The sequence below is a fragment of the Schistocerca nitens genome, chromosome 2 (assembly GCF_023898315.1).
Source record: "Schistocerca nitens isolate TAMUIC-IGC-003100 chromosome 2, iqSchNite1.1, whole genome shotgun sequence".
Classification (NCBI taxonomy): Eukaryota; Metazoa; Arthropoda; class Insecta; order Orthoptera; family Acrididae; genus Schistocerca; species Schistocerca nitens.
The window spans coordinates 407,420,131-407,492,219 of record NC_064615.1 but is presented as its reverse complement, the minus strand read 5'-3'; positions in this window follow the sequence as shown (position 1 = coordinate 407,492,219).

The following is a 72,089-nucleotide window of genomic DNA, read 5'->3' as shown; positions in this document are numbered from 1 at the left end:
ATGAAGACTAGTTGCAGACGAGCGAAAGTCCGAAACACGTATTTGCATAAATAAAAGTACATAAAAAAGTGGCTGGTTGCTCAATAACATAATACAATCCACAGCCACAGAGCTAACCAACCAGTAAAATGAGTAAATTCAAGCGATACATATTTATGACAATTTTCATTATGGAATAAATACTTTGTGAAGCGGTACGTAGTATGCCCAGTTCCTTGAATAGTCCTCTGTAGCACGTTCTTCAATTGACATCACAAATAATTCATAGTATACACTTCTGGACTTGGAAGCCGATGCAACAGGCGGCGTAGAAGCGCCGGCGCAGACAGTCAACACACGCTGAGAGATCAAAATGGCTCTGAGCACTATGGGACTCAACTGCTGTGGTCATCAGTCCCCTAGAACTTAGAACTACTTAAACCTAACTAACCTAAGGACAGCACACACATCCATGCCCGAGGCAGGATTCGAACCTGCGACCGCAGCAGTCGCACGGTTCCGGACTGCGCGCCTAGAACCGCGAGACCACCGCGGCCGGCGCTGAGAGATCCACTGTGGTCTGTACGTTACGGCCCATTGGGCAGGACGACCGTCACACTCCTGTAACGTAACTCACAAGCTGGCGAGCCAGATGGAAGTTTTGAGAAGTAAAACGTAACAATTGATTCGGTTGAGGGAGGCTGCCTGGCTGAGACGAGAGATGACGGCTGAGGATTCTACGGCAGGTCACGCATTCGGTGTACCCAATCGGTGGTTTTTACCAAGAAATAGGAAGCAACTGGCCAGTACCAAGCCTGGTCTGTTGTGTGTGTGTGTGTGTGTGTGTGTGCGCTCCAAATACTTCATTATTATGCAATAATTCAGTGTCCAATATTAAAGCAAATTCAATCGTATCAACATACCCACGGCACCGAAGTGCATTTACTAAGGCTTTAATATGAAAATTACCACACAAGCTATAGAAGTTACATTAAGCACTGAAAATTGTTAACTATTGAACAAGTCATACTATCTGAAGTGGTACATTTGGGGTTGTCGTCGTCGTTGTTGTTGTTGTTATTGTCTTAAGTTTGAAGACTGGGTTGATGCAGCTCTCTGTACAACTCTGTTCTGTGCAAGCCTTTTCATGTACGAAGACATACTGCAACCTATATCCTTGTGAATCTGCTTATTGTTTCATCTCTTGGTCTCCCTCTACACTTTTTGCCCCCCAAACGTCCCTCCAGTACTAAACTGATGGTTCCTTAATGTCTCATAATGTATCCTATCTATTGATCCCTTCATCTAGTCAGACTGCGCCAGAAATTTTTCTCTCCAATTCTGTTCAGTACCTCCTCATTAGTTACGTGACCTACCCATCTAATCTTCAGCGTTATTCTGTAGCACCACATCTCAAAAGGCTGCTCTTCTCTTTTATACCTAAACTGTTAATCGTCCATGTTTCATTTCCATAGGTGGCTACACTCCATGTAAATACTTTCAGAAAAGACTTCCTAACACTCCAATCTACATTTAATGTTAACAATTTTCTCTTTATCAGAAACGCATCCCTTGCCATTGTGAGTTATCATTTTATATCTTCTGTGCTTCGGCCATGATCAGTTATTTTGTACCCAAATAGCAAAACACATCTAATACGCTGAGTCTCGTTTGCTAATCTAATTCCATCGGCATTACCTGATTTAATTCGACTACATTCCATTATCCTTGTTTTGCTTTGGTTGATGTTCCTCCTATATTCTAATTTCAAGACAATGTCCATTCCGTTCAACTGCTCTTCCAAGTGCTTCGCTGGCTCTGACATAATTACAGTATCAGTGGTAAACATCAAAATTTTTATTTCTTCTCCCTGAATTTAAATTCCTACTCCAAATTTTTCTTTTGTTTCCTTCACTGCTTGCTCAATATACAGATTGAATAACATTGGGGATAGGCTAAAACCCTCTCTCACTCCCTTCTGAACGACTGCTTCCATGCCCGTCGACTATTATTACTGCTGTACATGCAGTAAATAGCCTTTCGCTGCCTGTATTTTATCCCGGCTACCTTCCAAATTCCTTTGGTATAAATTATTAATTTTTCAGATATCTGAAAGTCTCAATCAAAAGGACCTACTCCAAAGGCGATAAAAGAGCTAAAATTGAACTGTTGTCATCTTGTAGCCGACAGTATTGTAAATGCTTATTTTTACATCCAATGAAATTATGCTCGTTGACTTTAATAAACAAAACGAAAATTAGCTTCTAACGAAGAGGTCATTGTTGGTTCACAGCACACTGACGGTGTAACTAGTCAATGTTCATACAAAAGAAGTTATTCTGTAAAAAGTCAACTGGACTTTGAATAATTGTGAAGGCTTGGCTTCTTAATACTAAAATAACTAACAACAGAGTGCATATGGCGCTCGCTCGTTGTGTCACCAAACCAGTCGCTTCCAAGTTAATTTAAACGGCTAGAAATTAATTGCTCGATTCAATTAAAGAAGTAGAACTGAGAGGTCTGTCATTTTACAGAATAAAAAGAGGTTTAAAATGTAATATTCCAATTAACATTGGCAGAAAGATACATTTAGTCCAACTTCATTCGTTTCATGTCGATGCCAGAACAAGAAGAAAAAGACAATCTAGTGTCGCATATTTCACAGACAGAACAATTATTGGACAACACAGACTGGTATAACACCAATGTGTTAAAGATATTGAGTTTTTCAAGACTTTGCTTTTACATAAGTACAACTAAAGGAAATATTTTTTCCAGTTCATTCAATAGAGTTAACATGAACTCGTAAACATTTTAACTGAAATGTAGTAGCTGCTACGTGGCAGTCCACAAGCAGGAATATCATTTAGCATTGTCACTATCATGTCACTTTAGGATTATCTAATTACCCACAAGAGTTCACAATGGATTTCTATCAGGATATATGTTATAGATCGTAACAGAAAAGGAGTTGGATAACAGCCTCGCACTGCAGCTGTCATCACAGGAAGCCACTCGTTCGTACATACTTTATTTCATTATTATGTAGTTTAAATATTTTCTGATTATATAAATGTTCAGACCCTCGCATTTTTCACAGTCACATGTAAAAGCAGTGTGGAATTTCTCTTATATCTCCATACGCAACCATATAATCTGCCTAGATTATAGTTTTCTGATTTATTTAACTAAAAATCAGTTCCTCCAGTATTAAGAACGTCAGTAGCTCAGAAATGACAAATCATTGGTAAGATTTGACGCTATCACTAGGCTGAGCGTGAAAAGATACATCAATTGAGAGGGCCAAGTTCATTATTTCATATAAACTTTATTATTTGCCAAATGTACATCTACTTGATTACTCTGTAATTCACAGTTAAGTACCTTCATGGAACCACCTTAAAGCAATTTCTCTACCGTTCCAGTCTTGGACGGGGCGCGGGAAGAACGAGCACTAAAATGTTTCTGTGCAAGTGATGATGACTGAAATATCATGCGAAGATCATACAGCAACGAAAATCGCCTTTGCGTAATGATTACCATCCCAATTCACAAATCATATCCTTGGCACTCTGTCCTCTACTTCGCGATAATACAAAACGAGTTGACTTTCATTGAACTTTTTCAGTGTCCTTCGTCGGTCGTATCCGATGCAGATCCCACAACGCACAGCAATACTCCAGAAGAGGGCAGACAAGCGTAGTGTAGGGAGTCTATTCAGCAGACATGTTCCATTTTCGAAGTGTTCTGCCAGTAAATCGTAGTCTTTGATTTGCTTTCTCCACAGCATTATTTATGTGATCGTTCCAATTTAAGTTATTCATAATTGTAATTGCTAGACGTTTAGTCGAATTTGTAGCCTTTAGACTTGTGTGTTTTATCCCGTAACTGAAATTTAGCGGACTCCTTTTACTACTCATGTGGATGACTTTCCATTTTTCATTATTTGGCGTTATCTGCCACTTTTCGCACCATCTTGTCTAAATTGTTTTGATCATCTGATTACTTTATAAGATTGTAAATGACAGTTACCTGCAAACAATCTAAAAGGCTGCTCATATTCTCCCCTAAATCATTTATATATGTCAGGAACAGCAGAGGTCCCGTAACATGTCCTTGGGGAACACCAGATACTACTTCTGTCTTACTCAATGACTTTACGTCAGTTACTACGAACTTTATCTTTCTGACAGGAAATTACGAATCCATTCGCACAACTGAGACGATACTCCATAGACACGCAATTTGATTACAAACTGCTTGTGAGGAACGGTGTTAAAAGCCTTCTGGAAATCTAAAAGCATGGAGTCAATCTCACATATCCTGGTGATGGCACCCATTACTTCGTGAGAATAAAGAACTACTTGAGTTTCACACGAACGATAATTTCTGAGTCGGTGTTGGCTGTTTATCAATAAATTGTTTTCTTCAAGGTAACCCATAATGTTCGAACGCAGTATATATTCCAAAATGCTACTGCAAATCGACGTTAGCGATATGGGTCTGTAATTCAGCGGATTACTCGCATTTCCTTTCTTGGGTGTTGGTGTGACTTGGGCAACATTACAGCCTTTAGGTACCGATCTTTCGACGAGCTAGCAGTAGCAGATTATTGCTAAGTAAGGAGCTATTGTATAAGTATACTCTGAAAGGAACCTACGTGTGTTGGCAGTTGTTCTTCATTCAGTCCAGGAATATTTAATTCGACTTCTATGGTGAAGTAATTTCAGAAAACTGTGTTTAGTAACTCTACTTTAGTGAAACTGTCATTCGAAACATCACCATTGTTGTCGCGAAGTGAGTATATTGATTGAGCCTTCGCGCTGATGTGCTGCACATACGACCAGAACCTCTATAGATTTTCTGCCAGGTTCCGAGACAGAGTTTCGTTGTGGAAATTATTAACAGCATATCACATTGAAGTTCGCACTGTATTTAGAGATTCTGTAAAACGTTGCCACTCTTAGAAGTTTTGCTTTCTTTGAAATTTGACATGCTTTTTTCGTTGCTTCTGCATCAATGTTCTGACCTGTTACGTTTACCATGGGGAATCAGCACCATATCTTATTAGTTTATTGGGCCCGGATATTTCAATTGCCATCAATATTATTTCTTTGAATTTAAACCACAGTTGGCCTACACTTACATAGTTAGACTGGAAGGAGTGGAGACTGTTTCTTAGATAGGCGTCATGCGAAATTTCATCTGATTTTTTAAGTAGACGTATTTTGCATCTGTTTTTGATGGGTTTTGAAGTTAAGGTAATTGGTGTTACTACAACAACCTTGTGGTCATTAATCCCTGCGTCCGTCATGATGCTCCATATTTCCTCAGGATTATTTGTTGCAAAGATGTCAAATTTGTTTTCGCAACCATTTACTCTTCGAGTGAACTCCTGAACTAATTGTTGAAAATAATTTTCTGAGAACGCATTCAGAAAGATTTCGGACGACGTGTTATGCCTACCACCGACTTCAAACGCGTATTTTCGCCAACATATCGAGGATAGATTGAAGTCATCACCAACTATAATTATATGAGTGGGGTTATGAAACCCCCAATGAGAACTCTGAGTCTGAAGACCAAGTTTTCTGAAGAGAGCAAAGCTGAAAAATCTGTCTAGGCTTAGTAAAAAAAAGAAAAGAATCAAAGCTCCTATAACTAAACGCAAAAGACAGACCAAAATATTTCGCCAGAGCTCACACAAAACAGCAAAAACTCTATCCGCTGATGTCAATTCTCCGCGATAGATTGACTTACGACACATCTCACAGACCTGCCATTGCGCAAGCAGGAAGAAAACCATTTCCGTTTAGGTTGCTGAAGCCTATTGTGGCGGTTTTGCGTATCGTCAACATGGACAAATGCAATGAATATGGATGATATGATACTCTATGGTATTCTGCGGTTTGAATTCACTGATATATAGCAGTTGCATTGATTTGATTTTGTAAATGATACTGACAATATTTTAGACATGTATAATTCAATATTCATACTACAACTTCTCCCGGACAATTATGTTGTTCAAATTGCACAAGAATTCCACCTGACGTAGTATAATAATGTTGACTAAGTTGTGTTCATATCACTAAAATTACAGATCGTACATCAGAGCTTTTACAATTTTTGTCTTAGATGGATTTAATTATTCTTAGCAAATTGATCATGAAAAGGAACCACAGAATACCACCCGCACACAACACTGACATATGCTACCAGAAATATTCTTCTCCGTGATTCGTGCGTAGTTTAATTTTGGCCTCATACATCAGCAATAAAATCTTGTTCAACAATAAATACCATCAGCACTGTTCTTTGTAGATGCAGTCTGATTCGATTTTTTTAAAAATTATAAATAGAGTTCCGTACCACCGGTGCACATTTATTTCTTACACATCGGAATTTTGTTTGCAGTCTCAAGTAATTTAAATTTGCCGCTGAGATAAAAGTTGAGATGGCGGCCAACAAAAGATAGGATTCATTTTTTAATTATGATTTTCGTTTGCTCAATAAATAATGAATCATTTAAATTGATGCTACCAAAAAAAATTATTAATACTGTTTTGCAAATTAGTTTAACACAAACCCTTGATATTTCGACCAGAAGTACAGACGAAGTTGCTATATAATCGCAACTAAGAATGGCTGTGCTTCTTGCAGCTATGATAAAACAATTAATACAAAATAATTAAAAGAGGAAGTGATTTTTCAATAATTAATCATAAATAGTTTTAACGCATTTGGCTCTATTTGTTTTTTTTTACCCGCAAATGAACATAAAACTACCATAATTTTACGTTAAATGTTTTTCATTCAACAGACCTCAAATCGATTCCCGTCTTGCGTCGGCGACGTACATCAGAAGAAGACGACAAAAGGGTACAAAACAAAAGAAAAGAATGACATAGATTAACAAAGAATGTGAGAGAAATATTGTCTCTGTTTTACATAATTATCATCTTTTTAAGAAATAATTACATAATTGAATAAATATTATTGAGTTACGTAATTTTCCACACGTTCATATTCCACTCGTCACATTGTAAGTAAAAACATATATATATCGTGGATGTTATACTGTTGCGTATCTATTGAGTGTCAGATTGGTGGCACTGTTGCAAGATCTTATTGATAATCAGGTAACTGGCGGGTCCATTCACGAGAAAACAGATCTTTTTTTTTTTTTTGTGAGTACTGATGAGTTTATAGAGACAACTAATCTATTTTCCTGTTGTGATATAATTAGAGCCTGATGTAACTGCCTTGTTTTATTTTAATTGTAGTACTTTAACCGTCAACGAAATAACGTGTGTTCAGTGCGTAGCATAATTGTTAGACTACACTACTGGCGAGAAATCGCTGGAAGCTACAACAACAGTTAAACATCGGGGAGCGACCTGTAGCGGAAAGAGAGCATAAAAATAGTAGCAGAACAAAGAGATCCCAGACATATTCGTTGGAAGAATCCTAAAAAAAAAGTAATTGTGTAACGAGTACTTCCTACCACTTCCTAACTAATTAGAAAGGGATGTGGCTGTTCCTGCCGCGATACACTACTTCATAGGAAATGCTAACAGCGCAAGTTCTTCTTTGCGAACTGCTGTATATGGAGGGCTACGTTGACCAACGCGTAACGACAAGATCCAATAAACTACCTGCAATTTCCCTAGCTCAACAGGAGGAAGTTGACGTACCTGGTGTCTTGTAAAGATGTCTCTATGTCCCCATTGTCTATCTCCTCCTCCTGTCGCAGATTCTAACACGTGTACGATCAACAGTGAATAATGGAATGGCAAATGGGAAAGTCTCAACGCCACTACAAGGAAAGTCTCGAAATGAAAGGATGCCACCACGTTTATTAAAAGCAAGGAAAAAATAGTCTTTAGAGCGAGCCTAATGGCAGTTCTTGAATCTAACTTCGCGGAATCTAATCTTCACTCACTGAGCACAACAGCAAATTCAAAAGATTATCTCCGCACGAATTTAATTACTCTACGGGATAGCACACACGCGAGATCTCATGTAAACAATTTGCAAGGCATTTTTAATCACTAATTCATTGTCACATGGGAATACAATCTGTCCACAGCATATACGTGTTACCTCTCCAAAAATTAGTTCAAGATGGGGTGGTAAGCTAGCTTCAGTGCTTAACACCTGCCTGCACAGGACATCTTTATGAATGATCGGCTTATTCAGCCTGTAGTTCAAAATATCACATAAAATTTCTAATTAATATTTGAGCTTGATTTTTCGATTTACTGAATTCATGGTTAGGAAGCTGGCAATGTGGATAATATCGGCAGTATGGTCGGACGCCATATAAGCAGTTATACTGTCAGTGTTAATAAACGAATTAATACGTTTACCACCAAACCTTGTAGTGCGAATCATCGCATTATGAGTAGTTTTCCGTACGACGTGGCTACTAATCGCAACTCCGCTACCACGCTTTGTGATCATGTGGCTTTCTTTTTTGGATGGCGTGTGCTGCCACTCTTACAGCCTGCTGGCATACAGCATCGTTAGTCTTACCATACTGTATGATGAAACATAATAAAACGTGGGCTGCGGTGTGGGATAAACATCACAGTTGACCAAGGTTACAGGTTAGCTACAAAGCTATAGCTCAGTCGATTACTGACTGATGGTGACAAGCCTGCGACCCCTATTAAATAGAATGAACAGAGAAGACCCACTGACGAGCAGCACATTTCTTCACAGGCTCGTTCAACATGACCGAGAGCGGTACGGTGATGATAAACTCCTGTAGCAGACCATAACATCGTTCGAAGCGGTTTACAAGTATCCCTCCGGCCATCAAGTTTTATGTTTTTCATGGCTGGCCTGAATCATTTGAGCTGAACTGCGTGATGCTTCTTTTGTAAAGGACACGGTAGATATTTTATTCCTTCATTGGTTCAAATCCAATCCTTTGTACCGTATCGTCGATAAGACTGTCAAGCCGTAATCTTTCTCCTTTTCTTCGCACCTTAATGTGTTTCCAATGGGCCCATTTCCCCGTATCGGGGTTCTTACAATAAAAGCTTTCTCTCTCCATTCCGCTACATTGTCTGTCCTTCTGACCTCTTCATCTCTCAACACCAACTACCGTTTTGCTGTCAGACGTGCAGTTATCTGCTACGTGCAGAGGAATGAATGGAAGGTAAGCACCACAATTTGTTTCTTAATGGCAGATTTGTGAGAAACATATACAACTTTTTTTCGGGATAAATTTCAGTCATCGCTTGGAAATAAATATTATTATTTTTACCGGTTTCGACAAATTGCTTTGTCATCTTCAGAAGCTTAGTTTAGCAGACTATCAATATCTTTTTCATAGAAGCATAATGCCATGGTATGTTCAGAAATTTAGATATTGTATGTGATTAGTTTGAACACTGACAATTTAAATGAAAAGTGTGAGTTCATCCACATGAGTGCTAAAAGGAACTCGTTAAACTGCGGTTAAACGATAAAGCAGTCTAATCTAAAAGCCGTAAATTCAACTAAGTACCTAGGTATTACAATTGCGAACAACTTAAATTGGGGAGGAACACACAGAAAATATTGTGGGGAAGGCTAACCGGAGACTGCGTTTTATTGGAAGGGCACTTAGAAAATGTAACAGACCTAGTAAAGAGACTGCCTACACTACGCTTGTCCGTCCTCTTTTATAATACTGCTGGGCGGTGTGGGATCCTTACCAGATAGGACTGACGGAGCACATCGAAAAAGTTCAAAGAAAGGCGCACGTTTTGTATTATCGTGAAATATGGGACAGACTGTCACAGAAATGATACAGGATTTGGGATGGACATCATTAAAAGAAAGGCGTTTCTCGTTGCGACGGAATCTTCTCACGAAATTCCAACCAACAACTTTCTCCTCCGAATGCGAAAATATTTTGTTGACACCCACTTACATAGGGAGGAACGATCACCAAGCTAAAATAAGGGAAATCAGACCTCGTACGGAAAGATATAGGTGTTCATTCTTTCCGCGCGCTATACGAGATTGGAATAATAGAGAATTGTGAAGGTGGTTCTATGAACCCACTGCCAGGCACTTAAATGTGATTTTCAGAGTATCCATCTAGATGTAGATGTAGAATTTACAATAACTGAATAATACCTACGTTCTTTGCTGCTAGCGCAATAGATACATTGATGTGATTCAGATATTGTAAATTGTCAGTGTTCAAAATAATCACATACAACATGTAAATTTCTGTACGAATCATGGCATTATCTTTCTGTAAAGAAGCATCTGAAGATGACAAATTAATTTGAAGAAACCAGTAAAGATAATAAAATTTATTTGCAACTGATGACTGAAATTTAGCATTCTTGTTCCGAAAAGGTGCCAATTTTGCGGATTTTTTATAGTTCACGAAATTCAGTTTGCCACTTTTGACGTGTTTGTGTTAGTTAGACTAGAATTCATAATTCTGAGACATGGTGGTACAGAATGCTTAATTATGTGGTATTATGTTGACTAACTTCGATTCTTTCGCTGTTTTTACTTTTCTGTCCAGTCACTTCATTTTCACTGCGTCTGGAAAAGACGAAAAGAGACAAATCATTTGTATCTCATACTTCAGAAGCTATATGGAAAGGTGGCAAATGGGGTCATCTGTGTAATACAGATGCGGAACTACGCCAAAGTGTGCAGCCAATTCCATCCAAACTATCTCACTGCTGTGTATTGCTTTTGCAACTAATCCTGGCGTTATGAAAGTTTCTGGCAGATTAAAACTGTGTGCCGAACCATGACTCGAGATTAGTATATCAGCCTTTCGCAGACAAGAGGTTTACCGACTTAGCTATCCAGTCACGACTCACAAATCGCACTCAAGCTCCACTTCCACCAGTATCTCATCTCCTACCTTCCGAACTTTACGGTCTCCTGCATACCTTGTCGGCCTAGTAGTTCTGGAAGAAAGGATACGGCGCAGACGTGGCTTTAACATGGCCTAGCGGATGAGGTACTGTCGAATGTAGAGCTGTGAGACTGGGTCTTACGACGTACTTCCGTAGCCCCGTCAGTAGACCACTTACACGCGAAAGGCAGAGATCCAGATTTTGAGTCCCGGTCCGTCAAAAAGTTTTAATCCACCAAGAAGTTCCACATCAGCACACAGTCCGCTGTAGACTGGAAAGTGATTCTGGAATCTTGGTGTTAGTGCTATTAATGAAAGAGAAGCGTTAGGCTACTGGAGCAGTGCGGAAGGCGCTGTCTTACTTGCGACGCATGGCTATTATTATTATTATTATTATTATTATTATTATTATTATTCTAGTTTCAAAGTTACACACCATGCTTCTAGCGTCAGGGACTTGAGCAGCGTAGTGTCATTTATTCAGACACCGGTTGTGGTAGCCGGTCGGAGTGGCCGAGCGGTTCTAGGCGCTACCGTCTGGAACCGCGCGACCGCTACGGTCGCAGGTTCGAATCCCGCCTCGGGCATGGATGTGTGTGATGTCTTTAGGTTAGTTAGGTTTAAGTAGTTCTAAGTTCTAGGGGACTGATGACCACAGCAGTTATGTCTCATAGTGCTCAGAGCCATTTGAACGATTTTTGAACCGGTTGTGGTAGTAAGATATTATCATACGTGTAAATTATTGCATCGAAGATACAATTTCAATAGTTTGCGTACCTAGAAATGTGAAAATTATATGCATCACGTAGGTGAAGAAATCGCTTTTGTAGCTTTTCTGGGATATGTCTCAAAGACGCGAGACATGTCTCATAAGTAAGGACCTTCTGGCCACAGCATGTGTTTGCTGTGAAGCCCTTCCGTGTGCTCAGTCTGTATTTTTCTCATTGCCTGAGAGCTACAGTGGTTACTAGAAAAAAAAACCATTCCTTCTTCTCCCCCTCCTCCATCCCTTTGTCCTTACGTCACTCGATTTGATTTCGCTGTGCGATAGGGATAATGAGGAAGCGTGTGACATTATGTACCTTCAATAATAACCGAAGGGAATGTGAGGCGCATTCATACGATGCACAACACTGTTGAAAATAAGAGGAGTGACAGTCCTAGAGCGGCGTACTTTTCACTGGTGTCTCACGCAGATATATGGTGAATTGTTACCGACAGACTGAAAAGTTCAAAACTGTGTGCAAAATAGGTACTAAACCGAACACAAGGAACGATATATGAAGGTCTTACAACGATACCAAAGGTTTGTATATTTTCCTAACTAGTCATGAAACACGGATTTCTTACACCAGTGAAGGGGAGGAAGGGGGTTAACAGCATTACGTGTAGAGAGCACATTCCAACTGGCCAAAATTAAATATGCTCAAGTTAATAGAGTGAACCAGGAAAATCAAATCAACTGTGTAATGGTGCAAAAAAACTTTGTTACTGATGTATTTCATGGAAGTGGAGTCTGCAGATGGTGGTGTGATGTTTAGTGTCACCACATCTAGGTCACAGGGCCCTGGCCTCGATTCCTGGGTGGGTCACAGCTTTTTTTTGTTCAGGGACTGTGTCTTTGTGTTGTGTTAATCATTTAATCTTATCTTCATCACAAACACGCGCACATCGCCAAAGTGGCGTGAAGTATAAAGAACTGCACCAGCAGGCCAGACAACCCCAGGCGATGTTTGGTCACCACGACTTAACCAGGTGTGAAGGTATGTAGAGTCCGTGCGGAATACTGTGGCAGGTAGATGTGTAGTCAGCAGAGCATGCATGGGGAGAGGGTAGTGGTGGGGGTACGGGCAGGCGCTGTAGGGGAAATGCTGAGCGCTGGAGGGGAAGTGCCGTTATAAACTGAAGCCTACACTCACATTTTTTGTAAGTGTTCAGTGGAGCTCCACTCCCACAATTGCATGGTGGCCACCTAGAAATATGTCACCTCTGCTTTGATTAGTATCTAAAAAGAATTGAAAATGTAGCGATTTATTTTTGCTTGGCTTGTTAACAATTTTTATGTTTCAGAGAAGCGTCCTGAGTGGCGAATTTTGAGTGAAACCTACTCATACTTCCTGTACCACGTTAAAATTTACTTCTTTTGCCAAAACACAGCGGAGTTTACAAAGTCACTTCTCTAACATGCTATTAAGTTTATTAACTGAAGAACTGAGGAAAAGTAAGGTCAATAGCTTATTAAAAAAGTACATCCTCGGTACAGAATAAATGTGTAAAGTCTTCACTTATGTTGTTCCAAAACTCATAGTTCTCGTTTCACCAGCTGTAGATGGCCACTAAAAATTACATTCGTTCATCGAAAAAGTCTGTAGTGGAATATCAAGTTAGATAATGAAGTTCTACATAATAAACATATGATAAAATACTCTCCTCTTTGTGTGCTATCATTTGCCAAAATCTCATTTCGATGTCTGAAACCGTTTATGAAATATGAGAAGTGTTGTGGGTATTTGATTCTGGATTTATCGCTGGTGTGGCGCTATCGCAAATGGGTGTGATGCATGAGATCAGTTTTTTCGAGACTGGTGACAGATATAGACCTCCTAACAAGTCTAAGACAACTCGGTATGCTAGCTAAATTTCATAAGTAGCAATATGTTATGTAATATGCACCAAACACAAAATCATACTGTCCCTATTTTTCATTTACTACTTCCATGTAAATATCACAGTAACTTTGACCATTAACGAAATTATAAGTACATCATCATGAACGTGACGTATAATGCTATAACTAACGCAAAAGTGATTTTTGTTACTGAGTAGTTTCTGTAAAATCGTTTGATAAAGATTGCAGGGCGTGTGCCTCGATTATGTCACCGTCCTTCGGCCAAAAGGTGGCAAACACCTGTCGCCCAGCACTTTGAACGAAAATTGGTCACTGCTCATCGGCCAGCTTATCCTCTGCGGACTAACCAAAAAGTACAACATGCCAAAAATGAGTGGAGAGTAAATATGGCTCTGTAGGGAAATAGTAAATGAGTGTAAGTATTCGGATCACATACTTTATTTGTTATCCACGCGTTGTATTCTCTTTTTGAGTACAGCAGCCCCTTCCTTAAGAGATGCACCCTCGTGCTTCCAATCGTTCCTTAGTTGTCATCTTACAGAACTCAAGTGCTAGTGAGTGGCGGAAAGTGGATATTATAAAGTAAGCGACATAATAAGGCCTGAGGCGGAGCAGAATTTAGTTCTCGACTTAAGTGGATGCCTCGGAGAACAAGACTCGAAACATAATGCACGAAATTTCAGTCGGCGCCATCTCAGACACCCGGATTGCGTCTTCCTTCTGCACTTCTACTTCTGAAAAGTCCGCATGAGAATCCCTGCGAAGTTTATAGGAGACGGACGAAAGTGTGAGAAATTGGGGGGGGGGGAGGAGGGGAGGAGGGGAGTGTAGTGTACCAGGAGTTGTGAGAACTCATTACAGAGTGAGATCGCCATCTCACACCCGAGCTATCGCTCGATGTAGCTACATTGCAGAGTAACATCCTTTTATGCCACGCATTGGAATAAGAATGCTACCCGAGTTGTAATTTCAAGCTTTTATATAATATGACTTCGTCTAGCCATATCTATTAGGGGCATAAGATAATCATCTCCTGTAAAAATTAGTTTACCCGCTCAAAAATCATGAATGTGGCCCGACCTTCACTGCGTGACAGCAATGATTATATTCCCGATGACAGCGCTACTAAAGCGGAAGTGCTAAACACGATTTTCTGAAATTCATTCACAACAAAAAATAAAATAAATATTCCAGAATTCGAATCAAGAACTGCTGTAAACATGAGTAACTTAGAAGTAGATATCCTCGGTGTAGTGATGCAGCTTGTATCATGAAATAAAGACAAGTCTTCCGGTCCACAATGTATAAGCATTAGGTTCCTTTCAGAGTATGTTGATACAATAACACCATATTTAACAATCATATACAACAACTCGACGAAAGACTGGAAGCTGCACAGGTCACAAAATGTTCAACAAAGGAAATATGAGTAATTCTCTGAATTACAGACCAATGTTATTGACGCCGATTCGAAGTGGAATTTTCGAAGATATACTGTGTTCGAGCCAACGGCCTTGCCGTAGTGGTAACACCGGTTGGCGTCAGATCACCGAAGTTAAGCGCTTTCTGGCTGGGTTAGCAATTCGATGGGTGACCATCCGGTCTGCCGACCGCTGTTGGCAAGCGGGGTGCATTCAGCCCTTGTGAGACAAACTGAGGAGCTACTTGATTGAGAAGTAGCGGCTGCGGTCTCGGAAACTGACATACGGCCGGGAGAGCGATGTGCTGACCACATGCCCCTTCATATCCGCATCCAGTGACGCCTGTGGGCTACGGATGACACGGCGGCCGGTCGGTACCTTTGGGCCTTCATGGCCTGTGCGCGAGGAGTTTAGTTTAGTTTTATACTGTGTTCGAACTTTGACACCGTCCCACACAAGAGACATCTAATCAAATTGCGTATTTAAGCAGTACAGTATCAGTTGTGCGACTGGATTCGTGAGCTCCTTTCGGAAAGTCAACAGTTCATAGTAATGGACGGAGAGTCGCCGAGAAAAAAAATACCTGTTATCTGACATTAGCCAAGGAAGTTTTACTGGCCCTCTGCTGTTCCCAATCTACGTATATCATATATAAACGATTTAGGGGATAATCTGAGCAGCCAGCCTAGATTGTTTGCGCCGGCCGGTGTGGCCGTGCGGTTCTAGGAGCTTCAGTCTGGAACCGCGTGACCGCTACGGTCGCAGGTTCGAATCCTGCCTCGGGCATGGATATGTGTGATGTCCTTACGTTAGTTAGGTTTAAGTAGTTCTAAGTTCTAGGGGACTGGTGACCACAGATGTTAAGTCCCGTAGTGCTCAGAGCCATTAGATTGTTTGCAGGTAATGCTGTCATTTAACCTCCCGTAAAGTCGCCACATGATCAAAACCAATTGTACAATGATTTTGAAAAGATACCTGTATGGTGCTAAAAGTAATGACAAGTGTGCGGTCACCCATATGAGCAGGGAAATAAATCCGTTACGTCTCGGTTACACAATAAATCGCAGAAATCTAGAGACTGTCAATTCAACTAAATATCTAGGAATTATAATTATGAGCAACTTATACTGGAACGATTACATAGATAATGCAGTGTAGAAGGCAAACCAAAGACTGCGTTTTTCTGGCAGATCGCTTAGAACATTCAACAGGTCTACTAACGAGACTGACTTCACTACAAAAAAATGGTTCAAATGGCTCTGAGCACTATGGGACTCAACTGCTGTGGTCATAAGTCCCCTAGAACTTAGAACTACTTAAACCTAACTAACCTAAGGACAGCACACAACACCCAGCCATCACGAGGCAGAGAAAATCCCTGACCCCGCCGGGAATCGAACCCGGGAACCCGGGCGTGGGAAGCGAGAACGCTACCGCACGACCACGAGATACGGGCGCCTTCACTACACTTGTACGTCCTCTTCAAGAACACTGCTGTGCGGTATGGTGTCCGTACCAGGTAGGCTTGACTTAGGACATTCAAAAAGTTCAAAGAGGGGCAGCTCGTTTTGTGTTATCGCGAAATAGGGGGGAAAGTGTCACGGATATGATAAGCAAGGTGATGTGCCAGTCACTAAAACAAAGGCATTTTTCGCTGCGGCGAGACCTTATCGCGAAATTTTTGTCAGCATCCTTCTTCCCCTAATGCGAAAATACTTTTTTGACGCCCATCTACTTAGAGAGGAAAGATTATCGTAATGAAATAACCTTCTGACAGGTACTTCATTGTCAACTGCAGAGTAGTCATGTAGGTGTAGAATACGCATCTGTCTCTGGTAATAACGTTCCGCCACTCCGGGCTAGCTTAACCCCAACGGACACCAAATGATAAAATATGGAACAACCAACTTTTTCAATCCCCTGCAGCAATTAATAAAAAATTTCACCGTCTGCAAATTGACTAAAAATAAAATAATCTCCCTTTTGTAAGCGAAACCACTAACTGCTGAGATCAACAAATGAAGTAGTCTTTAAAGAAAATTACAGACACTGCGTCTCGTCGTAATAACTTCCTCTACAGTTTCGAATCAATGTTAACAATAATAGCAGTATCTATAGTCTGACACAACCACAAACACGTTAGTCCAGCATGGATAAAAATCTAAGACTGACGAATAGATTCAGGGGGATGGCCAAGAATACGGAACAACCCAAAACACAATATATTGTGATACATAATATAGCGTAGTTGATACTCAAAACAGCTTTCAGTCGCCTCAGAATGGATAAATTCAGGTCCTGCATAGCTTTCAAGCGAATTTAGTCAATTTATTGTGCAAAATAGTGGAAAGTTCAGTTAAAGACGACGGAGGTGGATAGCAATCACACACCCATCTCTCCAAAGTAGACCACAAAGGCTCAGAAATATTGTGATCTGCTGGCTGTGGTTGCTAGGGAGATGCGACAATTTATCTTCGTGCTCACATAATCACTGCTGGCTGATGCGACCAGGCTCAACAGGGGTGCCGTCGTCTTAGAACACATCATCATCATTCGGGAACAAACATTGTAACACGGGATGGACGTTATTAGCCGAAATGGTCAGTAATTCGGCCTTGCACAATAACCAGGCGGCCAAATGGCTGCCCAAATCATCACGGAACCGCCGTCTTGTTTCAATCTTGGGACGTAAACTCGGCCGGAAGATAATCATTTGGTCCATCTTTCATTGCTCCATAGGGGCACTGATTAACGACTTCGGAATTCCAGCTCGTCTATTAATTCCCAGCTTAAGGAACGCCCTCCGTATTGTTCTGCAGTGACTTTTGCAGCTGTCATACTCGTATTTTTTGGTCAAATTCCACTTCACTGACCATCCCTCAGGATCACTGGACACACATGCATCCAGGTTGTGATTTTTTTCACTCTTTCCTTGTATGCGGTATAAATAATCGATAAGGTGCCTCTTCAAAGCCGGCCGGAGTGGCCGTGCGGTTCTAGGCGCTACAGTCTGGAACCGAGCGACCGCTATGGTCGCAGGTTCGAATCCTCCCTCGGGAATGGATGTGTATGATGTCTTTAGGTTAGTTAGGTTTAATTAATTCTGAGTTCTAAACGACTGATGACCTCAGACGTTAAGTCGCATAGTGCTCAGAGCCATTTGAACCTTTTGTCTCTTCAAATACCAAAATTTCAGCTAACTTGGTTACGGAAGCATCCACCATATGAACGGCTAGAATTTGCCCACATTCGAATTCACTTAGCTCTGAAATAATGCACTCACACTACACAGAACGCTGTTCTGATACCGAACGAGGTGGCTCAGTGGTTAGCACACTGGACTCGCATTCGGGAGGACGATGGTTCAAACCCGTGTCCGACCATCCTGATTCAGGTTTTCCGTGATTTCCCTAAATCGCTCCAGGCAATTGCCGGGATTGTTCCTTCGAAAGGGCACGGCCGACATCCTTCCCCATCCTTCCCTAATCCGATGGTACCGATTACCTCGCTGTTTGGTCCCCTTCTCCAAAACCAACCAACTAACTGTTCTGACCACTACTGACTCTTGCAACGTCTTGAAAGCACTACACAGGTGCCGTTCATTGTCAAATACAACGGCGTCACCTACAGACTTGTCTAGCATCTATGGTTCAAATGGCTCTGAGCACTATGGGACTTAACTTCTGAGGTCATCGCTTCCCTAGGACAGAACTTCTTAAACCTAACTAACCTAAGGACATCACGCACATCCATGCCCGAGGCAGGATTCGAACCTGCGACCGTAGCGGTTACGCGGTTCCAGACTGTAGCGCCTAGAACCGTTCGGCCACCACGGCCGGCCTAGCTTCTATATTTACACTACTGGCCATTAAAATTGCTACACAAAGAAGAAATGCAGATGATAAACGGGTATTCATTGGACAAATATATTATACTACAACTGACATGTGATTACATTTTCACGCAATTTGGGTGCATAGATCCTGAGAAATCAGTACCCAGAACAACGACCTCTGGCCGTAATAACGGCCTTGATACGCCTGGGAATTGAGTCAAACAGAGTTTGGATGGCGTGTACAGGTACAGCTGCCCACGCAGCTTCAACTCGATACCACAGTTCATCAAGAGTAGTGACTGGCGTATTGTGACGAGCCAGTTGTTCGGCCACCATTGACCAGACGTTTTCAATTGGTGAGGGATCTGGAGAATGTGCTGGCCAGGGCAGCAGTCGAACATTTTCTGTATCCAGAAAGGCCCGTACAGGACGTGCAACATGCGGTCGTGCATTATCCTGCTGAAATGTAGGATTTCGCAGGGATCGAATGAAGGGTAGAGGCCGGCCGGAGTGGCCGTGCGGTTCTAGGCACTACAGTCTGGAGCCGAGCGATCGCTACGGTCGCAGGTTCGAATCCTGCCTTGGGCATGGATGTGTGTGATGTCCTTACGTTAGTTAGGTTTAATTAGTTCTAAGTTCTAGGCGACTAATGACCTCAGAAGTTAAGTCGCATAGTGCTCAGAGCCATTTGAACCATTTGAAGGGTAGAGCCACGGGTCGTAACACATCTCAAATGTAACGTCCACTGTTCAAAGTGCTGTCAACGCGAACAAGAGGTGACCGAGTCGTGTAACCAATGGCACCCCATACTATCACGCCGGGTGATACGCCAGTATGGCGATGATGAATACACGTTTCCAATGTGCGTTCACTGCGATGTCGCCAAACACGGATGCGACCATCGTGATGCTGTAAACAGAACCTGGATTCATCCGAAAAAAATGACATTTTGCCAATCGTGCACCCAGGTTCGTCGTTGAGTACACCATCGCAGGCGTTCCTGTATGTGATGCAGCGTCACGGGTAAACGCAGCCATGGTCTCAGAGCTGATAGTCCATGCTGCTGCAAACGTCGTCGAACTGTTCGTGCAGATGGTTGTTGTCTTGCAAACGTCCCCATCTGTTGACTCAGGGATCGAGACGTGGCTGCACGATCCGTTACAGCCATGCGTATAAGATGCCTGTCATTTCGACTGCTAGTGATACGAGGCCATTGGGATCCAGCACGGCGTTCCGTATTACACTCCTGAACCCACCAATTCCATATTCTGCTAACAGTCATTGGATCTCGACCAACGCGAGCAGGAATATCGCGATACGACAAACCGCAATCGCGATAGGCTACAATGAGACCTTTATCAAAGTCGGAAACGTGATGATACGCATTTCTCCTCCTTACACAATGCATCACAACAACGTTTCACCAGGCAACTCTGGTCAGCTGCTGTTTGTTTATGAGAAATCGGTTGGAAACTTTCCTCGTGTCTGTAGCACATCATCTTCGTGGTGTAGCAATTTTATTGGCCAGTAGTGTATGTTCAAGAATGCATTTCTGGCTGTGTTTCAATATTTCCGTCATACCACGTAGTTCAAATATCTTCTTCCTTTTTCGATGATGGTGACGGGTTGCGGAAGCCGCCAAGTAATTAACTGTTCCGCTGCTTTCGCGTCAGTCGGTTACAGAAGAATACTGAAGATGAGATGGGTAGATCGCATATCTGAAGAGGAGGTACTGAAAAAAATCGGGGGAACAAGAAATTTGTGGAAAAACGTGACTAAAAGAAGGGACTGGTTGATGGGACACGTTCTGAGACATCAAGGGATCACTGGAGGGAAAAGCGCGGGGTAGAAATCGTAGAGGGGGGGGGGGGGGGCGAGGATATGAATACAGTAAGCAGATTCAGAAGAATGTAGGTTTCAGTAGTTACTGGGAATGAATAGGCTTGAACAGAATGGAGTGGCACGAAGAGCTGCATCAAACCACTATTCGGACTGAAGAGCGCAACCACAGCATGGAATTACAATCGGGAGATTTAGTGTCGAAGTGTGTAGGGCGTCTGAGTGTTCGTCAAATCAAAACGTAGGCGTGCGGCCCCATGAACACGACTGTCGTCAATTCCGAAGAGGAATGTGTCTGCAATTTACCCATCGTGAAGAAAAGACAACACTTGTTCAACGAGAATGTTGAAGTAAATGGTAAAATTGATTTTCACCTGAAACAGTGAGACTAAGTCAGGGCACGAAAACCATCCTCAAAGCATGACGCAGCCACATGGGATCACACCACGCATAGACAGGGGATTAAGCTCCACATTGGGCCGTAGGTGCACTCGACGCCTTGCATCATTCGAAGATGCAAAATGGCGACTCGTCGGAGCACACTACCCGACTCGAGTCAGCTGCCGTTCAGTTTCTGTTTCGTTTGATTCACTTCAGACGTTCAGCTTTGTGTGCCATATTGAGCCATAATCTTTAGCGAAATACCATCTTGAAACATCCGTAATATGGATTTCGCTTCGCAATGTTCTCTCGCTAGCTGGGTGAGGCGGACCTGAATTCGTTGTCGGGAGCAGTCTCACCGAATTTGAAAGCGGGTTTCATTAAAAGATGACTCTGGTCGAGAGGCACGAAAAATGGGTGAAGTTCAGAATTTTGTTCATAAAAGGATAAAAGGATTGTTTTTATCTAAATGGAGGTTTTAAGACTTTATGACGCATACACTGATGCACGAAAACATTTTTTTTTATCTCATAACAAATTGAAAATGAAGGGTGTAGCCCATGTCAACGTAAGCTCTTTGCTGTGGGTCCCGGTTTGTGCGAAGCAAATGTTTTATAAAATATTTACAATCCGAATAAAGCAAGCTCTCGCTAAGGCTGCATAAATTTAATTATCTTTAAGTTAAAAAGAACAAATGAATCTGTTAATCTATAGAGGCTCTAGAGCGATTTGCGCCTTGAAAAAATGTTGTTTCGAGAAAAACGCGTGTAAAGTTCGGAGTAACAAAGAGAAACGTTGTTTCAGTACTTACTGTTAGTCTAAAACCTCATATCACCCTCTTTTTCTCAAACATACTGTTTTTCTGAATTGGCTGCTGTATTTTCTTTTCAATTCGAGCTCTTTTAGCAAACGGAGACATTCCTTACTCCGCAGAGGCCACGCATTTTCTGTCAGATAACTCCGCGAATTTTCTGCTGTTCATACATTTGACGATTCCTGACACGTTCATGGTATTCAGCGTAGAAAAAAGCATTCGCTGTATATATCTGAAGCTATACACATTGCTATTTCAACAGTTTTTGCTCCATAATGCAGATATTTCGGTACCTGTTTCCAAATTCACGGTCTCAATTCTCTTTGTCATTTTGTGTACTGGCGACAGTGCATCGTTTAATCTTTATTGGACAGAAATTCGCATACTCGTCGAAGCTTTTCTTCAACTGTTTCATCGAGCCCCTACAGCAGCTTACGTTTCGGTCGGCTCATGGTTCCATTCAGCAATCTGTAACTTCGAAAACACTCTACAATCAACAAATCTACATCTGCATCTACGTAGATACTCCACAAGCCACTGTACTGTGCGTGGCGGAGGGTATTCTGTACCACTACTTGTCATTTCCTTTGCTGTTCCATTCGTAAATAGAGCGAGGAGGAAACGACTGTCTATATGCCTCCGTATGAGCCCTAATTTCTCGTATCTTGTGTTCGTGGTCCTTATGCGCAGTGTATGTTGGCGACAGCAGTATCTCCTGGAAGTTGGCTTGAAATGCCGGTTCTCTAAATTTTCTCAGTACTCCGGAGACTCCCACTTAAGAGTTCCCGAAACATCTCCGCAACACATGTTGTTCGAACCTACCGGTAACAAATCTAGCAGCCCGCTTCTGAATTGCTTCAATGTCTTCCTGCAATCTGACCTGTTACGGATCCCAAACATTCGAGCTGTACTCGAGAATAGGTCGCACCAGCGTCATATGTGCGGTATCCTTTACAGATGAACCACTTTTTCCTAAATTTCTCTCAATAAACCGTAGTCGATGATTCGCCTTTCCTACCACAGTTCGCACATGGTCGTTCCACCTCATATCGTTTTGCAATGCTGAGCCCAGATATTTAAACGACTTGACTGCGTCAAGCAGGACGCTAGTAATACTGTATCCGAACATTACGGGTTTGATCTTTCTCCTCATCCGCATTAAGTTACATTTTTACACATTTACGGCTAGCACCCATTCATCACACCAACCGGGAATTTTGTGTAAGTCGTCTTGTGTCTTCCTACATTCACTAAACTTCGACACCTTACCGTACACCATGGTATAATCAGCACATTGTCCGTCAAATCATTTATGGTATACACAGAGAACAACGGCGGCCCTATTACACGTCCCTGCGGCTCTCCTGACGATACCCTTGTCTCTGATGAACACTCGTCGTCGAAGACAACATACTGAGTATTGTTGTTTAAGAATTATTCGACACACTGACATATCTGTGAACTTATTCCATATTCTCGTACCTTCGTTAACAGCCTGCAGTGAGGCATCGTGTCAAATCCTTTTGTAGGCATCATCTGCATACTTCAGGGATACAAATTACGTATAAAAAGGCCAATTTTTTTCATCGGTCTCTACCAGAACCTTCCCTTAACAAGGCTTGACACTCGTTTCTGCTCCCTGTCGGCTACCATGCTCTTACGACCACTGCTGTTACGCTGTCTTACATGACTGCGAATGGTACAGCACTCCTTGTAGACACATTGCATGGTGCGCGCTGATGCATGGAATGATGAACCAACAAATCGGGCAACTTCATTCACATTGTTGCCATAGATACGTTTAAACATGATAGCTCCTTTTTGTAATCCTGCCACGTCTCCAAGTTGCCCAATCTTACTGCGCTGATTCTGTATAACCGACTGGCCCCTGGAAGCCACTTCACTTTCATGACTTGAGGCATGTGTGGATCTGTGGTGGGTCACATGACCGCCTGGTACCGATTTCACATCGTCTGTAGTGCGCTAAGGAGACCAGTCTGCTGTGACTATTATTTTGCCTGGTCAGATTATTTACATCGCTTCTAATATTGTTCCCGCGTTTGAGGGAACTTTTTCACGGATGATATTTCCTACAAGCGTGTGGAAGACACAGTGCTAATTATAATTGAAAGAAAGGCTACAACCATTTTGCAACTTCATTGTCTGTTCCTGCACAGTATTACTTCGTACGATTCACTTGTTGCATTTTCCGTTCGTAGCAACATACGCAAGCTTTACGAAATAATTATTGACTGAAGAACTTAGTTCCTCAATAATATAACGTGGTGTGGGGTTGAGTTTCTTTGTATTTGGAAACAAGTGAAATCTTCAGTTTTCGTTAACGATATGCATATACGCCACCTAACGCTGGCACACATTGTCGCATCTGCTTGCCGTGTAGTCGAAAACGGTTCAGTTGGCGCGGGCATTTTTACAACCAGTGTTGTCCGATCAGAGTGCATAGGATAGCATACATCTATGCTCATGTTTTTCTGAATCACGCTTTCATCATCTCTCCAGAAGTTACGTGAAAAAGGTTCTCACTGGAAAATCGGAAACGAGGAAAAAAGGAAAGATGGAAGATTAGGGTTAAACGTCCCGACGACGACCAGTTCATCAGAGACGGAACACAAGCTCGAATTGCGTAAGGATAGCGAAGGAAACTGCCTGTGTCCTTTCTAAGGAAGTATCCAATCAGTTGCCTTAAAAGATGAGTGTGTATGGGAAGGGGGGGGGGCGATATGTACGCAAAGCCTACCCCCCCCCCCTCTCCGAACCCAGTCTGAGTCCATTGTCTTGACCACTTCGAAACATGGCTCGCGGAAACGAAGATGATGTACCAGGACTGTCGATTGTCGCAGTTCTGAGTGTGGAGGAGTCTACGACAGAAAAAGGCCCGACGCTGCGAACGTTGCATTCAGACATTGAGCCAAAAAAGCTACCAGCGGCTATTATTATGCCTCAGAAATGACTTAGTGCCGTTAAATTGTATGTGAATTTTCCGAACCACATAGGTAATTGCTAATGTTTCTTTTCCAGTCTCCGAACATTTCTGTAGTGTCGCCGTAACGCCTTTGACGTGAAACTATTGAATGCTCTGATTAGGTTGCAGATTATTTTTTTTAGGTTGCAGATTATTTTAATGGATTCTTTCATCGCTTCTTTGTAGAAAAGTTACATATTTATTGCTTAAAAGCAAACAAAATGCGTTTTGTTCCATAAATGCATGACGGAGGGTACTTACTGTCTCAAGTCAGTAAGTAGGATTTTCCCGATCCATTCACGCATGGTGCGCGGGAAGAATGATTGTTTAAATGCCTCTGTGCTATAATTTATCTAATCTTTTTCTCACAATCCGTATGGGAACGATATGTAGAGTGTTCTAATATATTCCTAGTTATTATTTAACGCCGCATCCTAAAACTTTGTTACTAGACTTTCTCGGGATGGTTTCCATCTATCCTCGATAGTCTGCCACTCCACTTCCTTCAACATCTCACTTACACCTTCCCTGTCACCGTTGGTGCTGCCCTTCTCTGCATACGTTCAATACCCCTGCTAGTACGAGTCTCACACACTGCAGCAATATTATACGATGGGATGCAGAGGCGGTTTGTAAGCAATCTTCTTTGTAGGATTATTGCATTTCCCTAGTATTCTACCAGTAAACCGAAGTCGGCTGCCTGCTTTACGCACGACAACCTATGTGAAAGTTGCATTTCACATTCCTACTAAGAGTTACATCCAGGTATTTGTATGAGTTTACCGATTCCAGTTGTGACTTACTGATATTATAATCATAGGACACGAAATTTTGTTTTGTTTTGTAAAGTGCACAGTTTTACATTTCTGAACATTTAAAGCAAGTTGCCAATATTTGCACTTCTTTGAAATGTTATGAAGGTCTGAGGGAATATTTGTGCAGATTCGTTTACACTGTACTTCACTGCATCGTCTGCGAAAAGTCTGAGGTTGCTATTAATCTTGTCCACAATATCATTAATAAACAGCATGAACAACACGGGTTCCACCACACGACCCTAGGGCATACCTGAAGGTCCTAGTTTCAGTCGGTACTCTGCGTATTCCGCACCAACAGCTTCTCATCCCAGTAGTAAATCTTCTTTACTACTTCATATAATCGTACTTCAGTTACCAAACATTGATACTGAACTGACTCAAACGTTTTTTGAAAGTCAAGAAATATTGCTTCCAACTTAGTGCTTTAATCCATGACTTTCAGAATGTGATTGAGAAAAGCACAAGTCGATTTTCGCATGATCTACTTTTCAGAATCCATGCAAATTAGCACTTAGGAGGTTATTCTGTACTACGTACCTCGTTGCATTTGAGTTTAGATTATGTTCTAGTATAAGCCAATAGATGGACTTAATTTAAATACCAGTAACATATAGTCTCTAATTACTAAAACAATATACACATGTAGACATGATTACGACTCTTATTGTTTTTTTGTGTTAGGAACGCGACCTCTGTGCCATAAAAATGTGAATCTGCTGCTAAGACAACTGTTTTCGCGGGAGTGTTAGAAGAATGTCGGCTTGGTCGTGGGAGTCAGAGAGGAAAAGACAAACTGAGTTCTGCAAATCAACTGTTCAAAAGTCGCAAAAGGAGGAGATGGAAAAGGCCTGTAGATAGGGAAAGATTCCAATTGGATTACATCTTCGTCAGACAGCGCTTTCGAAATCAGATACAGGACTGCAAGGTCTACCCAGAAGCAGTTATAGACTCAGATCACAATTCAGCAATGATGAAGTGTAGACTGAAGTTTAAGGAAACCGTCAGGAAGGATCAATGAGGGGACGAAAGAAGTAGTGCGAGCACAAAAACGTTCTATGAAAGATAGGAACAGAGCAATATAAATCACTTGCAAATGAAACAACGGGGTTTTCATGGAAGCCAAGGCGAAATGGCTGCAGAAAAAATGTGAGGGAACCAAAAACGAAATGATCGTCGGAAGGGTGGACTCATTCATAGAAAAGTCAAAACGTCACAATAAATGCAAAGGCGTCAACATTATGAATTTAGTGGGAATTCCCCTATTAAATGCAGACGAGAGAGCGGGTAGGTGGACAGAGTGCATTGAAGGACTCTATTAGGGGGAGGACTAGCCAGATGATGTCACAGAAGCAGTAATTGTAGATGATGTGGATGACATAGGGGATCCAGTATTAGAATCAGAAGTTAATAGCTTTGAAAGGCTTAAGATCAAATAATTGAAATTTCTAAAAGTACAGGATGTTTCAACATCGCTGTACGGGTTTTAAGGCTTTGTAGCATATATTACATTCACCTTACAATTATAAATAATACACCAAATGAAAGAGAAACACACAGTTTTTATTACAATTATTCCGTGTGAACACCGATCACACGTCGAGTCGATAGGCGAGGTGTTCCGAAACCATGATCAATGTGTCAGGAGTAACTGTTGCAATAACACTGTTTCTAAAGTCGGATAGATCAGCTGGTATCGGAGGCACATACAGATGATCGCATCAGATCGTGTGTGAATGTGGTCATGCATAAAATGCTGTGTCAGCCGGCCCCTTGCACCCAATTAACCCGTCGGATGCAACGTCGTGTAACCAATCGTGTACTGAGTTATGCCTGTGAGGCGGCGCACCATCTTATTCCCAAATAAAGATGTGTTGTTCAGCTTCTTCCCATTGAGGCACGGGTCATGCCGTAGCACGTCAAGATAAGAAATATCAGTTACAGTTGATTCACCGAAAAAGAAACTTTCCGCGGAGATATTTCTTGGGGCTAAGCGTGAAAGAGTCGCACTCGTTCAACACGTTTTTCAGTCACTCTTTGTGACTCTATACTCTCCCCATTGCACACAGGTGTACATATAAAACTGTTAGAGTTGCTCTTTCATTTGGCGTATTATTTACATTGTAAGTTGAACGTAATAAATGCTACAATGCTTTAAAACCGATATGTTCATTTTGAAACACCCTGTGTTAGGGAAAGAGGTATCCAAACGACTATTAAAGTTGGTATGTACAATCTGAGACTGGTGACGTACTATCTACTTCCGGAAACATATCATCCGAACAGTTCCCAGGATAGTGAGAATAGACAAGTGCGAGAAGTATCGCACAATCAGGGTCAGCAACTAATGCATCAAAGCTGCTGACAAGAATAATATACAACAGAATGGAAAAGAAAATAGAGGATGTGTTAGATGATGATCAGTTAGGCGTTAGGAAAGGTAAAGGCACCAGAGAGGCAGTTCTGATGTTGCACTTGACAGTGGAAGCAAGACTGAAGAAAAATCAGAGATTAAAAAAGAGTTCGACAGTGTAAAATGATGCAGGATATTAGAAATTATAAGAAAAATTGGGGTAAAATATAGGGAAAGACGGGTAATACACAATACGTACAAGAACCAAGAGAGAACAGTAAGACTGAAAGATCAAGAACGAAGTGTTCGGTTTAAAAGGGTGTAAGACAGGGGTGCAGGTTTTCGCACCTAGTGTTGAAGTTATACATCGAAGAAGCAATGACAGAAGAAAAAGAGAGAATCAAGAGTGGAATTAAAATTCAAGGTGAAAGGATATCAGTGATAAAACTCGCTATTCTCGCTATCTTCGGAACTGTGTGGTCAATATCTTTCCGAAAGTCTTCAGTTAAGGTGAAGAAGAATTACAAGATCTCTTGAAGAGAAAGAACTGTCTAATGAGTACAGATAATGTATTGACAGTAAATCAAAGAAAGACGAAATAATGAGAAGCATCAGAAGTGAGAATAGCGAGAAACTTTAGACCAAAACTGGAGCTCACAAAGTAAACGAAATTAAGTAATACTGCTGCCTTGGAAGAAAAATAACCTATGACGGACGAAGCAAGGACGACATAGAAAGCAGACTGGGAAAGGCAAAGAGAGCATTACTGGCCGTAAAACGTCTTCTAGTATTAAATATAAGCCTTACCTTGCGAAAGAAATAGCTGGGAATGTACGTTTGGAGCACAGCACAGTATGGTAGTGAATCATGGAGTGTAGGAAATCCGGAACAGAAGAGAACGGAAAAGAACAGAACTGAAGCGTTTGAGATGTGGTGCCACAGAGTAATGTTGAAAATTAGATGGCCTGATAAGGTAAGGAATGAGGAGGTTCTTGTTACAGAATGGGTGAAGCAACGAAAATATGGAAAACACAGACAAGAAGAAGGGACAGAATGTTATGACATCTGTTAAAACATCAGGGGATGAAGAGGTTGGCACAGGAGAGGAACTCGTAGTGGCCCCCTTCAAGCCATTTAGAAGGCTGATGGCTCAGAAATGTGGCTAGAAGTGGTGCCGCCTTTGGTCGCAGTTTCATCTGCTGAAAAGCACAGTCACTTGCTAGAGAAAATTAACCGCTTCTAATCTTCCGCTTAGTACACTAATGTGAAAATAAGGCATTAGTGTGGGCTCCATTTTATCCAGCTACTTGTAGTGTCTAAATAAATCGTGAAGGACTTGGAACTGTTCTTGGTGTGTAATTTTAGAGAATGGTATGGCTTGAATTAACTGCTCCATTCAAAAAACATGTGCGAAAGAACAGACATCACGCATTCATGTAATTGATTCATCACGATGGGCAATGAATCCACAATCTTCAGTACGGATACATAATTACGTTCGACCTCCAGAGCGGAAATCTACGAGGGCTATTCGGAAAGTAAGGAACAATAGGTCGCGAAATGGAAACCACAGTGAAAATCAAAACTGTTTTATTAGCAACAGTTAGCTACAACTTCCAGCTATTTATCTCCATAGTCGCCGATCCGACTTAGACGTTTGTCGTAGCGTTGTACCAACTTTCCAATACCCTCGTTATAGAAGGCAGCCGCCAGTGCTTTCCGCCAATTCTCTACGCTGGCCTACAGATCGTTGGCTGTGCCAAAATGTTGTCTTCATAGCCAGCGGTTCATGTGAGCACATGAAACTCAGAGGGTGACAATTACGGGCTGTATTGTAGGTAATAGGTAATCAAGATTTCCAATTGAAAACGATGCAGGAGCATCTTCATTGCCCCTGCAGACTTCGGCTGAGAATTATCTTGAAGAAGAAACCGCACGACAGTTATCTAATGTTGGCTGCATAGCTTCAGGCGAAATTTCTCACCAAGCCCTCGTACTTGGTGGGAGACACTATTGCTCTAGGTATCTTTATGTGCTCCCTGTGTGCTCAGAACTGAAAAGAACGACGTAACGCGATCGACGGGCGTACTAGAGACACTGCACAACACACCTGTGCAAAACTTCATCGGATTTTCACTGTGGTTTCCATTCTGGGTGCGTGAGACCGCCGGGGAACTTACCGACGTACCCTTCACATTTATGATAAACACAAGGACCGGTTGGCGCAGTGGTTTATGCAACTGTCTAGTAAGCAGGGTTCGAGTACCAGTCCGGCACAATTTTTCACTCGTCGCCACTGATTCTGCATGAAGTCCCGAAGCAACTGACATCATTAGTTCCTTCCGTTCCCTTCCCTTCCCTTTCCTTTCCTTCCCTTCCCTCTTAAATTTACTTAATAATCGTTTGTACCGTTGAAATCTGAAATGTGCGTTGCCTGCCACCACTTTCCCTTATGTAGGGTCGAGTGCTACCTGCAATTACTGTAAGCACTTCATAGAGCTGTTAGTTCTATATGCGTTTCCTGTAAGGATCTTATGTCTGCTAACAAGTTTTATTGTAGCGTTATTCTCTTTCATCGGATTTGACATGAATTTTGTTCGGTGCCCAGAATAATCTTCTACAATCAAGTTGTCCCTCCCGAAGATGGGAGGAAAAGTTTGTATGCCATATGTCTGCGACCCTTGTAAATTTTACTCACTGCTTTTTTGTGCTGTCCCTTTTCTCTTGTTTTTTTTTTTTTCGTCGGATTTGTCGAGACATGTGTTGGGGAAAAGGATAAAAGTAAGATGTCCAGCGTACGAAATCCATGGCCTTTCCAATTTCATGTTTGATTCGAACCTCGCATTTCACCTCCTTGTCGAGTCCTTTGTACATTTGGATCAATCTCCGCTGTTAATTCTGAATTCTGTAAGTCTTGCTAGTCTCTCTCTCTCTCGTCCTTCGGTTGAGCATTGCCGATTGTCAACTGTTTAGTGGTCTGAGCAATCACACACAGTGAGTGTCTGCAATGATAACGTTCGACATACCTGTAGATCTGCACAACAAATATACGTGCAGTTATCAAAAACTCATTCAAAAGATAGTCGAAACATACGCTGAAGCGCCACAGAGACTGGTATAGGAATTCGTATTCAAATACAGAGATATTTAAACAGGCAGAATACGGCGCTGTGGTCGGCAACGTCTATATAAGACAAGTGTCTGGCGCTGTTGTTATATCGGTTACTGCCTCTACAACGGCAGGTTATCAAGATTTAAGTGAGGTTGAACGTGGTGTTATAGTCGCCCGACGAGCGATGGGGCACAGCATCTCAGAGGTAGCGATGAAGTGGGGATTTTCCCGTACAATCATTTCACGAGTGTACCTGGAATATAGGTACCCGTGGTCTAGGGGTTGCCGGCACGGTAACTCAGCGTGTTCGGTCAGAGGGTTAGCTGCCCTCTGTAATAAAAATAACTGAGTAAATGGATCAACGACGAACTGAAACGGATGTCTTGCGACGTCCGCCCCGAGCAGGTGAAACGAACGAAAACGATCAAAATGAGATTAAAAAAAAAGGGGTAGCGTCTTTGATGCATAATCAAACCGTCTTCGGTCCCGGGTTCGATCCCCGCCACTGCCTAAATTTTGATAAATAATCAGCATTTGCGGCCGAAGACTTCCGGCATAAGAAGTCAGCCTCATTCTGCCAACGGCCTTGTCAAAGAGGGCGGAGGAGCGGATAGATGTTCAGGGCACTCTCTTGTCCTAGGGGTGGGAAATTGCCCCTAAAGGCGGAAGAATCAGCAATGATCAACGACATGAGGATGCAGAAGGCAATGGAAACCACTACATTAAAGACACGTAACGTGTATCCACAGGACATGTGGCCTGTAATTGAAGAAGTGTCATGATGATCTCTCCATTGGCAAAAGATTCCGGAATAGTCCCCCATTCGGATCTCCGGGAGGCGACTGCCAAGGGAGAGGTTACCATGAGAAAAAGATTGAATAATCAACGAAAGGATAACGTTCTACGAGTCGGGGCGTGGAATGTCAGAAGCTTGAACGTGGTAGGGAAACTAGAAAATCTGAAAATGAAATGCAAAGGCTCAATCTAGATATAGTAGGGGTCAGTGAAGTGAAGTGGAAGGAAGACAAGGATTTCTGATCAGATGAGTATCGGGTAATATCAACAGCAGCAGAAAATGGTATAACAGGTGTAGGATTCGTTATGAATAGGAAGGTAGGGCAGAGGGTGTGTTACTGTGAACAGTCCAGTGACCGGGTTGTTCTAATCAGAATCGACAGCAGACCAACACCGACAACGATAGTCCAGGTATACATGCCGACGTCGCAAGCTGAAGATGAACAGATAGAGAAAGCATGAGGATATTGAAAGGGTAATGCAGTATGTAAAGGGGGACGAAAATCTAATAGTCATGGGCGACTGGAATGCAGTTGTAGGGGAAGGAGTAGAAGAAAAGGTTACAGGAGAATATGGGCTTGGGACAAGGAATGAAAGAGGAGAAAGACTAATTGAGTTCTGTAACAAGTTTCAGCTAGTAATAGCGAATACCCTGTTCAAGAATCACAAGAGGAGGAGGTATACTTGGAAAAGGCGGATACGAGAAGTTTTCAATTAGTTTACATCATGGTCAGACAGAGATTCCGAAATCAGATACTGGATTGTAAGGCGTACCCAGGAGCAGATATAGACTCAGATCACAATATAGTATTGATGAAGAGTAGGCTGAAGTTCAAGACATTAGTCAGGAAGAATCAATACGCAAAGAAGTGGGATACGGAAGTACTAAGGAATGACGAGATACGTTTGAAGTTCTCTAACGCTGTAGATACAGCAATAAGGAATAGCGCAGTAGGCAGTACAGTGGAAGAGGAATGGACATCTCTAAAAAGGGCCATCACGGAAGTTGGGAAGGAAAACATAGGTACAAAGAAGGTAGCTGCGAAGAAACCATGGGAAACAGAAGAAATACTTCAGCTGATTGATGAAAGGAGGAAGTACAAACATGTTCCGGGAAAATCAGGAATACAGAAATACAAGTCGCTGAGGAATGAAATAAATAGGAAGTGCAGGGAAACTAAGACGAAATGGCTGCAGGAAAAATGTGAAGACATCGAAAAAGATATGATTGTCGGAAGGACAGACTCAGCATACAGGAAAGTTAAAACAACCTTTGGTGACATTAAAAGCAACGGTGGTAACATAAAGAGTGCAACGGGAATTCCACTGTTAAATGCAGAGGAGAGAGCAGATAGGTGGAAAGAATACATTGAAAGCCTCTATGAGGGTGAAGATTTGTCTGATGTGATAGAAGAAGAAACAGGAGTCGATTTAGAAGAGATAGGGGATCCAGTATTAGAATCGGAATTTAAAAGAGCTTTGGAGGACTTACGGTCAGATAAGGCAGAAGGGATAGATAACATTCCATCAGAATTTCTAAAATCATTGGGGGAAGTGGCAACAAAACGACTATTCACGTTGGTGTGTAGAATATATGAGTCTGGCGACATACCATCTGACTTTCGGAAAAGCATCATCCACACAATTCCGAAGACGGCAAGAGCTGATAAGTGCGAGAATTATCGCACAATCAGCTTAACAGCTCATGCATCGAAGCTGCTTACAAGAATAATATACAGAAGAATGGAAAAGAAAATTGAGAATGCGCTAGGTGACGATCAGTTTGGCTTTAGGAAAAGTAAAGGGACGAGAGAGGCAATTCTGACGTTACGGCTAATAATGGAAGCAAGGCTAAAGAAAAATCAGGACACTTTCATAGGATTTGTCGACCTGGAAAAAGCGTTCGACAATATAAAATGGTGCAAGCTGTTCGAGATTCTGAAAAAAGTAGGGGTAAGCTATAGGGAGAGACGGGTCATATACAATATGTACAACAACCAAGAGGGAATAATAAGAGTGGACAATCAAGAACGAAGTGCTCGTATTAAAAAGGGTGTAAGACAAGGCTGTAGCCTTTCGCCCCTACTCTTCAATCTGTACATCGAGGAAGCAATGATGGAAATAAAAGAAAGGTTCAGGAGTGGAATTAAAATACAAGGTGAAAGGATATCAATGATACGATTCGCTGATGACATTGCTATCCTGAGTGAAAGTGAAGAAGAATTAAATGATCTGCTGAACGGGATGAACAGCCTAATGAGTACACAGTATGGTTTGAGAGTAAATCGGAGAAAGACGAAGGTAATGAGAAGTAGTAGAAATGAGAACAGCGAGAAACTTAACATCAGGATTGATGGCCACGAAGTCTATGAAGTTAAGGAATTCTGCTACCTAGGCAGTAAAATAACCAATGACGGACGGAGCAAGGATGACATCAAAAGCAGACTCGCTATGGCAAAAAAGGCATTTCTGACCAAGAGAAGTTTACTAATATCAAATACCGGCCTTAATCTGAGGAAGAAATTTCTGAGGATGTACGTCTGGAGTACAGCATTGTATGGTAGTGAAACATGGACTTTGGGAAAACCGGAAGAGAAGAGAATGGAAGCATTTGAGATGTGGTGCTATAGACGAATGTTGAAAATTAGGTGGACTGATAAGGTAAGGAATGAGGAGGTTCTACGCAGAATCGGAGAGGAAAGGAATATGTGGAAAACACTGATAAGGAGAAGGGACAGGATGATAGGACATCTGCTAACACATAAGGGAATGACTTCCATGGTACTAGAGGGAGCTGTAGAGGGCAAAAACTGTTGAGGAAGACAGAGATTGGAATACGTCAAGCAAATAATTGAGGACGTAGGTTGCAAGTGCTAATCTGAGATGAAGAGGTTAGCACAGGAAAGGAATTCGTGGCCGGCCGCATCAAACCAGTCAGTAGACTGATGACCAAAAAAAAAAAAAAAACCTAGAATATCAGGTATCCGGTAAAACATCAAATCTCCGACATCGCTGCAGCTGAAAAAAAGTTTCTGCAAGAACGGGACCAACGACGACTGAAGAGTATTGTTCAGCGTGACAGAAACGCAACCCTTCCGCAAATTGCTGCAGATTTCAATGCTGAGCCATCAACAAGTGCGAACCATTCATCTAAACATCATCGATATGGGATTTCGGAACCAAAGCCCCACTCGTGTACCCTTGATGGCTGCACGATACAAAGCTCCACGCCTCGCCTGCCCCGTCAACACCGACATTGGACTGTTGATGACTGGAAACATGTTGCCTGGTCGGACGACTGTCGTTTCAAATTATATCTAGCGGATGTTCGTGTACTGGTATGGAGAACAACCTCATGAATCCATGGACTCTGCATGTCAGCAGGGGACTGTTCAAGGTGGTGGAGGCCCTGTAATGCTGTGGGCATGTGCAGTAGATACGTCTCTGACAGGTGACCGGTACGTAAGCGTCTTGTCTGTTCACCTGCATCCATTAATGTCCATTGTGCGTTCCGACGGACTTGAGCAATTTTAGCAGGACAATGCGACACCGCACACGTTCAGAATTGGTACAGAGTGGCTCTTCTGAGTTTAAACACTTAAGATGGCCACCAAACTCCCCAGACATGAACATTATCGAGCATATCTAGGCGATCTCAAGCCCCTCGTACTCTTACGGATTTATGGAAAGCCCTGCAGGATTCATGGTGTCAGTTCCCCGGCACTACTTGAGGCATTAGTCGAGTCCACGCCGCGTCGTGTAGCGGCACTTCTGCGTGCCCGCGGGGGCCCTACACGATATTATTCTGGTGCACCAGTTTCTTTGGATCTTCAGTGTATATGCACAGTGAACAATTGCTGCACCTTGTTCATAGTACCAACTACACAAAAAACCTGAAGAAAGTGAAGCACCCGGGAGGAAAGGTGGAAACAAAATGAAACTTCACGACTGGAGAGGATATTGCAGTTATTACAAAATCGAGTGAACTGTATAAAGAATTTGGCAGTATGAGCACGCTTATTAGTATGACGTTGGACACCCTCTGGCGGTAAGGAAGTTGGTCATAAAGTCGTTGTATCCTCTCATGAGGCATGCTGACCCACAAGTGTGGTAGCTGGTTTTTCATGTCGTGGATACTGGCACTGACACGCTGGTTCCATTCATATTCTATCGGGGACAGACGTGAGGAACTTGCCGGCCAAGGGAGATCCTCAGCATCACGCACAGGTTCGTAGAATGTGCCCTGCGAGGACGAGAATTGTTGTATTGAAAATTGGCACCTCGATACTGTGGCATGAGAGGCCGCAGTATCACGGTAGGTTAAAGTTTGCGCCATCGGAGTTCCCTTAGTCACAACTAATCGTGACCTAAGGCCATACTCAATGGCTCAACACACCGTGACACAATGACGAACACTTCGGTGCCTCTGCAAAACACTGGAAGAAAGCGACCTCTCCCCAGGTCGCCGCTGCAGTTGTCGACAACGGTCGTCTGGGGTGGTGTAGAAACGCGTTTTATCTCTTCGTCAGCAGCTGAGGCTTCTCTGTCACCTCGTCACTCCATTTCCGTTGTGGTGTTAACGGCAGCATACGCTTACTCGTTCCGGTGTAGCAAGCGCAGATTTATAAGGGTCACTATGCGCTGCCGGCCGCTGTGGACGAGCAGTTCTAGGCACTTCAGTCTGGAACAGTGCTACCGCTGCGGTCGCAGTTTCGAATCCTGCCTTGGGCATGGATGTGTGTGATGTCCTTAGGTTAGTTGGATTTAAGTAGTTCTAAGTCTAGGGGACTGATGACCTCAGATGTTAAGTCCCATAGTGCTCAGAGCCATTTGAACCACTATGCGCTTGGTGCACAGTAGGGCGACCCTCCCTTGTGGTGGTCAGACGAGATCGACTAAGACGTTGAGTAGGAGTATGGATGCCCTCGTATTCCCACATAGTCCTACTTTAGGCCAACATTACATTGCCATGCATCACAAATTTGTATATGCACGTTTCCACCAGTTGTCCAAGGGGAGACACAAAATGAAACCCCTTTAAAATTCTGTCAGGTGGTTGATGACGTGTCTGGAGCTACTACGTGGCATCTAGGTGTCCTTCACACTGAGCCTATGGCGTGTACGTGTACGATGTTTCATTGACATTCGACCATGTCTTCCGAATGCTTCACTTCTTTCTGCAGACAGTGTATACTTCTTCATTTGTGTGGCTATGTTGACGTTAGCTACTGTATAATTATTTAATGTGTTTTAAAGTAGTCTTTGCACCAACTAAAAGTGTGTGTTCATTCTATTTTGCGCGTTTCGGTTTACTCATTTAAAATATCATCTATGATCTGCAGTCACGCGTATTTATAATATTGATTTTGGTTCTAGATTTAAAAACAGTTTCATAAGTTATTGAAGTGATTTATCCGGAAATTAGGCAAAAAGCGCAATATATGAAAAAAATGGCTTCAGTTGCCTATGAAACGAATTATTTTTAGATCTAGAACCAATACCAGAATTTTAAATATGTTTGATACAAGACCACTGATGTTGTTTTAAAATAAAAAGAAATCTTATGATAGAATTAATATACATCTTTAGTATTTGCAGAAATGCTTAAGAAATACACACACTGTCTAAGGATGAAGAGTCCCCTGATCGCTACAGATACACACAACAGTGATTTTTCTGTAACAGCTGTTCCGTCTTACATTTCCTGACCTGCTTAAAATTAAAAGTAAGCTGTCGCCGACCCGCAGGTTGATTTGAACAACGCAGTGTCTTAGCAGTGGCGGTCCTAACTGTAGTACGCCCTTGCATTCATTCCTCCTGAGCCGGTCCGCTGCCGACGCCTAAAGATACCAAGGCCGCGTCTCTAGGCAAGGCTTATGTCAGCGTCCCATTAGACGGCAGCAGAGTCGAATTATGAGGCTATAAAGCCGCGTGCGCGGATTGGCTCATGGTCTTATAACCTCCAGCGAATGACTATGTTAGTGAGTCCAGTGGGACAGGGGGGTGGGGGGGAAGGCTGCTGTTCTCATGTGGATCTGCTGCCGGGTGGTCGGTGGAGTGTTACCGTGGACGGCAGCCCGATGGCACCATTTATAGTATATGCTTACGGTGTCACATGAAACCAAAGTGGAATTTCAGGTTATGTCTACAGTCATTGGTGTGAAAGCGCTAGGCTTGGTCGATCAGCTAGTCTTCCGTCGAGATGTCGAGCTGCACCACTGTATGTGCTGTTTGGATTAACTAAAAGGAAGGTCAACAGGCGCAAACAGTACAGCATGGGTCATTCGTTAATTAGCTGAATTCCGCCATATTGCTTGTGGATTTTCATGGTATGAAACGGAGGAAGATTGCAAACCAATGGACGGTGAGCTTTACAGTATAGTACGCAAACACTTGTCAGCTTGTGCTATTAATGTACGGCACTGATTAACTTTGTTCGTTACTATGATGGTGTTTGGGAGTGTTTGTATTAAAGTTTCACAACGCGAGTGGTACACTGTGTTGTCAGACCGTTCACCGATCTCTTCAGTATTTGATTTTGGCTGAGAACTGTGATGTGCGTACTGTAAGACCTTCGGTACACACACCATCAGATTATTTGACTTGTCGCTCTAACGAAGTAGGCGAGTGTCAGCAATATGTCTCGTGGTCTTATCGTGGCGTGTTTATCTTCTGCCGTTAGGTCAGACGATAGAAATGCCACTTGCACGCTTAGAGTAGCAGATTGACGGTGACCAACTTTAAACAGAACTTGATTAATTTTCACGCACATTTACGAGGGCAGTTCAATAAGTAATGCAACACATTTTTTTTCTCGGCCAGTTTTGGTTGAAAAAACCGGAAATTTCTTGTGGAATATTTTCAAAAATTCCCGCTTCGTCTCGTATAGTTTCATTGACTTCCGACAGGTGGCAGCGCTGTACGGAGCTGTTAAAATGGCGTCTGTAACGGATGTGCATTGCAAACAACGGGCAGTCATCGAGTTTCTTTTGGCGGAAAACCAGGGCATCTCAGATATTCATAGGCGCTTGCAGAATGTCTACGGTGATCTGGCAGTGGACAAAAGCACGGTGAGTCGTTGGGCAAAGCGTGTGTCATCATCGCCGCAAGGTCAAGCAAGACTGTCTGATCTCCCGCGTGCGGGCCGGCCGTGCACAGCTGTGACTCCTGCAATGGCGGAGCGTGCGAACACACTCGTTCGAGATGATCGACGGATCACCATCAAACAACTCAGTGCTCAACTTGACATCTCTGTTGGTAGTGCTGTCACAATTGTTCACCAGTTGGGATATTCAAAGGTTTGTTCCCGCTGGGTCCCTCGTTGTCTAACCGAACACCATAAAGAGCAAAGGAGAACCATCTGTGCGGAATTGCTTGCTCGTCATGTGGCTGAGTGTGACAATTTCTTGTCAAAGATTGTTACAGGCGATGAAACATGGGTTCATCACTTCGAACCTAAAACAAAATGGCAATCAATGGAGTGGCGCCACACCCACTCCCCCTACCAAGAAAAAGTTTAAAGCCATACCCTCAGCCGGTAAAGTCATGGTTACAGTCTTCTGGGACGCTGAAGGGGTTATTCTGTTCGATGTCCTTCCCCGTGGTCAAACGATCAACTCTGAAGTGTATTGTGCTACTCTTCAGAAATGGAAGAAACGACTTCAGCGTGTTCGTAGGCACAAAAATCTGAACGAACTTCTCCTTCTTCATGACAACGCAAGACCTCACACAAGTCTTCGCACCCGAGAGGAGCTCACAAAACTTCAGTGGACCGTTCTTCCTCATGCACCCTACAGCCCCGATCTCGCACCGTCGGATTTCCACATGTTTGGCCCAATGAAGGACGCAATCCGTGGGAGGCACTATGCGGATGATGAAGAAGTTATTGATGCAGTACGACGTTGGCTCCGACATCGACCAGTGGAATGGTACCGTGCAGGCATACAGGCCCTCATTTCAAGGTGGCGTAAGGCTGTAGCATTGAATGGAGATTACGTTGAAAAATAGTGTTGTGTAGCTAAAAGATTGGGGAATAACCTGGTGTATTTCAATGCTGAATAAAACAACCCCTGTTTCAGAAAAAAAATGTGTTGCATTACTTATTGAACTGCCCTCGTATTAAAATAATAACAAGCATAAACATTACGTAACTTGATTCTGGATGCTGTTTACAACTGACAATCTGAAGTTCCTTTGGTCTTGGTACGTTAATCTTATTCTCACATATGTCTGATACTTGATAAAGTGTCTATTCATTTATCTTCATGGCTATGTACAGGAATATGGTAATCTTATTAGGCGCAGACTGAAACTTGACTATAGACTGGTACAGACTGGTGCAGACAAATGCAGAATGACTAATCGGAGGCCTGTACACTCGTTATAATACCCTGCGTGTTCAGGTATCACTGCGCGAGTGTGATCTGCGAGGAGAAAAGGTTCTACATTAGCATCAATCTCATTGGCTGCGGTAAATATTAATACGCGGATCGGCGGAAGCAGAATTTGGTCCGTCTCTAAGGCAGCGCCATCTCGTAGTGCAGAGACGGATGAGCGCTGCGCCTCCACTGTTGTGCTTAGCGGGGCGCGCTCTAGTGGGAGTGCAGTGTTTTTACATCTATATATGACCAGGTACTTCTTTTCTTCCTAAAAGATTTAAATATTTTAAATTGTTTTAAAAAGGAAATAGAATACACCTTTGCCTTTAGTTAAATTTCATAATCTGTTTTTCTTAGAGAGATGTTGGCTAGGATATGGCTCATTTCACTCTAGGTGCTTCTGAAGTCATATTTGAAGAGTTTTTTTAAAAATGTTTTTATGTGTAGTTTTCTGATAAAGTATTAGTAAAACCTTTGTTATTTAAACCATATTCAAGGGTTAAATTGTTCAATGAGGGCCCTTGCTTTAAGATTTGTTCTAGGCCAGTACTTGCTTTTCAAATTATAATACCCGAAATGTTTTACTGCCTGTTCCAAAGGGTATTCTGTGTAAGATGTTCCTTTATTTTATAATGTAAAAGATTTTATCTGGTTATTCTGTTTTAAGACAATTATTACAATTGTTTTTAGTGTATTTTAGTTGAGTGAATATTGTGGTCCCCTCTGTATAATAATTGATACGTGGTTGAGAAGTGGCCATGTTTGGAATACTGGAATCTGCAAATCTGAGGAACATGTTGCACACATATTTTACGGAAATGTTGTTCATTTTTGGTAGCCTTTATTGTTGTTAGTAAAATTTTTAGCTGGCCGTTTACGTAGGAGTTACTTGGTAAGAATAAAATTACTCTGTATGTGCGGTTGGTACATTCGACTACCGAATGGAGTGTGTTATCTTCAGGTAATTTTAAGATAACTCACCTCGGATCTCCAAACCTAAACCTACAACTGTGCATGAACTTAAAACACCAGTGCAGCTTAGTGTTTTTCACTTAGAGAAATCGTTGCCAGAGCTGAAAGAAACAACGATGAGAGAAAATCTTACGACCAACATGAGGTCTTTCGGCTCTTAAACCGACACCTACCCATCTATGTACCGAGCCACACTGAATTACATGTTGTTGAACTAAATTGTTCAATCCATGAACTCAGTGGGTCTGTCTGAACTGCGTCGTGATCCCTGCTAACACACACTGTTGCCCTGCTGTCTAATTAGGCAAACGTCGGCTATAGTCAGTCATCATCGTGTTTCATTGTTTGTCTAGAAGTCATTAAATACTCAAGCACTGCGTGATTTTTTGTAAAGCGAAGTTTTTTCTTCTCGTTTTTCTATAGAATTGCAAGCTTTCTCATTGGACAGAAATACGTTTTGGTCTGTGAAATTACACACTTCCGCGCCAGTGGCTTTCTGTGGGTACTCAAAGACATGAATGCGGAAGCTCTGACTTGATTCGGCTCACACGCTGCACGTACAAAGCGCAAGTGAATGTATCGTATTTAATCGTGGAGAAAGGCAGCCAGACTGGCGGTCTGCTGCAGGTGAAGTGGGAGGCTGCTCTACAGCAGGCATTAACATCAAGGAGATGTGTCGAACATTTTTTATGAAGCCACGGCAGCAGTGGTAATCAGGACAATAGCTTTTCTGCAAGACATGCAGGCAGACTATAGTAAATCTCTCAGTTTCACACTATACATTGGCTCAGTAGAGGCATAGCTCATGACATGTTCTATGGAATTAACGAAGAATTCGTCATATTTGTGGAAATGCAAAGTAAGGCACACTTCTCAACGGATAATGAAAGAAAAATGGCTCGCTAAGGCTGTCTCACTACTGCAACGAGGCTTTTAAACAGTCAGCTATGTCGGTAGAAATCATTTATTATTCCGTCCGTGGCAGAACAGACATGGTGACAAAGTATGTATGAAATGCATAAAAAACGAGCAGGAGGCCTGCAAACAGAAACTTACACCTTTATTTTAGAAGGTTTGGTCAGCACTGTTGAAACACTTGCCTCACTGCGACGCATGGCGGTGAATTAACCATCTCAAACAATACCTGGTGCTGCATTGCGAAACAGTTCCGAAAAACTGCTTGTCGTCCTCGTGTGAGACGAAACGTTTTTCTCTCAGGACTTTCTTTAGCTCATCAACAAAGTCGTAAACGCAGGGACTCTGCGAAGGGTGATTGGGGACCTCCATTTTGAATATCTGCAGGAGCTTCTTGACGTATGCTGGTAGGGACCTTGCAGAGCCGTGGAGCAAAATGTGCCCCGCATTTGAGCTGACATTGTTGTTTGATCTCTCTGCGAATGGTGGTCAAGTTCTGTGAGTATAGTTGTGCATTCACCGTTGTCCCATGCTGCAGGAAGTGCTTAAGAAGGAAGGAATGTTTCGCCCAAAGACGAAGGTGAGCATAACCTTTACTGCACATGCGTTGACGGCCTCGAATTTTTTAGGAGAGTTAAGAATTGAATTGATTCGCCTTTTTCATGCGAGCCTGGCAAATATTTTTGTGGTCAGCCAGAAAGTGATGGAGAACATACTGACCATAGTTTCCAGTCTGCACATGCACATTCTTGTCCAGCCCACTAAAAGAAATGCTTCTATTGTCTATTTGCTTAGCGGGATCAGTACTATGATCATAAATGAAGATTTAGAGCTCTGGTTGACACATATATTTAGTAAAGTTCCTCACGCACAACATGAAGTATTCATTATGTTCAATTGACAGTAAATGTCTCTATCCTAAACAGCACAATAAACAATTCAGACCCAACCTCTACGGTAAGTTCCTACCAAATTGTCTTTCGCCCTGACTACTGATACTCAAATTAAATACTCGAAATAAATGCTCGCCACAAAAGTGGAAAATAATTGTCACCACTTGCCACGCGAATTTGTAAATATCACGGACGGCATACTAACAGTTAATTTAGCGAAATCTAAACGATCCAGGACGGTGTACAGTCGTCGCTAGTTCACTACGAATTATTACAGAAAATATGCGTTTAGTAACAGTCTGTCTCTGACGTTATTCGAGGCAGCGCGCACTCCGGCGTTTGACAGACGCGGGTCTTACAGTGACTGGGTGCGAAGTGAAGCGTAGTCCTGTTTTTTATTTTTTCCTTTATTGTAATTTCATTCCCCTGGCCCATATGAGCAGGGGAGGGCTGTCAGCCAAGCCTACTCTTGCGTCTCAGGCTGTGTTTATATATGTGGCGCAGCGGACGGCCAAGGGAACACCTGCTATCACGTGCCTTATGCACACGGCAGCAGTCTCTAAACAGCCGCTTTCTCGTGCACATCATTTTTAATAAGAAAGTTATGAATTAATTTAGAGTATTCTCAAATTTTGCATGCGTATAGGCAAGTTGTTCGAAATCACAGAAAAAGTTTCAGCACGCTTGCATAAAAAATTTGCTTTCTAGAATTTTTAAAGTGGAACTGACAGTAAATCATTACTTCTGAACTATAACTTTAAGAGACCTTCTATTGGTTGTTATTAACATTAGGGAACAGAAATTTGTTATAGCTCTATTATTTAATAGGTTTTATCATGTATTGTAACCAAAATTTCCTAGAATAAAAATTAGAGATACTTAATCTACTACAAATAAGGACTTTCTAGTTCCAAATTTACTTTACCTTAAGTTACTCGAAAACTATTAGAGGTAGCTTAATGTGGTCAAGTAGTTATTAATTTTACGTTGAACTGATGCATATTCGCGGTTCTAGGCGCGCAGTCCGGAACCGTGCGACTGCTACGGTCGCAGGTTCGAATCCTGCCTCGGGCATGGATGTGTGTGATGTCCTTAGGTTAGTTAGGTTTAAGTAGTTCTAAGTTCTAGGGGACTGATGACCTCAGAAGTTGTCCCATAGTGCTCAGATCCATTTGAACCAGTTTTTGAACTGATGCATCATACAAATGTTTGCATTTCTATGTCTAATATTTTGCACCGTCAATTTTTCTTAAAAACAAGGGTTCTGACCACAATTTTTATTTTATCATGTCGAGATTTACACCAGTTATTTTTGACATACCGGGTACATTATGAACAATTTCTGACTTATGCAACGCCACTTATTTTTTTCTTAAAAGGATGTATTTAGGAAAACTATTGATTTAATCACTCTAAGACTTGGCATTTAAAACATTATTACATTAAAGTACACTACTGACCATTAAAATTGCTACACCAAGAAGAAATGCAGATGATAAACGGGTATTCAGTGGACAAATATACTATACTAGAACTGACATGTGATTACATTTTCACGCAATTTGGGTGCATAGATTCTGAAAAATCAGTACCCAGAACAACCACCGCTGGCCTTAATAACGGCCTTGATACGCCTGGGCATTGAGTCAAACAGAGGTTGGATGCATTGTACAGGTACAGCTGCCCGTGCAGCTTCAACACGATACCACAGTTCATCAAGAGTAGTGACTGGCGTATTGTGACGAGCCACTTGCTCGGCCACCATTGACCAGACGTTTTCAATTGGTGAGAGAAAATGGTTCAAATGGCTCTGAGCACTATGGGACTTAACATCTGTTGTCATCAGTCCCCTAGAACTTAGAACTACTTAAACATAACTAACCTAAGGACATCACACACATCCATGCCCGAGGGAGGATTCGAACCTGCGACCGTAGCGTCGGTGAGAGATCTGGCGAATGTGCTGGCCAGGGCAGCGGTCGAACACTTCCTGTATCCAGAAAGGCCCGTGTAGGACCTGCAACATGCGGTCGTGCATTACCCTGCTGAAATGTAGGGTTTCGAAGGGATCGAATGAAGGGTAGAGCCACGGGTCGTAAGACATCTGAAATGTAACGTCCACTGTTCAAATTGCCGTCAATGCGAACAAGAGGTGATCAAGACGTGTAACCAATGGCACCCCACACCATCACGCCAGGTGATACGACAGTATGGCGATGACGAATATACGCTTCCAATGTGCGTTCACCGCGACGTCGCCAAACACGGATGCGACCATCATGATGCTGTAAACAGAAGCTGGATTCATCCGAAAAAATGTTTTCCATTCGTGCACCCAGTTTCGTCGTTGAGTACACCATCGCCGGCGCTCCTGCCTGTGATGCAGCGTCAAGGGTAACCGCAGCCACGGTCTCCGAGCAGATAGTCCATGCTGCTGCAAACGTCGACGAACTGTTCGTGCAGATGGTTGTTGTCTTGCAAACGTCCCCATTCGTTGACTCAGGGATCGAGACGTGGATGCACTATCCGTTACAGCCATGCGGAGAAGACGCCTGTCATCTCGACTGCTAGTGATACGAGGCCATTGGGATCCCGCACGGCGTTCCGTATTACCCCCCTGAACCCACCAATTCCATTTTCTGCTAACAGTCATTGGATCTCGAGCAACGCGAGCAGCAATGTCGCTATACGATTAACCGCAATCGCGATAGGCTACAATCCGACCTTTATCAAAGTCGGAAACGTGATGGTACGCATTGCTCCTCCTTACACGAGGCATCACAACAACGTCTCACCAGGCAACGCCGGTCAACTGCTGTTTGTGTATGAGAAATCGGTTGGAAACTTTCCTCATGTCAGCACGTTGTAGGTGTCGCCACCGGAGCCAACCTTGTGTGAATGCTCTGAAAAGCTAATCATTTGCATATCACAGCATCTTCTTCCTGTCGGTTAAATTTCGCGTCTGTAACACATCATCTTCGTGGTACAGCAATTCTTTTGGCCAGTAGTGTGTATGTTGACAAAGTTTGAAAAGACAATTTTAACTTTTAATTTTATTCTTAATTTTGGTGCAATACTTCTGCGCTACTAACAGTGAGCTGGGATAAGTCGCGACATACTCGCTCGCGTCTGCATCTCACAAACGATACAGCGCTTGGTTCAAATTGGTTCAAATGGCTCTGAGCACTATGGGACTCAACTGCTGAGGTCATTAGTCCCCTAGAACTTAGAACTAGTTAAACCTAACTAACCTAAGGACATCACAAACATCCATGCCCGAGGCAGGATTCGAACCTGCGACCGTAACGGTCTTGCGGTTCCAGACTGCAGCGCCTTTAACCGCACGGCCACCTCGGCCGGCTGATACAGCGCTTGCTTCGCTACTGCTCTTAGGTGTTGTACGTAGTGTACACTAGCCTTCAAACATCTTGCACCATTTTACACTGTAGAAGTTTGACTTTAACAAGATATCCTACACATGTATAATAAAAACAATCGGTGTGCATACCGTGACCAGTTTCATGACGTGTCGGTCTCCGGTGTTGCGCAGGTTGGCGGCTGCCACAGGAGGGGGCGCCGGCCGCGGCGGGCGTCGCCGGGGCCTCCCTGTCCGCCGTCGCCTCTGATCCGGAAAGGTAAGCACTGCCACGCACCACTTCGACGAGCGCCTCTTCTGCGCTACATCACGGCAGTCCTCTCCCCTCCTTCCGACGCTGTCTCGCTCTCAGCTCCCTGTGCCACGATGGATTTGCAATGTCGCGAATAATACGAGGGGGCTTCAAAAAGTAAGTTACATATTATTACGGAAGGATAAGTAATTGCCGTCGAATGCTGCACTGCAGTTCAAAGCGACACAGATGAACCACACCGGTTTTCAACATAGTCACCACTGGAAACAACAGTCGAAAAGGCCTACCAACCGTTCAGTTCGTCGACGATAAAAATCCGCTCCTTGGTTACGGTGCTAATCGAGAACAGCTTGTAACCTCCCCACAAAATTTGTTTAAATAATAATAATAATGATATGAGTATGATTCTAATTTTTGTGCAACCCCAGAACAAAATTCGTTCCCATTTATAACCTCCCTACAGAAATTCATTCACGTTTAACCTCCACACAAAATTTGTTTCCCATTTAATGTACCCACAAAATTCTTTTCTCATTTAATGTAAGCTCGAAACAGAAAAATTCCTAAACCTCGTAATAAAAAATAAATTCAGTAACCTGGTAAATTTTGGACGACAGCAGTGCTGCGTCACGGTCCTGTGAGATCATTCTGAATAAAAAAAGGAAAAATTCTTACCTCAATAAAGTCGCCAAATATCTGCTCTTGCAATAAATTTTTCCGACACAGCTCTGTGTAATGCTGGCCGATAGATTTGTCATTTATGAAAGGAAGCAACTGATTTTTCTTTTGCAACAATCGGAATGATCATGGATTGGAGAAATTAGTAAATTCTTTAAATTGAAATGAATTCTTGTTAAAAAATTACTTTATATCACAAAGATTAGTATTAGGGCATTTTTAAAACATTTACATGGGAGTTCAGATACATTACTAGATACGCGCGAGGCTGCTTTTTACCTTATACAATAATACTCAGGCTCCGGCATCGCTGCAGCGCGACCGGCCCAGCCAACACGATACACTATTCCAGACCAGAGCAGACTCCAGACCAGCGCAGACTAGCCACTACTTACTGCTACAGCTACACAGTTCGTACTGCAGTCAACACTGCTCTCTGGTCAGAGATTCTCTTATACCTTGCCTATTGCAGGCAGCGCACGAGCAATACATCGAAATTACATCTGCTCGGACCTCTTACAAGCTGTGTGGAACGTCCTCGTCGTAGGAAAATCTGTGATTGCTGCGGATCAGTTTTTCGATTACCTAGACGTTAGCGTCTGTGGTCGAAGTCGATGGTCTTCCTTCGCGATCAGCGTCACCCAAGTCTATGCGCCCTTGGTCGAATTCTTGGAACTGTTTCGCGACGGTAGGGCGCGACATTTCGTCTACTGCCATAATTTCGCGGTGAATATGTGTACAATTTAGACGCTCTGCCTATAAGAATCGTACTGTCCTGCCTACTTCATCTTTGCAGTAGGTTTGCAGTTGCCGCGCCATTTCAATGTCACACTGTGATGTACTTGTTGACCGTGCCGTAGCAGAAACCTCTTCTGACAATGCACTACTCTGGTGGTGCAGTGATCTTAGCGCGGGGAAACATGCGTATCTTACTTTTGATGTCCTCCGTATTAATTACTCTATGGTTTGTTATAAACTTGACGATCGAAATGATCTAAAAGTTAAAATCAGTTCAGAAAATGTTCGTACCTTATCTGAAATCTTCTACGGCTATATGCTTTACTTGGCCAACACAAAAATTCGTCAGCTACCCATGTACGACATCGATGACCAGCTCAAACAAAAAAAAAAAAAATGGTTCAAATGGCTCTGACCAGCATGGGAGAAGCAAGGTTACCCAAGTACTTAGAACTACTTAGACCTAACTAAGGACAACACAAACATCCATGCCCGAGGCAGGATTCGAACCTACGACCGTAGCGGTCGCGCTGTTCCACACTGTAGCGCCTAAACCGCTCGGCCACCACGGCCGGCCAGCTCAAACAAATACGGCCTAAGTTGGCACTGTTACCTCGTCATCAAGACCAAAAACTGAGTTGATGGAGAATACTACTATATTTTAATCACGTTTACATGTATGTGAATAAGTTACGGTACATAACAATGTGAATAGGAAAGTCTGTGAAGTTTCTGCTGACGAAAAAAAAAAAAGCTTTTGACAGGGTTCGGTCTATTAAACTTCTGTGTGTCCTGAAGAAGATCGGAATTATGGGAAAGGACAGGAGGCTCCTAAGCAATGTATATACTTCACACAAAAAGTAAAAATAGGAATACGATGTGATATGACAGATTGGGAAAGGAGTTAGACAAGGAAGTTATCTTTCACCCACTCTGTCTAATATACAAGTAGGTGATTTAGTTAGAAAAGCTGCTAACAAAGTTGCGGTGTACCAGTAGGCCGAAGGATGGTAAAATACATAAGATTGGCAGATGATACGGTATTACTGAGTCAAAATTAAAACACACTTAACAATATATTGAAAGAACTGAACATCACTGAGTTACTATTTTTCAATCTATCTCGTTTTCATTTGAGTGCCCTTATACACAAAACAAATCTATCGTTACTGGCGCTGACTCGTATTTGGAGGTAGTACGCTTCGTATTCCCAGTTGACCATTCAAATTTAAGGGCTTCGTTGTTTCCTTAAGTCACTTAAGGCAACCGGCTTTGAAAAGGTCAAAGTCAGCTTGCCGCCTTCTGCTTATACAGTTTTACCCTGTCTCCACTGCCTTTGCTGTCGACGGGTCAGCAAAATATTTTTCCTTCCTGTCTCCTTTATTATGAATGCATCAGCTGGGCGGACGGCGATTGTTTATCCTCGGGTTTAAGCACTTGAGGTCCGATTGTAATGCAAGATACCTGGTGCCATACAAAAATCAGATAACTCACGACCATGACCTAGTAAATTTTAAACACGTCGTAATAATATAAGCTCATTTCGTGCTTCTTGGTAACTGACTTGTCTATTATTCATAAAAAAATGCAGAGACATGTACAGCTAATAATACCTCTGGATGGTAGGCTTAAATCCTTAACTCTATGGCTATCTTCCGAGTACTACGTAATTGTTAGTAACTCAGTACGACAAAGCATTCTTCACCATGAGATATAATATGTAAATGTTGTTTGCCCGAGCATGCCGCTATAACTTTGCCTATCCCTAAAACTGCCACCCACCCCCACAGCCTCATGAGAGGTATATGATACGTTACCCTACAATCCCCCATCCATGAACAACGTTTCGCTTTGGAAGTGCAAAGGTTTGTTTCAAAGGTAAGGGTGTCAAAAGACGGCATCGCACCAACGGACGTCTTATTGTAAGTCAGAGAAGCAACTGGGAATCAAGTGCTCAAGTAACCGTGGATTGTCATAATGTTCGAGTGTGTTGAAGAATTTATGGATGTCCATCTTATTGCCTGGACGAGGGTCTTCAGCTGATGTTATATATGAGAAAAAGTACCGCCACAGCTTTATCTTGAGAACATATTTATTCTGTCAAACGACTAGTTTCGGCGGCATGCCATCCTCAGGTGCCACTACTACCGAAAGAGTATTCGATTTCCTTGGCGCATTTTCTATTAGATCTTTGTTACTAGCCCACGTGTGATAGTAGCAAGGATCGCACAATGAAAATAAAATAAACTTCCCGGCCACTATTTTTCGACTCATCATCATCATCATCATCATCATCATCATCATCATCATTTAAGACTGATTATGCCTTTCAGCGTTCAGTCTGGAGCATAGCCTCCCTTATAAAATTCCTCCATGATCCCCTACTCGGTGCTAACATTGGTGCCTCTTCTGATGTTAAACCTATTACTTCAAAATCATTCTTAACCGAATCCAGGTACCTTCTCCTTGGTCTGCCCCAACTCCTCCTACCCTCTACTGCTGAACCCATGAGTCTCTTGGGTAACCTTGCTTCTCCCATGCGTGTAACATGACCCCACCATCTAAGACTGTTCGCCCTGACTGCTACATCTATAGAGTTCATTCCCAGTTTTCCTTTGATTTCCTAATTGTGAACACCCTCCTGCCATTGTTCCCATCTACTAGTACCTGCAAGCATCCTAGCTACTTTCATATCCGTAACCTCAACCTTGTTGATAAGGTAACCTGAATCCACCCAGCTTTCGCTCCCATACAACGAAGTTGGTCGAAAGATTGAACGGTGCACAGATAACTTAGTCTTGGTACTGACGTCCTTCTTGCAGAAGAGAGTAGATCGTAGCTGAGCGCTCACTGCATTAGCTTTGCTACACCTCGCTTCCAGTTCTTTCACTATGTTGCCATCCTGTAAGAATATGCATCCTAAGTACTTGAAACCGTCCACCTGTTCTAACTTTGTTCCTCCTATTTGGCACTCAATCCGTTTATATTTCTTTCCCACTGACATTACTTTCGTTTTGGAGATGCTAATCTTCATACCATAGTCCTTACATTTCTGATCTAGCTCTGAAATATTACTTTGCAAACTTTCAATCGAATCTGACATCACAACTAAGTCATCCGCATATGCAAGACTGCTTATTTTGTGTTCACATATCTTAATCTCACCCAGCCAGTCTATTGTTTTCAACATATGATCCATAAATAATATGAACAACAGTGGAGACGGGTCTTGTCTTACCCCTGAAACTACTCTGAACCATGAACTCAATTTACCGTCAACTCTAACTGCTGCCTGACTATCCATGTAAAGACCTTTAATTGCTTGCAAAAGTTTGCCTCCTATTCCATAATCTCGTAGAACAGACAATAACTTCCTTCTAGGAACCCGATGCCTTTTCTAGATCTATAAAGCATAGATACAATTCCATGTTCCACTCATAACACTTCTCCATTATTTGCCGTAAGCTAAAGATCTGGTCCTGACAACCTCTAAGAGGCCTAAACCCACACTGATTTTCATCCAATTGGTCCTCAACTAATACTCGCACTTTCCTTTCAACAATACCTGAGAAGATTTTACCCACAACGCTGATTAAAGAGATACCTCTGTAGTTGTTAGAATCTTTTCTGTTTCCATGTTTAAAGATTGCCACTTTCCAAAAAGATGAAATGAGTTCCACTTACTACATTGGCTCTAACTAAACCACTTTCCCAGTGTCATATAGATAATAACTGTCACCTCAGAAAAAATCTGTTTACGTTCTTGCAGTAGGAAAGCGTTTTTTAATTTCCCTCATCAGAAGTTATTAAAGAAACGATACACAATCTGTGGTCAGTTCAGTCAAATACGTCTGTTTCTCCGCAGCTCTACATGGGATCTGGGACAGAACAGAAGTGCATTTCGCTACCATAACATTTATATCAGTGCAAGGCGTCGTTGTCGTCGTCGCCTTAAAATTGCGCTCAGAGTCACGCCGTATTCTTACTTGTCCTCATTTTCTGGGACCAGTCTAACCTCACGCTGTTACAGCTTTGCTGGCGGCGCGTAATCACTTAGTACTCGATTTCAATACCGCAAGATCCGCTAACGTACAAAAATATACAGAAACATATATCATTACACTAATTATTATGTATGAAGTCAAAATGCATAGACCTTTTGGTGTTGCACAATCATTACTTTTTACTTCTTACTCTGAGCCGAGCTGAAATACTTTTTTTTTAAAACAATTTTTTTCAAAATATACGCTTGTGGTATTGAAGGCGATGTTAATGTTTCTAGTGAGAATGGGAATCATCACGTAGCACATTTTAGAATCGTTTGCTACATCATCTATTAACCCCTTAAGTGGGTATTTTTCGTGTACTGCCAGAGCGAGTAATTTCTTGTGGCGGCGGCTGGCGCAATCGCGTCGCACTGCTTGCTCACTCATTAAAACATTTCATTGCTCATTTCAATTTCACCACCACCACCACCACCACCACCACCACCACACTACCACCACCACCACCACCATCTCCTTACGAGGATTAGGTGTTAGTCACCTATGCCGGTATCAATCATTCATTGACATGTTACGAAGTCATTTCTCTCTTTCCAGACGCCCAGTAATTCATTTTTTAAAGTCTACTTTCTATCAACAGAATACTTACTTTTTATTCTATTACCTTATATTTAACTGAAACGTTTTTTTTTTCATTATTCGTTTTATCCGTTTTGGTTTAACCCCTTACATACCTCATGAATTTCATCTGTGCTGCTTGCATACGTGATGTTTTTCTTATGGACCACGATTCGGAATCAGGTACAAGAGCAGGTTACATAATTCCATTTGTGTTTCCTTTCTTGTTTTTCTTCCCAAAATTCTTGCAATTGTTTCGCAGATAGCATGAGCTTTATTAACCTTCCGCTCAATGTCTATTTCGTACTTGAAACTAATATCACATCCTAGATAATAGAAGCAAGATACTTGTGCTAAAATTTTCTCATTTATTATTATTATTTTCCATGTGACTGGATTGTTCCCTTTGAAAGCAGTTATTTGCAGATACAACTATACTATAGTAAATTCCGTTTTGACTCAATCGATATACTGCTCTTTGTAAATTATATCCAGTTTCCTGTATAATTATCTGGTCATCAGCAATTAATGGAGTATTTAATAGTACACTAGACTATTGTAATTATTAACTTTATTTAGTCTTTCCACTTCGTAACAAGGTCGTTGATAGATAAATAAAATAAAGCTATTCATTTCAGTTTATGGACCAAAACTAAAATGGATTACGATAGAACAGAGGGTATTAAAGAAGAGGATTGGATTTTATTTTCATATAATTGCTGGCAGTATTCTGCGTGAAATATTTTAAAACATGGTGCTACCCAGAGACAAACTTCACGATGTGGAAACCAATAAGACGTCTCTTTTCGAAGACCACTTCTTGCTGATGTATTCTTCGTTGTGCTTGGCGAAAAATCTGGAAAATGCCTGACTATGAACGAGTAGCTTCTGGTGTCCGAGGTGGGAGTGCAATTCATGATTCTTGTTTTGGAGAGGATACAACCCACTGTTTCCGGAGAGCCACCGTGAATTTCAGTCTACTTTTCTCGCCTCCATGTTTATTTTACACTACGTGTGTATTGAAACATGGGTACATCCTGTACATGGCGAAAAATAATCTGACAGTAATTTTTCAGTCTCGTCTTTGCCGCTTGGTACCTTTGCAACTGGGATTCGCTCGTATCCTTGCCTCTCGTATTCTTGTTGTAATCCATGAAAACACACGGCTTTTGCACGATGCCATTAGTGAAATTTAATTCTTGAAACAATCACGACGTCTCTGTTGTACTTCCATTTTATCAATGTCTGTCTGTTTCCATGCGATGTTAGGTGGTTGTCCTCCTTCAGTTTTTCACTCTTCATGAAGTCAGAGAAATCCTTTCTGTTTTGCCATATTCTGGCGTTAACGTCAGCGTTGTTACTCGTTAGTTTCTCAACCAAATCTGTACTACCGTAGCAGTTGTTGAGGTATGCAAAATAACCTTCCCGGAAAGAATCGTGAGGTAACTCGAGAACAATTTTAGGAGTTATTTTCTCTTCAGGACAGTGATGCCATAATTTGTGTCCTTACCAGTATAAACAGCGAAAAACGTTACAACTGACAAAGAATACGTTGTTTTGACTAAACGAGAAATACCATGTAGTGGGGGAAGCATTAACCAGTACCACTATAACTCCCTCTGGCCTGTATCTCGTCACTCCCATTAATTAAAGGCTACAAAATGCTGCGGGCGGATGTATCCGTCGAACTCACTGAGAACGTGCAGTGCATGGAATGAACATCCGTCCACTTGCCATGCCCAATTACAGGGTTAAAAGTACACTGCACAAAAGAATTTGCACGTTGCTTGTCTGCCATACTCGTTTGAGCAATAACTGAAAACTGAATATGTTACCAAATCATACCTGTATCTTTCAGAAATTAAGTACACAACAAAACATCGTTACACCCACGATCGCTCACATAAAAAGAACTGAAATGTCAGATAGATAGAAACAATCATTCATCCCATGGTACTGGCTGCTTTTCATTGGACTTTGACAGCTTCAGTGACGTATGTGCCCTCAAAGAACATTTATCACTGCGGAGAGATCTAAGTGGCCTGCTCCATACAAGTCTATGGAGGTCTCCATGTGATACCCTTTTTTAGTCTTCTATGAGAGCCCATGAGCGTTCTTGAAGAATGTGTGGTGGAACAGGATGACCACGAACCTGTCTGCCAAGCGTATCCCATATATGCATGATTATTTGCAGGTCAGAAAAAAATGGCTCTGAGCACTATGGGACTTAACATCTGAGGTCATCAGTCCCCTAGAACTTAGAACTACGTAAACCTAACTAACCTAAGAACATGACACACATCCATGCCCGAGGCAGGATTCGAATCTGCGACCGTAGCGGTCGCGCGGTTCCAGACTGGAGCTCCTAAAACCGCTTGGCCACCGCGGCCGGCTTCAGGTCGGAACTCACCGTCCTGCATTCTATTACTTTGTAGTGGCACCACAGTTTAGGATAGGGAAAGTTAGTTTTGTGAAATATTCTGAGCACAAGTTACAGCCAGGTGCCGACCGGACTGCAGTGAGTTACGCATACCAACAGTTGCGAAGTAGAATAGAGGCCACAGGGAAAATTGCTGGAAGAGTATATGTAGCAGTTCTGCTTGTTGCAAATCACAGGCAGAAGGGGCCCACTGATCAACCTAGCGTGTTATGAGTACGTAACGCAAAGTGGTGCGTATGGCAAAACAGAGGCTCACAGCCATGTATGAATAGGTGCGGGTTTCTAACGAGATTCATTCAAGTATGGTACCTCTCCTAGATGGCGGGGCGTGTCATACCACCAGCTACACACAGCAGCAGATGGGGCGCCAGCATTCCAGTCCCCGGCGGGTCGCTGGTTCGACACTCTGAGGCCGACGCGGGGTTCATATCGAACCAGTGGCGGGTCACTCCATGGCTCACTACTGCGGGCAGGCGTCGCGGCTTCCAACACATCCCGGCATGCCGAAGGCATCTAGAGGCGAGAGCCACAGATTCGGATGCCGGATCGTGGGCGCTTGTTGTCGCCGCGATCTCAGCCATGCTGGCGAGAAGCACACAGCTGGCCACCTACGGCTCACACCGAGCGGCGCTGAGTCGGCAGGGACGCAGACCACTGAGTCGTCTGCCGGCATCCTGATGATGCTGCAACTCCGCTGGCGTACAAGACAGACACACAGCAGTGCGTGCACGGGTCACTGAGGCAGCGATTCTGTGCCAAGCCATTTTGCAGACAGGGAAGTGGTGTCCTCAGCATTGTGGGACCCAGTGACGCAGACTGAGGGGAACATGGCACTGTAGTTGGAAACAATAAATCACTTGGAAAGCTCGGACGAGTCTTAATATGGTGCCTTCTACCTCTTCCCGCTACATTTGGTCATCTTGATACATTCGGCAGCAGGAGTGGCCACTACATTGTCAATGTCCAGGCTTCGCAAGAGATCCAGCTGAAGCCCGCCACACAGGCTCAGGAATTGAAAGGCATTCAGGGCCACAACCGTACACAGCAGCCAACATATGGTCCAGCGGGATTTGTTCGATGTACTGCCTTATGGTAAGGCGACCATGAACAACGACAAGATCTGTATGGCTGTCAATAATGAAGTCTCCCCACATCATCACAGAACCTTGGAAAACCGTCGGCTTCCTGAAAATCATATTAAAGGTACAACTAACCTCGTCACCTTGCATCAGAGGATAACTGGACTCGTCTGTGAATAACAAATTAATCCAGGGCGAAGTTGGTAGATGACATTTGAACAGCAGAATCGAAGGCAAGCTACAAGATGTCTGACATCTGCATCGTCCAGTCCTTTCGCGTAACCTGTTCATTACAGTCTGATCAGACACAGTGGCTCCCTTGGCCCTTCTGAGATCGTCTTGCAGTGCTCTGGTAACACGGAGACGGTTAGATATTGGTCTTCACGTGGGGCTGTAATGTGTCGGTGACATCCAACTCGCTTTGTCTACTGACTTGTCTTCCTGAAGCGCATCCACAACCTATGGTTGACAGATGGAGACACATTGGCTTCTGCAGCAACACGGATGGAAGTTCATCCTTCTGTTATCAGACAGATCGCCCTTGCAACTTGCACTACATTAATATGTCGCATTGCTTGTGCTAGGTTGAATACGTCAACAAATAACTACCATCTGTGTACCTCACTAGAAAACACTGGGACACCGGTGCTCACTTCCTTCTGAGGGGTCACCTGACACTACAATAAATGACACAGCCAATAGATGGCGAATGATTTCAATTGATGCATACATTGAAAGCGAAGAAGCCCAGCGATAAGACCACAGGCACCACCTCTATCAAACTAATTTAACATACCGGATGTTGATTCACATGTTCCCCTAATTCTTTGGAAGAGAGCACCTTTCAAATCCACCTGAATTAACGAAGAGAAAAATAATTTTGTAATAATTATACGCTCAAAACATATATTTATATGTTTTCATATCCACATTCTGTGAACGATAGTGATTGGGCTAATGGTTTGGATCGTACAGTTCAAATTCGCCATTTAGAAAGCGGGAGCAGAATGCGACAATTTCGCCTTCGCTGAGCTGTAGTAAAGCTCGGAGCCGCTGGCTTCTGTCGCCACGTTTACGGGCAGTTAATCGAGGCGGTTACATTACGGGGAGCCGATTCTGTGCCGGCCAGTGGATACCCCAATCTCCACCACTGCCTTCTGTGGCCGTCATTTTGCCTCGGCAGCAGAGAGCAGCCGTCCTCTTCAAAAACTCTCAGCGCACTGGCACAGTAGCGAAGGCACGCTGGTGAGTTTTCACAGACAAAACAATGGCCGTGTTGCCAGGTAATGATGCCCTGATCTGAAACCACACGCGGTAGACAGTTCTTTCACAATTCTTGATATAGCATAGAATCTTTTTAAATTTCAGAGAATTTCTTAAAAGTTGATATTATTTCCGTAAGGACTGCACATTTGGGGCTATAGGCTGTTTCACAATTGGAATTACAGGTTATCTACAGGTTGTGACGGGTACTTAGTGGACGAAGTTTTGATAAGGAACCCATTCCGGAAATGTACCATTCGGATGTAAAATAAGTTTGAAGGTCGGATCACTTTCATTTCTTACCCTTCATGTTACGCACGCAGCGGAGAAAATGTGTAGTTTGGTCTACAGAAGGTGCTGGTAATTGCATAAGGTATATCTGCGACGCGTGCTTCAAAACGCACCGTTCATAAACCCTTGTGTGTGTAGGACAATTTCTGTTACCGCCTGAACTCATTAAGGACGATCTTCTTTTTCTGACTGTACAGGAGTCTCGTACACAAGTCTCAACGTAGGATTAAACAACCAACCGGTTGCACATAAACGGTAGGTATACTGACCTAGGTTTCTACTCCTACTAGGGGTGCCTTCATCAGAATGAAATGTTAAGTCGTAAAATTACATTGCTAAAAAGCAATAGGCAGAGTCTGAAGCAGCTATCCTCAAGTCAAAAGTAAAATATCATCTTCTAGCCTTTGCCATGTGTGCCCAACAGGGAACATCATCAGACTCTGATGTTCCCAGCATTTTCAGTCTCGTTGCTGACCTGGTTAGACATAGCACACGCTGTTATCTCAGGGTCTTGTGTTACATGTCACTAACTGGACCTATTTATGAAATCTTACACCCAGTTTACGAAAAAAAATCCTCGCTTTACTAATGAATTTGCAATAGCTGTAACGATTATTTCCAGAAAGACCACCATTGACGGACATGTCATATGTTGCTCATCGAGATCGCGCATTATGAAAAATTCCGTCGTGTTGCAACAAACGAGGTCAAATATTTACGCAATATCTTTGGTTGAACCGATGCAATTAGCCAAAATGAAATCTAATACGAGGAGTGAAAGAAAGCTTAATTCTGTGTTTTCTTTTAATTTCCTTCATTCGCTCACTGATGATACAGAGTTTCTACAGCGATATTCTGTAGCTGGTAGATTATTGTGAGAGTGTTCTCTCTGAAACTGTTTCATTTGGATCGTGCCACGAGGGGAGGTGGGCTGCACTGCTTTGTGCAAATCCTCCGTACTGCAGAGGACACGCAGCAAGCAAAATAAACAAGGGCCTGCCGGTGTGGCCGAGAGGTTCTACGCGCTACAGTCTGGAACCGCGCAACCGCTACGGCCGCAGGTTCGAATCCTGCTTCGGACATGGATGTGTGTGATGTCCTTAGGTTAGTTAGGTTTAAGTAGTTCTAAGTCTAGAGTACTGATGACCTCAGATGTTAAGTCCGGAGTGCTCAGAGCCATTTGAACCAAAATAAACAAGGGCAAGTCAGCATCGCAAACAAAGAACGTTGAATAATTCCCACTTTGTAACGCATCTACAAAGTACGTAGCAATAACTTTCATTGCCTTTTGTAAGGTGGATGAGAGGGTGCCTTAATTGGGCGAATCATTTTGTACCCTTCCCGCAACATTTATAGAAACTGCAAGTGGTCCGGTACATTAGTGATCTTGGACTATTTTGTATATTGGCAGAAAGAATCGAAAAGTAAACCTGGCTACTGAGAGAAGACACGGCTAACAGAAAATAACAGATTCCAGACTAGGGTTTTCCGATAGATGCTCGGCGTTCTGATACGTGTTCTGTATCTACAGGATGTAGATTCCAGTTTCAAAACGCTGTAGACAGAGAACCAATGCTCAGAATGTCGTCAAATTTGGACAGTACATTACTGACGCAGGGGGAAACGTCATGGAACAAAAAGAAAAAATAATGAAAATTTTATCAATAGATGGCGCTGTAAGCGATAGAATATGCTCACCAATAGACGCGCGGCACGCAGCTGTCCCTCAGTTTGCATCCGAGACCCCCAACATGACCGTCGTCATGAAGAATCGCCCGCAACTCTTTTACAAGAACGATGACTGTGCTACTCAAAGCTATCAAAAAAAGGCACTGTCTGATGTCTGCTAAGGAATTGATTACAGTATTTGAAAAGACAAATTCTTAATTCTTTTGAGGTGCAATGTGGCAGAGGGAGGAAAGCAGTTGATGCGACGTTTGTCGCAAATATGACCACAACATTGCAGGGGGGGGGGGGGGGGGAGGAATCGAGCGGTGGTGTGCAAATATGCAGTTCACGGTGAATTACCCGTACGTTGGACATGCCTGAGAGCACGGTACTTAAGATACTACGGAACATCCTGCACTGCTGTCCACACAGCCGGCCGCGGTGGCCGTGCGGTTCTGGCGCTGCAGTCCGGAACCGCGGGACTGCTACGGTCGCAGGTTCGAATCCTGCCTCGGGCATGGGTGTGTGTGATGTCCTTAGGTTAGTTAGGTTTAAGTAGTTCTAAGTTCTAGGGGACTTATGACCTAAGATGTTGAGTCCCATAGTGCTCAGAGCCATTTTTTTGCTGTCCACACAAAATCACCCCTGTTCAGGGGATGCTTCCTTCTGATCCGCCATCAAGACAAATATTCAATCTGAAATTTCTTGTTTGCACCGAAGTGGACGATGAATCGCCATTGAACGTCATATTGGCAGACGAAACCCATTTACATCTCCAAAGACAAGTGAATACGTAGAACTACAGAATATGGGAAACGGAAAATCCGTACACACATAAATTGGTAACACTATAGTCTGCAAAGGTGACTGTTTGGTATGGGCTGAGAGCATCGTTTATCGTAGGACCGCATTTTTTTCGACGAGATGAGTCCTGCGGGTCGTGTTACTTGTACCGTCAACGATAAACGCATTGAGAGTCTTTTGATCACCAACGTCATACCAACACTTCAACAGCGGGGATGTGTGCGTAGGGTCATCTTTATGCAAGATGGCGCTCCTCCGCACATTGCACACGCAGTGAATCGGCTGTTGCAGGGGCATTTGGGAAATGCTAAAATTATCAGCCGTCATTTCCCTATAGCCTGGCCGTCCTGATCGTCTTAATTCGCGTGACATCTGGCTATAGAGTTATCTGAAAGTTGCTATGTTTAGTGCTCCAATGACGAAAGTAGGTGATTGAAGGCACACATTGCGCAACGAATTATGAACGTGACACCCGAGACGCTCCGATCTACTATGGAACACGCTGTTTCTCGATTTCAACTTGTGGCACAAAACGATGGACAGCATATTGAACATGTCATTTTGCTTTTTATTCGGTTTTTGGCTCCAGGAGAATTAAAAAGCGATGCCATTTTACTTCTCATGTAGGTTTCGGGCCCAGGACTATTAAAAACAGATTTTATTTTCCATTTTACACGGATTTTTAGCCTCTGGACAACTGTAAATAGTTTATTCTGCCGTGGTGGATGATGTTACCTGATAAACAGTGTCACAGCTGTTGGCTGCCGAGCTTGTGCAGTCGTGTACTTCGAGTAGTACAGATAGTGTGACGAGCAACTCAGACCATAGCCGTCGTATTCGTCTGTCATTTTTAGCCGTCCCCATTTACGTTAAGACGCATGCAGCGCCAGCTAATGGTAAAATGTTTGCTATTTTTTGCTGTGACGTTAGCCCTGCGTCAAAACTATGCTGCTCAAATTGGCCTCATTATAAGCAATGGTTCTCTATCTACAGCGTTTTGAAACTAGAACTTTAATTATGATCATCCTGTATATTACTTTGGTGTAATTCCAAGTTCCACATGCAACTAAAGTGACGGAAACACACAGCTTCCTGTAGCACCACTCGAACAACGTCACTTTTAGCCATGCCACTAAAAGTTAGTCACTTGCGCTTCATGATGCCGCTTTCCTTCACCCACCACCGAGTTGCCGCATTCGACTGACACCTCGTGGCTGAGTTTCTACACAGCATGGTTGTATTATTAGGTCTATAACTTTGCTTCCGCCGTTTTGCAATAGGCGGCAGTAGCGGCAAGTGGTTGGTCATAGCTGTAATACAATAAGCTTAGGCGTCTGTAAACATAATGCCATAAAAATATTAGCCGATTTGTAATTGTATCATAAGGTTATTCTCGTTTAAGTACGTCAACTTACGTACCCATTTCCCGCCATTTGCGGGAAGATTTAATTGTCTGCTTCAACATGAAGAAATCTGCAGCTGTGACTCTTAAAATGCTGGGTAAGACCAATGGTGAAGGAACTATCAGTGGAAGAATGTGCAGAGAATGTTTTCAACGCCTTAAGAACGGTGATTTTGATGAGGATGACCGGCATGGCGGTGGAAGACAGAACATTTTCATAGCTACTAAAACAGACGAAGACAGTTACAGGACGTCATTATCGAATACAGCGATAGACAGGTAAAGGTAATTTTGCAGTAGGCCAGTGCTCGACCCCATGTCGCAAAACCCGTCAAAATATACATGGAAACGCTTAAATGAGAAGTCCTATCCCTCCCGCCGTATTCTCAATACGTTGCTCTCTCTCTCTCTACCACCTTTTTCGATCAGTGGCATACAGTCTGGCTGACCAGCACTTCCGATCATATGAACAAGTGCAAAATTGAATCGATCCATGGATCCCGACAAAAGACGCCCAGTTCTTCCGCCTCGGGATTCGTATGCTTTCCGAAAGATGCGAGAATGTAGTGGCCAACGATGGGCAATACTGTGAAACGTAATTTTTGTTGTAAGATTTCCACAATAAAGCCCCGAACGTCGAGAAAAAACGGCGGAAGCAAAGTTGTAGACCTAGTAGATAAACGCTTGTTCAATAAATTTGAGAGAGGAAGTAACAAGGTTTCGGGGGGCAGTGCAATTTCATCTTGACTGTAGCTTTTAATAAGGGAACATGGTTATACGATATTATTAACAGCTTATATTAGTGCACTTTCACAAAGCGTAACTACAAAATTCGCCTTAGCTTTAACATTTTCAATGTCTGTGACGTCTTCTTTGACTGATGTGAGGTGCAACACTTAAAACATTGCCTGTCAAGGCACTGTAAACAGCATCCAACATGTCATACAAGAACTCTGAAAATGTACTTTTTGGAACAGTGTACATTACTGAAGAGAAGACAGGTAATCGCCATATGTCAAATATTGAAGTGTCGCTTGTAGTTACACTCCAGCCAGTACTGCATCTCTAATACGATTGTCACATTTTTTTCGTGGAGCTCGAACGCAGTTCAACAAGAACTCGAGATATATTTTTGTTATTCTAAGGTGGTTTACTGTTGAATCCTAGTTTACGAGTAGTACTTCCCTTATAACTGTGTTTGATCATTTGTGCTATTTCTGCGCAAAATCTACTTCTAAACGCCACATTTATGCTTAACGAATAATTTCAGTTGACGCCATATTGAAAACGGTGCCACCAGAATTTTGACAGGAGCGTGTGGAAAAACAGCAGCTTACCACGCCACTGCCGTATGAGTCGTCGCGTCACCTGCTGTGGCGTCATCCGGCTCAAGACACAGCACGGTTGTGGCATGCAGCATGTAGTGACCCTGAATTACCTGCCTCCGTCTTTTCCCCCCTTCCCCTCTTAAATTTCAATCGTCGGTTGGTGATAGCAACGGCTATCGGTATGCTACCGAGTAAGCCGAAATGTCACTAATTTTATAGACTACAGTCGGAATCATGTGTGATACAGATCAGGGAAGGTAATACATTTACCCCTTCGTCTTGCAACATGCACTCTCGAACATACATCATCCTTTTTCTAGTGCCTCTCAGTTATGATTTTTCTCCCTCTATGAGGGCTATTATTATTATTATTACTATTATTCGCGAAATTCACACCACAGTGAAAATCCAGTGAATGCGCAGATGTATTGCTTAGTGTCTCTAGTACTCCCTTCGGTAGCGTCATGTCGCACTTCTCAATTCTGAGCACTCAGTGAGCATATAAACAGGCCTAGAACATTATAGACTCCCACCAAGTATTATCATTCGATTTATTCATGCCGGGATGGGGAGGGGGGGAGGGGTCGGAGATCGCCTGATTTCGTGTAGCTCACATACATAATTATCATGCGCGTCTTTCATGACAATACTCGGCCCCACACTGTAGGTGCAACAAAACCCGGGAATAGTTACCTCTGCTTACATGAACCGCTGTCTATGACAGCATTTTGGCACAGGCAACGAACTGTAGACCAGCATGGGGAATTGGTGGGAAGCACAATAGCTGCCTTCTACGACGACTGTAAAGTTGGTACCACGCTAAGACAAAATATTTAAAGCGGAATGGCGACATTCTATGCATTGTACTCAAGTTGGAGGTGGGGAGAGACAACGTTGAACGGAATAATAAAATTCTGTTGTTGTTGTGTTTTTTTTCTTATTTTTTTAGAGAAGGAACGGTTAAAGTTAAGAAAACATGAATGTTTGGAAGTAAGTGCTGTTGCAAGGAAAGTCGAGTCAAAGAAACGCTTCACACCGCTACTTGTTGCATGTGCTCTCCAATATAAGTTACGTTTACGCTGTCACCTCAAAGATTTGTTGTAGATATTTTTGCTTACAATGAGTGCAAAACACAATATATCACCAGCAAAATACGCAGCTTGCCTTGCCCTTTGTTTGCTGCTGTTGAAAAGCGTCTGAGCTCTTTGCTGACACCACCTATGAAACTAGAGAGTTCTCCAGCAAAAGGTGATGACTTGAATCATCGAATGCGTAGCGGCAAAATGAATAAGTGACTGACACAGAAACGATGCTGCTGCTGGACGAAAATACGCTGGACAACATCCTTGCCGCAGAGTAGCAGATTCAACAGTGGTTACTCGTGCTTTCACTAAACTGAATGAGCCTGTTGCAGTCATGTCTATTCTAAACCTGAAAATGAACAGGTCGTGGACGAAGTAAAGATAATATTCAATTGGTAGTACGTAATCCTTCAGCAAACACACGCAGAGCACCTAAAAGAATAAGGCTGCCGTTACGAATACACGGTGACTGTCATTATAATTTAGTGCGGTTCGACGCCTTCAGCACGAGATGAAGGCAGACGATTGTACTTTCTTCATTGGCCAATTGTAAATCGCCGAGTGCAACCATTAATACTGTTTACTGTTGAAGTCGCTTTCACACATGACGATATCAATAACTTTTGTGTCCTTATTTTGGTCTCTAGTTTGTAACTGCACGCAAATGATTGATGATTCCACAGGTACGACTAGTATGACACTATGCATTTATTGCAGACTCTTCAGAGAAATGTGAAGTCCCACATCAGACAATAATAACAGAAGTGATCGTCCGTGTTCGCAGGCATCTACAAATCGAGATCCAAAGAAATGTCAGCTCAATAATGTGTGTGTGTGTGTGTGTGTGTGTGTGTGTGTGTGGCGTGTGACGAGGGCCTTCCGTCGGGTAGACGAATAATCAGCGTAGTACAACTACACAGTAGCACTGCGTCCGCATGAAGATAGCCATGTGGGTTTAGGTGTGTGGTGGTGGTGTGTGTGAGGGTGTGGATTCAGCTGCAGCTCGAACAGATGGGTCGCCGAAGGCGGCCTGCGTGAGTGGCCTGCAGCAGAACAGCGAGTGCAGCTGGCTGTTGGAGGTCGCACCGTGGCGGAGGAATATTCAAGGGCTCTCGATGACCACGTGACCTTTGGACGCAAGCTAGTGCCCGATAACAGCACCACCGTAGTTGGTGCGAGCGCTACCTATGAGCGATGATGGTGGTTCCTGGTGCCGCCTGCTGCCAATAAACCTGTAAAAAGATTGATTGTTTGGAGCTCCTAATCCACACGTGCGATGTACTAGGGAGATGCATGAAGGGTCTCCGGAAGAGGAACGCCTGCAAACCAACGGCTCGCAACCCGCATGTCGCAGAAATTAATAAATTGTCTTCGCTTAACATGTTCTGCGATTGTCGCTCTGGAATGACGTACAATGTGGGGTCACAGCTCTGAATACACTACAATATCACTCGTGACCGTCACCGGTTGTCCGATGAAGACCCGCATGCGTTTGTGGAGACGCATTTTCAAAGATGCGTCTCTGAAAATTTGTGGTGTATCAGGATAGACAGCCAACGCGCTTGCCAGCACTGATAACACAGGTTCCCATCAGTTCACCGACGTTAAGCGCTGTCGGGATTGGCTAGCACTTGGATGGGTGACCGTCCGGTCTGCCTAGAGCTGTTGGCGAGCGGGATGCACTCAGCACTTGTGAGTCAAACTGAGGAGCTACGTGATTGAGAAGCAGCGGCTCCGGTCACGAAAACTGACAACGGGCGAGAGAGCGCTGTGCTGACCACATGCGCCTCCATATCTGCATCCAGTGACGCCTATCGGCTGAGGATGACACGACGCTCCGTCAGTACAGTGTTAGGTTAGTGTTGTTTTTTAACGTCTCGTCGACAACGAGGTCATTAGAGACGGAGCGCAAGCTCGGGTTAGGGAAGGATGGGGAAGGAAATCGGCCGTGCCCTTTCAAAGGAACCATCCCGGCATTTGCCTGAAACGATTTAGGGAAATCACGGAAAGCCTAAATCAGGATGGCTGGAGACGGGATTGAACCGTCGTCCTCCCGAATGCGAGTCCAGTGTGCTAACCACTGCGCCACCTCGCTCGGTCCCGTCAGTACAGTTAGGATCTTCCGAGACCTTTTCGGACAGAGTTTAGTTTAGTGTTTAGTTATTATAGTCATTTGATTGGGCCTGTTGTGTTGTCTCGTAGTCTCACAGGACCTTTATTTGACTGTCTTCAAAAAGTGCTTCTGGCATTATTGGAAAAGGTTCCTTTGGCTATAAGGATGGGTATGTTCTTCTAACACGACGGTCATATGCACATTTTAATCGCGAGGCAACACATAATCAAAACAGAAAATTGCCTGAAATATGGATGGGCAGAAATGGTCTCATTTATTTGCCACCAATGTTCCCAGGCCTTACCCCTCTAGATTTTTACCTATGAGGGTGGTTGAAAGGCGAAGTCTGCGAAGAAAAAGGATATATATGAGACGAACTGATCTTTTGGATTACGGACAGTGCTGCCCTCATAAAAGAACGCTAACAAGGAACTCCTTGAGTGTGAGGTCGCGAAAGGCCGATAATGTTCACGGAATTCTACGCCCCACATATTGTCTACCATGCAACCACAATACTGGCTGCTAATTGCAGCAAGGGGCGGGACTGAAGGCGTCCAAAGGTGAGCACAGCATGAGGCAACGTAACATAACTGAAATGCTTAGTCGACAAGTATCTCACAATAGTGCTACAGTGCTAGTTGTGTTGATACAGAGCAAAGCAATTGCAACGATCAACAAAGCAAACAATGCAGTATACCTACAACAGTTGCCAAAGTTGACATTTCGTCAGAAAGGAACCCAAAGGAATTTCGCAGAGCGAGAAAGAAGAGGCAGACGAAATATTAGTGTTCCTGCAAGCTGGGTCAGTGGAATGTGTGGTGTCGCGGACGCTCGACTGTGCGGACGATATACATAAGCAGCACAATGATGATGATGATGATAATACGTGCTTAACAAGTGAAAGTGAAATTGAAAAAGGTGTAGTTCATTATCCCTGTCGGCCAGGGAGCGACAAATCCAGTCTGTAGTGGAACGAAATGAAAGAAAATCATTGCTCAAGGAGAGGGTACTAAACATAACTATGTACATGGAAGATCATCTGCAGCAGAGTAAAAAAAAAGTTATGAACAGATTTCGAATAAGTCCGCAGCAATATGACCATGGAGTGCACAAGAAAAACTACCGATATTCAAGGGAGGACAAGGCGCGCTTGTTACAAAAACATGCGCTTGCGCATTTCAAGGATGCTGGATACAATTTACAGGATGTATATGACAGTGACCAACTATGTTATGCACATCAAACTGTGCGCGACATAGATTACAGTGATTTCAGGGTAGGCAGTGGATCGTTGTGTTACTTCAGTCCTACAGAACTGGAAGACGGAACATAACGAAATTTCAAACAAACATCAACTTGACGATGTACAGTAAGCTTGCGGAATAGGCGTGAAAATTTGCAGATAATACAAACAAAATTACCCCACCATGCAGTAAGGAATTTGTTTTCAACTCCGACCAATCGAGCTTTGAAGAGGAAATGCAATGAAAGGAACCCTGGAAATTATTAGAGATGCGAAGAGAGTTGTATCAAGATCAACTAACATCAGTGCCTTAAGGCATTCGTATATATGACTGTTATCTGGATGGTAAATTGGCTGGAAAGTTATTTATTGTGCTGCGAGAAGTTGGAGGTACTCTGCCACTTACGATTCTTTCTCGTGTGCGTGATCTTGCAAGGTGAAACGTATGGAAGATTGACGTCACAGCGAGCAAGAGCGGGAAAATGAGCGTAAGAGAACTGTAGCTACGCTATGAGCACTGTGTTTGGCTCGTAGATAGTCAAAATAAGTTACTTTTGCTTGATTCCTGGTCTGCGTATAAAAATCATACTCCTTTAGAGCAGACTATCCCTACTGAAAAGTGTGTGCCATTGCAGTTCATACCACATGGAACCACCGGGCAAATTCAGTCTCCGAATATTTGTTTATCGCACTATCTGCAGCTACGCCTTAAATGAGACACAGTTTCACGATAAGTTCCACGACAGACTATTCCGATGGCATGCCATCAGTTTTCATTACCCCGTTACACTGATACGATTCTATGTCCATTCTTTAAGACAGGGTACCTAGTTGAACGTCCTGCACAATTTGTAACTCCCAAGGAGTTCGCCTTCGATCTTGATGGTGCGAACATTTGTAATCACCGTGGGACGCCATTTTTCATTCGATATTCATGGTGCAAGTTAATGGTTTGTTTCTAACATTTCTTGAATGTCGACGATGTCTATTTTGTGAAGTGTAATACATACATCCCACAGAAGGTTGATGTCTGCACCTCCCAGACACTGATTATCTGTCACCCTCCTGATGCACATGGCGTCTCATTATCAGCTAATATTTTTTCTGTCATAATTTTTAACACAAGACTTTCAAATGAGCCTTACTAAAGATTGAACTTGCCGCTTGTACTTAAGGGGTTCCTTGTAAGACGACCTCAAAAGAGCTGCATGTGGTGCTGTCAAGAGAATTCGAAATTGCATCGAAGTATGAGGTGGAATTTATGAAAAGCATCTCCGAAATTAATAAATTGTCTTCGCTTAACATGTTCTGCGATTGTTTCTTTGGGTTACATTCTAACAGATTTCTCTTTGTGATAAGTAAACATTGATATATACTACATGCAATATTTTACTCGAATTACTCGACGTATACTACCTCTTCCTACAATGTTTTCTGTTTCTCCTATAGCATTCTACAGAGTATTTCTATTGATTGATGTTTTGGAAATTTGGAAATTTGTGGTAAAGTCTTAAGGGACCAACCTGCTGAGGTCATCGGTCCCTAAGCTTACGCACTACTTAATCTGACTTATGCTACGGACAACACACACACACACACACACACACACACACACACACACACACACACACACACACACACACAAGTTACTGACCAAACACGTGTATGAAGCACCCTCTTTTGTCCAGAACATGCCTGTGTTTACTGCAGCGGCAGTAGCCATCCAGCAACCTTCCCCATTCGTCAGGCCGCTTGGAGTGAACAAGATCTTGATCTGGTAGTTCAGTTGTAGAGTTCCCCATCAGCTGTGAATTCCCGATAAAGAAGAGAGTGTCACAGACGTTCATGTTATGAACACAATGCGAAAGATGATTCACCTGGGGCGGTATGGAACTTTTCGTGAATTTGCTCTGGATTCCAATGGCACCTAGACCTACAACGAAAGGAATACACGGACCAGCTCACAAAACGCGCAGCACTCAACATGCACTTACCACCCACGATTTCTATGCACCCGATCACATCCTTGTGCTTACAGCGAGGGGGTAGAATAGAATGGAAAAACGGTCGGAAGAAACACGATGGAAGGACACTAATGTGGCATGTCACCCCAGAATATCGTATTTTACGATTTGAATGTGCGATAAATGATGACTATCGCCAATTTTAGGAATGCTGACAGAGGAACATCCCCAGTTATCTCCATACGGCAGATGTCATACACTCACAAACTTACTCGTGCGGCTCAACATTACATGATCAGCAGATAAGTACCTTTGTCCTGAAACTAAGAAAATTGAAACATCAGTATTCGACTAGTATCATTATTCTTCTCGCATCACAAAAGACAACAACTTAACGTAGCATCATGAACTTCTGATGTGATTGTATCCTACATATTGAAATGAGTGTCTGTTCCCATGGAGAGCGTCTATAACGTAAGACGGACATGACTGTCTGTTACGCGACAGTGTCACAACTAGGTGCTGGTTAAAGTTTATTCTTTGTAAAACATTGTGTAGTTGGAACGTTATGTCACAATATCAATGCAGAACAAATTAGTCCCTTTGTACTGTTCATCAACTTTCTCCTTAGTAATATACGTAAAATAACTATGAAGACATTTTTCCACCAGACTCTGTATAAAACTTATTATTTTACGCATTACCGGTTTTGGGCATCGCCCATTCACAACTGTCTATGAAAACATAACAACACACCATAACAAGAAACAGCTAAACACAAATCATGTAATTACATTGAACTTACCATTACACAAACATAATATTTACCTCTAGTAACATATGTAGCTACATCGTCGTCGTTAGTTTAAAAATCACGTGCCATGGATAATTTTGCAATTCACAAGCGCCAAACACCCTCGTCTAAAATATAAAGGCGTGTGACATAAAGGTGCTTATGGGAACGAAAGTAGCACCACGTTATTTAAATGGTCTTTTCCAGCCAGAAGCACTAAGAGAACAAATCTTGCAATATTTCCTACGAAACACAGTGTACACTCTCAATCAATGAACTGTCACATGTGCAACGGCCTACAGTTTTGGCTTGGATAGAAAATCTTTCGGTAAAATTTGTTACTGACCATGAATATAAATATATTTCATTGTGGAATTTAGTATTACATTCATTATCGGACTTCGTAATATTAAAATGATTCCAGGTTCTATTTCACAAACAAAAGACCGCGGCGTATGAAATGGCGCTTGCAAACTATAATAAGCAAAAGAAATGTCTCTGTATTTAAGAAAACACACAGAATTATGAATCTGTAAAGGAAGGATTAGTTTGTAAATGAAATGTGTGTGTGTGTGTGTGTGTGTGTGTGTGTGTGTGTGTGTGTCTGTGTGTCTGTGTGTCAATTCCTAACGAACCAAACGAAATGTGGTTAAACTGTTTCAGTATATTTTAAAAAGATAAAAGTCAACTTACTCTGTTCCACACAGCAAACATTTGATGCCTAATGTTTATAACAAAACATCCTCTACATGAAACGCGAGGTATTGATATTCTGATTTCTATTAACAGTCCCAGTTTCAAATAATTAAGTAACAGTCAAAGTAAGATCTCCTAGGACCATTTCATCAAATCCGCGGAGTTAATTGCGTGACATGATCCAGCTAACCAAGACAGAGACACGCACAACGGCAAAAGAATAAAAAGGAGAGCGGTGCCCTTGTTTCACTGCACTTTATACTAATTACAGATTATGATCTTTGTATGTTTATCGATGTATTATCCAGAGGTGTCTGACGTAGTTACATTACTTGGGGTAAATTTTGTGTAAAAGTTTGTGATGTTATAAACTGTCCCTAAATGTTTAGATCTGACCGTTTTGACCTTTGGATATCAACATTTAACTAAAGTCACTTAATTTGTTGTTTACATAGTCGAAGAGTATAAGTTCATATTTTACATATTACATGAATACTTTTTCTTTCATTTAGAAAAAAGGTGATTATTTGAGTACATTTACATTTTACTGTCGCTCTTGTTATTTGACTGAGGCCTGTGTTCTAACTTGTACCCCGACTGCAAGTACTCGTCCACCTATTCAGGCGCGGTCCCAAGGAAAATGGGGTAAAATACCAAGGGATGGACGTGCAGTCCTGAGTCTATTTCTTCATTGAAAATTAATTGAATATTCTGATAGCAAAAATACAATGATATTTTACATGTTACGAGACAGTACAAATACTGAAGAAATTCATAGACACTTTGTCATGTCATTTTGAAAACAATTAAATTCTGAAGTCCATAAAATGTTCGTGATAACACGTCAAACAGGATTGCTTCATAAAATGTTCAGTTTTCAAACAATTCTTACGTGTAAGAATCCTTTATCATATAGTTTTTTCATTTAAAAGTCTTTCGTTATGTGAGTTTGTCATAAATGTTCTTTCTCACAAATGAGAGAATAGAGTTCGATTAAAAATTTGTCACAGTTTTACAACGTCGAATAAAATGATTTGTAGATACGAGATAGATCTTGCGACGGATTGCAAGAACGACAGTTCTTGTTGGCGGTTGGTAGTCGATGCCAAGACCCTCAAGTGCAGAGAGGAACATGGGAAGACATGCCAGGATTTGCAGCTAGTTACAGGATACAGGTGGCTTGATCTTGCTCTTCCGCAGGACAGTCATCTGGGGTATGGGCTACATGTAATACAATCAATTGAACATTAATATACA